Genomic DNA, 72,089 nt, shown 5'->3' with positions numbered 1-72,089 from the left:
TTGAGGCACCGAGCTACAAATCCAACTATATCTTTCTTCATCCGCCTCCACTAATAGTGTTGCCTCAAATCCTGATACATCTTTGCAGCACTCGGATGAATGGAATACCGTGAACTGTGGGCTTCTCCAGAATCAACTCCAGAAGCCCATCAACATTAGGTACACAGATCCGACCCTGCATCCTCAATACCCCATCATCACCAATAGTCACATCTCTGGCATCACCGTTCTAAACCTTGTCCTTGAGGACAAGCAAATGTGGGTCATCATACTGATGCTCCCTGATACGATCAAATAAGGAAGACCGAGAAACCACGCAAGCTAGAACCCGACTGGGCTCCGAAAGATCCAATCTCACAAACTAGCTGGCAAAGGACTGAACATCCATCGCCATAGGCCTCTCCGATGCTGGTAAATAAGCCAAACTCCCCAAACTCACTGCCCGGCAACTCAAGGCATCGGCCACCACATTGGCCTTGCCCGAATGATACAAAATTGTGATATCATAGTCCTTTAGCAACTCTAACCATCTCCTCTGGCGCAAATTTATATCCTTTTGCTTGAACAGGTGCTGCAAGCTCCGATGATCAGTATAAATCTCACAAGGCACCCCGTACAGATAGTGGCGCCAGATCTTCAAGGCGTGAACAATGGCAGCTAACTCAGGGTCGTGGACAAGGTAATTCTTCTCATGTACCTTCAACTGTCTAGACGTGTAGGCAATCACCCTACCATCCTACATCAACACCACTCCGAGGCCAATCCTCGAGGCATCATAATAGACAGTATAAGACCCCGAACCTGTAGGTAGTATCAAAAATGGGGCTGTACTCAAAGCTGTCTTGAGCTTATGGAAGCTCGCCTCACACTCTTCTGTCCCCTAGAACAGAGCACCCTTCTAGGTCAGTCTGGTCATAGGGGCTACAATCGATGAAAAACCCTCCACAAATTGGCGGTAATAACCCGCCAAGCCAAGGAAACTGCGGATCTCTATAGCTAAGGATGGTTTGGGCCAACTCTACACGGCCTCTACTTTCATCGGATCCACCTGAATACCCTCACTCGATACCACGTGGCCTAAGAATGCCACGGAATCCAACCAAAACTCACATTTTGAGAACATAGAATATAACTTCTTCTCTCTCAGAGTCTGAAGCATAGTCTTCAAGTGCTGCTCATGATCTTCCTGACTCTGGGAATGCACCCGAATATCATCAGTAAAGACAATGACAAACGAGTCAAGACATGGCCAAAACACATTGTGCATCAAATGCATAAAGGTTGCGGGGCATTGGTCAACCCAAATGACATAACAAAGAACTCGTAATGACCATACCGAGTCCTTAAAGCAGTCTTCGGGATATATGGCTCCCGAATCTTCAACTGATGGTAACTTGAGCACAATTCAATCTTAGAAAACCCCCGTGCGCCCTTAAGCTGGACAAACATATCATCAATACGAGGCAAAGGATAACAGTTCTGCACTATAACCTTGTTCAACTGGCGATAACAATACACATATGCATAGAACCACCCCTTTTCTTCAAAAACAAGACAAGAGCACCCCAAGGTGATACACTAGGCCGGATAAAACACTTATCAAGCAATTCCTATAACTGATCCTTCAACTCCTTCAACTCAAGAGGAGCCATACGATACGAAGGAATGAAAATGGGTTGAGTTCCCGGCAATAGATCAATGCCAAAATCAATATATCTATCGGGTAGCATGCCCGGAAGATTAGCTGGAAACACATCAGGAAAATCTCGTACTACTGGGACTGAATCAACTGAAGGGGTATCAATACTGACATCTCTCACATAAGTTATATACGTGTCACACCCCTTCTGAACCATACGTTGAGACTTAAGGAAATAAATAACTCTACTGGGAGTGTAATTTATGGTACCCCTCCACTCAATACGCGGTACACCTAGCATAGCCATCGTCACGGTTTTGGTGTGACAATCAAGAATAGCATAATGGGGCGATAACCAGTCTATGCCCAAGATAATATCAAAATCTACCATGCTGAGCAACAATAAATCAGCTCTGGTCTCAAAACCACTAAGAGCAACCAAATGCGGCCGATAAATGCGATTCACAACAAGAGAATCTCCTACAGGAGTAGAAACATAAATAGGGGAACTCAAAGAATCCCGACGTACACCCAAATGTGGAGCAAAATAAGAAGACACAAAAGAGTAAGTGGAGCTTGGATCGAATAGAACCGATGCATCTCTGTGACAAATCAGTATAATACTTGTGATGACAGAATCGGAGGCAAAAGCCTCGCTACGGGCAGAAAGGGCATAGTATCTAGCCTGGCTTCCCCCTCTAGGGTAACCTCTACCTCCCCAACCTGCACCTCTAGCTGGCTGAGTAGGTGGGGTAGCAACTGGAGCTGTAACCATAGCTTGAGAACTCTGTGGGGCACTTTGTGGCTGTGAAGTCTGTGGAGGTGCACCCCTCCCAAGTCTGGGGAAATCCCTCACCATATGGCGTGTGTCACCACACTCAAAACAAGCTCTAGGAAAATGTGGTGGCTGTGACTAGCTCGGGCCAGGTCTGCTGGACTGACCTCTGAAAGCACCCCACATAGGAGGCGCGCTAGATACCGGAGGTGCATAATAAGGCTTCTGAGGTCTAGGAGGAGCTAGAATACCACTTGCTGCTGGAAGAACTGAATGAACATGGCGACTCATATAACCCCTACCATGATGACCTGCAGCTGGGGCACGTGCACCAGAGTAATAGCCCGACTCTCGAGACCTCTTGGCCTTCCTCTCCTCTCTATCCCTAACATGCATAACCTCAATCCTCCCAGCAATTCTCACCACCTACTGATAAGAAATATCCATCTCCAACTCACGAGCCATGCTAGACCTGATGTTGTGAATAATGCCCTCAATAAATCAGTGAACCCTCTCGCGAACAGTAGAAACCAAGGCTAGTGCATGCCTAGCCAAACTAGTGTAGCGGACTGCATACTCTGAGACAGTCATAGCACCCTGGCACAAATGCTCAAACTCAGCGTGCCATGCGTCTCTGAGGCTCTGAGGTACATACTCTCTCAGGAACAGATCTGAAAACTGAGTCCAAGTCAATGAAGCAGCCTCATCCGGACTGTCTAACTCATAAGTGCACCACCACTCATAGGCGGCTCCTCGAAGCTGGAAATTTGTGAAGGAAACCCCGCTCAATATTGATATACCCATGGTACGGAGAATGCAGTAACACTCATCTAGAAATCCCAGAACATTATTCGATACTAGACCACTGAATATAGGAGGCTTGTACTTCTTGAACCTCTCAAGCCTTAGCTGCTCATCCTCGGAAGTCGCTGCCCTATCCTCGGGCTGATCTCGGACTGCAAGCTGTACTGGAATAATCTCAGGGACCTGCTCAACATGCACTCACTGCTCAGGAGTGCGGGCGATGGGAGTCTGTGCTCCTCCCCCGGCCTAAGATGTAGCTGCAGCAAGGGGAAGCAACCATACCAGAGCCAAAGTGGTGTACATGCTCATGAACTGTGCCAGAGTCTCCTGAATTAATGGAGTAGTAGTAGCAGTAGGCGTATTAGGTGCCTGGACCCCAGCTAGAACTGTTGGCGGTACCTCAGTGGAAGCTCGCGCAAGTGCTTTGGCTACACCACATGCGCATCCTCAGCGTCTAACCCACCCCCGGCCTCTGATGACTACAGTAGGGGGCACATGTGCTTGATCATCTCGAGTAGCACGTGTCCTTACCATCAGTGAGATAATAGAAGAGAGAAGTTTAGAATTGTGACATCAAAATCTCGCACGACAAGGAAATCAAATGAAGTGGAATTTTTCCTAAATGTTACATAGCCTCTCATAGATAAATACAGACATCTCCATACTGATCAGTGAGACTCTAATATACCGGCTTGTAATTCATGACTCTTACGAACCTAGAGCTCTGATACAAACTTGTCACGACCCCAATTCGCCCTCCGTAAACTGTCGTGACGGCACCTAGTCTCTATGACTAGGTAAGCCTAACAATGCGAAAAATAAAGAAAACTTGCGGAATAATAATTAAAGCCAAAATAACCAAATAAAACAGTATTAGAAATGTCGCTCGGCATATACAATACAACATCTCAAAAACTGATACACTTTCCCAAAACCTGGAATCTCAAGAAACCACAAGCCTTTGAATATTTAATAGTGTCTAACTCCAGAATGTCTAACAAAGAAAAGAAATACAGAAGGTCTATTAGTCTGCGGCCGCGGCAGATGTTCCTCAAAGTCTCTGGAGCAGTCGCCTCGCCTCAAGAGTGATAGGACTGAGTCGAAGTACCTGGATCTGCATATAAAAAACATGTGCAGAAAGTGCATGAATACACCACAGTGGTACTCAGTAAGTGCCAAGCCTAACCTCGGTCGGGTAGTGACGAGGAAGGTCAGGGCCCTATTGAGGTTAAATAAAAAAAATATAAAGTTTGACAGTGTAGAACAGAACAGTATAAATAAGTACAACAATAAAAGTAACACGAGATATAAAGGACAGCAACAACTATTACAGAGGAAAATAAAAACAAAGAAAGAAATACGGCTCAACATCAAGATCACAATCGGGAATCTCCCAGGATACCATCATGTAGTCCCAAATATACATATTCAATGGATCTCCCTAGATACCGTCCCATAGTTCAACTCATAGTGCGCGGGGATCTACCGAAATCCCGTTCTAAAGTCCCAAATGTAAATACCCAGTACTGGGGGAATCTATCGGGTGCATTCCCGTAGTTCCATATAACTGTGCAGGGGGGATCTACCGGAATCCACATCTGTAGTCCCAAATATAAAAAGACAAGGGGGAGCTACCGTAATCCCACATCCATAGTCCCAATGTAAATACACAGCAACGACATGAAAATATTCAGAAATGTCAAATTTCATATTAAGGCAAACAAGTAATTCTAGCCTAGCATGCTGCATAGAATTCAGATAAATCAGTTTGAGCAAATAAAACAATTAAATCACTTATACATGCTTTCCTAAGCTAACACCTGGCTTAATAGTGCAAAAAATAAAAACATGAATACAAACATGCTAGAAATTACTTAATAAAAACCGGATTTCCAACAATTAGCACAAGTACGCACTCGCACCACACGTACAAGGCATCTCAATTACCAAATATACCAAATCCTAAGGGGAAAGTCCCTCACATAAGGTTAGGCAAGCCACTTACCTCGAACCAGCTCAAAATCAACCTGAAACCACGTCTTTGCCACAAGTACTCGACTCCAAATGGCCCAAATTTATTCAATTCAATTGTATAATATAAATAACACTTCAAGTAACTGATTCTACTATTAAATTCTAAGTTAATACGCGAGATTAAGTAAAATGACCAAAATGCCATCTGGCCCACGTCTCGGAATCGGGTGAAATTTTTATTTATCGTACTCTCATGAGTCTATACATAACAAAACACTAAAATCGGAGTACAATTGACCCCTCAAATACCCATATTAAGGTTTCTTAATCCCAAGCCCTAATTCCCCATTTTCCCAAATTTTTCACTACTAATTATGTATTTAATCATATATAAACGAGTTATGAAGTTAAAAATAGTACCTCCAAGTGATTCCCCTTTGGTTCCCTGAAAAATCACACTCAAAAGCTTCAATCTCGATCAAAAATGGTAGAAAAATGAAGAAGGGTCACAGATGGGCTATTTAAATACTGCTCAGATTTAACCCTACGCGATCGCAGAAATCCCTATGCAATCGCATAAGACAATTTCCTCAAGCAACGCGATCGTGACCAGCTCTATGTGATCACATAGAGAAAATTCCAGCACCCCACTGCCACACCAAGTCCTTCTACGCGAACACAAGGGTCCTTAAGCGAATGCAAAGACCAACAAGTTCACCCTATGCGATCACACTCCTTCCTCTACGATCGCAATTCACAAAACTATGCCTAACCTCAACTTACCATACGCGATCGCAATGAACAAATCACTGCTGCAAAAATACAAGAAAATCAACAATCTCTCAAAGGCCAAAAGTGCCCGTTTGAGCATCCGAAATACACCCGAGGCCCCCGGGACCTCAACCAAACCTACCAACATATCCCATAACTTCAATCAAACTTGTTCCAACCTTCGGAATGCTGAAAACAACATTAAAACCCCAATTTAGCATCGGATTCAAGCCTAAAAACTTTAAAAACTCTAAAAATACGCTTTCAATCAAAAAATCTATCAAACCTCGTCCGAATAACCTGAAATTTTGCACACACGTCACATTCAACACTATGGAGATACTCCAACTTCCGTAATTCCATTCCAACTCTCGGATCAAAATCTCACTATCGAACCGGAAACTTTAAACAATTCAACTTTTGGCATTTCAAGCCTAAATTAGCTACGGACCTCCAAAACACAATCCAAACACGCCCCTAAACCCGAAATCACCCAACGGAGCTAACGGAACCATCAGAATTTCATTCTGAGGCCGTCTTCATACTGTTCCGATTACGGTCAAATTTCCAAAACTAAGCTCTCATTTAGGGACTAAGTGTCCCAAAATCCTCCGAAACTCAAAACCGAACATCCTCGCAAATCAAAATAGCAGAAAATAAATATGGGGAAAACAGTTAATAAAGGATCAAGGCATTAATTCTTAAGACGACCGGTTGGGCCGTCATAGGTTTTTTTCCACCTCTTTCCTCAAAACTATAGCGTCACCGATGGAAACCATCATCATATTGGATTTTATGTCACAATCACCTCCAGTTAACGCCAATTATCAGATCTACATCTGCATGTACTGTAGTCTCTTTCCATAAAAGACTTCTATTACCGCTTTAATTATCTTGTCTGTAGTGAGCCCACCTCCATTTGACAAAGAGTCTCAGATTTCCACCTCCATGCACTTTAGCTCTCTCACGGTAAAATACATTTATTGCTGCTTTAGTAATCTTGTCTGTAGAGAGTTCATGAAATTAAGTGATCTCTATCAATTAGACAACCAGACCTGGACACATTAATACCTTCAGAAAAAGGAAAAAAAGTCCTACACATCGAGTTAGAGGATTTCATTCTTCATTTTACGAGGTTTAGTTCTTGTCACTATTCAATATCTAGAAATGCCCCATAAGTTCATCTAACATGGAGAGGAGCAATGCGAAAACTAGAGAGAACTGCCAAGACAAGAAAGAATCAAGTAAAAACTTGGAGACTAAATTTACACACTATAAATTAAATCTAAAGAAGATTGAAAATCTAATCCGTCAACTCTAAAGACATTGTAAGAGTCACCATTTCCCTTAAGGCTAGGCTGCCACGTGGGATGGGTGGAAAAAGTTTAATCTTTATCCCTTTATTAGGCAATTAGGTAATGTCACGTTACCCGGTAATTAACCAATTACCCATATAATAAAAAAAATTATCTCAACTTACTTAAAATACTACTCACTTTTAACACACTTTTCATATCATACTATAATATACCTTACTATCATGGTCATGTGGTACCATACATAATAAATACATACATTATTATTTTATTAAAACTGTCGCGGCCCTTTTTTTCTCTTTTTGACAGGGAAGTCCGGGTTTCAACATTCATGGGGGAAATAACTCGTTTCCTTTTGGGAATTGGATATTATAAGAGTCGCCACCTAACGGATTATGGTGCGTTAGGGCACCTTGAGCAATTAACTCATGGACTAGTTTGCATTACCAGAGATTAGGGTAAGGGCTCGAAATAACCTTGAGGGGAAGGTGTTAGGCACCCCTCACGGTCCACATTTGTGGGTTCCGGTCAAACGTAAATTATGTGAATTAGTCATTTTAACAAATAAATAGTTTTAACACGTACTTGCAAGTAAAGGACTGTTTTGACATTCTAAGCACATGTATGATTCAAGTAATGGAACAAGGGAAAAGGTTTGAACAAGTTGCACATATATAAAGAAAAGTAAATTTATTTAAACAGCGGGAGTTGGGAAAGAGGGGTCCTAGGTTGGTTAGCCTATAGGATCATACCCACACAATGCCCAGTAAACACTCCTCAACGAGGGGCTACACATGACATTAGTGCATAGTCATCATATTCCTTACTACCCAATTCCCTCCCCTTTGTTATAGCCTAAAGTGTTCTAGCTAGCAACCTTGAAAGATACCCTATGCGTGCTCTACCTGTCCTTTCCTTGTGGCCCTAGAGGTATTTAGGACATCTAATTTGTGTAGTTCTAGACCATCCTAAAGTACTTAAAGGAGAAAAAGCTAGGCGTCAATCAAAACAATTAGGACTGCATTAAAGAGAACAAATAAAGGCTCTCATTCACCTCCACAAACATAACGAGTAAGTGCAAATCTCAAACAACAGTTTCAGTTATTTAAAAGAAAACCTTATAACATGATATCTAGGTGAGCAGAAATTATACCAAAGTGTCAAAGACCTATTCAGCTTGCCTACTGATTTTAGACCTATTTGAATATGAGCAGTTACAGATAATAGAACATAGTTTTACAGTTACAGGATTTTAAGAGGCCCTATAGGCTTGCCTAGGCATATAATAGTAACATCCTATAAGCATGGTATCTAATCGTTAAGCAGGAAGGCAGTAAATCAGTAGATAGTTTTTAAATGGGTAATTGGGATCTTATAGGCATGCTTTCTAGTGATATTGATTAACACGAAAAGAGTAAGTTATTTAATCTTATTCAGAACTGACAGACACGAGTCAAACTGATTTTAAATCTAACTAAACTGGTTTTAGATCCTACAGGCATGATTTCTTTTACAACTGATTTTAAATCCTATAGGCATGGTATCAAATTATTAAAAGCAAATTTTTGAATTTATAGGCATGATTTCTAAGGAGACGAATTTAAATACAATGAAAACTGAACTTCAATTACTTTATACCCTATAGGCATGATATCTAATTATAAAGCTGATTCAGATCCTATAGGCATGGCTTCGAATTATATGAGAGTAAAGCATGCAGAACTTATTCAAACCCAAGCAGATCCTATAGGCATATTATCTAACGAGCACATTTGAATCGAAATAGACCCTATAGGCATGTTATCTACCCTTTTTACCCACAATATGCAACTACCCATCCCTTTTAACTAATCACCCCAATATTTGTTTAAAATAATTATTACAGACCAAGAACTGAATATAAATTATATAAATAAATAGAAATTAAGCTATAGGGAGCCTGAAGTAGGCCCAAAACGGTCATGGTGTACCAAGCCTTTACTGATCTCAAATACCCAAAGTTCCATAGCCCAATTCATGTCTAGGTGTGTCAAAGTTCCCTAAGGACATCAAGGATCTCGGGCAGTGCTCACACCTAGACTTTTCTCGAACAAAGATTGATCATATGCAGTGTGGAAGTGCCAGCCCTGATAGACTAGAGTTTAGAGAAATCTCAAGGGTCTCAATGCAGTACACATATCGGAGGGCAGGACTTAGCAATCCAAGAGTTGTGACGACCCGGCCGGTCGTCTTAAGAATTAATGCCTCGATCCCCTATTAACTGCTTTTCCTGAGTTTATTTCTGCTATTTTGATTTGCTAGGATGTTCGGTTTTGAGTTTCGGAGAGTTTTGGGACACTTAGTACCTAAATGAGAACTTAGGTGTTGGAAAGTTAATTGTAGTCGGAACATTGTGAAGAACGCCTCGGAATGGAAATCCGATGGTTCTGTTAGCTCCGTTGGGTGATTTCGGGCTTAGGGGCGTGTTCGGATTGTGTTTTGGAGGTCCGTGGCTATTTTAGGCATGAAATGCCGAAAAATTAATTTCTGAAGTTTCCGGTTCGATAGTGAGATTTTGATCCGACGGTCGGAATGGAATTCCGGAAGTTGGAGTAGCTCCATAGTGTTGAATGTAACGTGTGTGCAAAATTTCAGGTCATTCGGACGAGGTTTGATAGACTTTTGATTGAAAGCGTGTTTTCAGAGTTTTTGGAATTCTTAGGCTTGAATCCGATGAAAAATAGGTGTTTTAATGTTGTTTTGAGCGTTCCGAAGGCTGGAGCAAGTTTGAATGAAGTTATGGGATATGTTCGTAGGTTTGGTTGAGGTCCTGAGGGCCTTGGGTGTGTTTCTGATGCTCAACGGATCATTTTGGACTTGGAAAGATTGCAGATTTTCTACTATTGTGTTGCAGAGAAAGCATTCATCGCATTTGCGAGAGAGTATCGCATTTGCGTAGAGCATCTGGGTGAAGCAGCTGAATCATGCTTCACATTCACGATGATGTCCCGCATTTGCGAAGGCATGGGCCCGTTGGTCTTATCGTTCGCGACATAGTCCTCGCGTTCGTGTAGGGTCTGTCAGAGTAAGCTGCACATTCACGAGTGGACCTCGCGTTCGCGAAAGATGAAGTTGGCCAGTAGAGTTTTTGTGCATCGCGTTCGCGATAGTAGTCACGTGTTCGCGAAGACGAACTCGTCTAGGCAGATTATAAACTTTCAAAGTCGAGGGTTTAGCCATTTTGGTGAAAACTAAAGCTTGGGAGCTCGGATTTGAGCGAGGTTTTGAGAGATTTTCAGAGATCTCGATTGGGTAATGATTCTTAACTCCTTAATGCTTGTAACCTATTAATCTAAATATGAATTCATCATTTAATTTCGGAATTTGTATGAAAATTACGGGAAAGTTCTTAGACCAAGAATTTGAGTTTTGATTGAGGATTTGACATTGGATTGGGATAATTTTGGTATGGTTAGACTCATGAGAGTGTGATAATTCTGGAAACGTAAATTTTACCCGATTCCGAAATGTGGGCCCGAGGTGCATTTTGGTCATTTTACCTAATTTCGCTAATTAGCTTAGAATTTAATTGTAGAATCAGTTACCTGAAGTGTTATTTACATTATGCAGTTTAATTGAATAGATTTGGGCCATTTGGAGTAGAGTACTCATGGAAAGAACATGGTCTCGGGTTGATTTTGAGCCGGTTCGAGGTAAATGACTTGCCTAACCTTGTGTGGGGGACCTTCCCCTTAGGATTTGGTATATTTGATAATTGAAATGTCTTGTACGTGAGGTGACGAGTGCGTACTTGAGCTAATTATTGAAAATCCGGTTTCTTTATGTTATTTCAATTGTGCTCATTTTCCCGTTTTATACTACTTGCAAATTTAGCATGTTGTTAGCCTAGAATAAGCATGTTTAGTTGACTTAATTGCTTATTTGCTTAAATTGCCTTAATTGCATTACGTGAAGCATGTTAGGCTAGAATTACCTGTTTTATTTTGTACGAAATTGAGCTTATTTGAGTGTTTCATTGCGTTGTTGCTGCGTGTTTTACTTTGGGACTATGGAAAGATATTCCGGGAGATCCCCCTGCACATTTACATTGGAACTACGGGACTGCACCCGGTAGATTCCCCCTATATTGAGTATTTACCTTTGGGACTACGGATCGGTATTCCGGGATATCCCCTCGCATTATGAGTTGGACTACGGGACGGTATCCCGGGAGATCCACTGGATATTTATATTTGGGACTACATGACGGTATCCTAGGAGATCCCCGGTTGCTTTCTTTGTGCTGAGCCATATTTTTCCTATGTGTTTACTTTGCTTCTGTAGTAGTTGTTGTTGCCTTTTCATTCGTGTTACATTTACTATTGTACTTATTATACTGCTCTGTTCTATACTTTCAAACTTTATATTTTTATTTAACCTCTGTAGGGCCCTGACCTTCCTCGTCACTACCCGACCGAGGTTAGGCTTGGCACTAACTGAGTATCGTTGTGGTGTACTCATGCCCTTTCTGCGCATGTTTTTCATGTGTAGATCTAGGTACTTCGACACAGTCCCACCACCCGTGAGGCAAGGTGGCTGCTCTAGAGACATCGAGGTACATCTGCCGCGTCCGCAGACCGAGGAATCCCTTTCTATTCTAGCTTTTAAACATTTGCCCTTCTGTATTTCTTTTCCTTGTTAGATATTCTGGAGTTAGACATTATTAGATATCCAAAGGCTTGTGGTTCCGTGAGTTTTCGGGTTTTGGGATAGTGTATCAGATTCTAATAAGTTGTGTTGTATATTCCGAGCGGCATTTTAAATATTGTATTCCTTCGGTTATTTTTTTTTACTTTTTGATTATTTCTTCCGCAATTTTCATTTATGGTCCGCATTTATTAGGCTTACCTAGTCGTAGAGACTAGGTGCTATCACGACAGTTCACGAAGGGCGAACTGGGATCGTAACAAGAGTAATGTGAGAGTGCATAATGATTTTAAAGAGTTTTTTTAAGTAGTAGCAAGAGGATCTAATGGAAAGAATTTTCTGAAAACCAATACATAGTTGGGGTAGAAATAGTTTGAGAAAACATGAAGAACATTTTTTTAGGATCAGAGAGCAAGTCACAGAATGCAGAGTTTCAGAACAGACTTCACACAAGGGAGAGGGGTAGGGGAAACCTAGAATGCACCTTAGTAATGGCAAACAAATACACAGATTGTTAGTTATGTTGAGAACATACAGGTCTTATACACAAATAGGATCTCATTAGTGAAGTAGAGCAAGTTGGACTTAGATGAACAAACTAGACAAACACTTCATGAAAAATTCAAGGTTTTAGAAATACTAATCATATACAGAACAGGCAGAATTTGGTTAGGATAGGTGAACCAATAAACACACAATGCAGGTTAGACATGCTAGTAAACAAATTATTTAAAGCGGGATTGGCATGCTAAATAGTATACTAGCTATAGCTTTTAACAGAATAAACTTAAACATGTTGTGTGATACAGTAATCTAGGCATGCTGATTGCATATTGAGTATAATAGAAAATAGAACTGGAAATCACAACTGATGAACTACAGCAACAAAGAAAACACATAGCTTTGGAATGTGAATTAAATCAGAACATACCAGTTAAGGACAAAACACAGAGTATAGAGCAGAGATGATGCAAGTAGCTAGCCTTGGCTTATAGCCAGCTGGATTAATAAGAATTGCAAGTAACAGAAGAGAATAGAGAGCTTTTTTTAGAGTGTGAGAGTGTAGATGAACTAGTGTTCGTGTTCAGAAGTGAGGAGTAAAGGAGAGTATATATAGCAGTTAAGAGCAAGGAAAAATAAGGTAAAGGGAATCAATCCTTCTGCAATTAAGGAAGCCACAGAATCAATTATACATCAGTTAGTATGATTTTTCCTTAATTAAGAGTAATCAACCAACAGTAAAGGCAGAACACATATAAGGAAAGAAAATCAAACGAGCAATTAGGGGTAAATATACAGATTTTTAATTAAGAAAATGATTGGTAAAGAATCAGTAAATATCATGATTAATCGAACAAGGTAAGAAAGCTACTCATGATTGTAAACAAAGGAAATAGTCAGGAATAGGTCTTAACAAAACAAGTGGATAAATCAAAAATCCAAATCGATTACTAATTTAAAGAGAAAAATATAGGTTTACCATGAATAGGTAAAAAATGAACATAGACATATAGAATGAGTAGAAGAGTCAAACCAAGAACATCAATAGAGGCACATTAGGATCAAAAGTCATCGAATTAGGCTAAGAAGAATCACAGAAACTAAAGCATAGGACAAAGTCAATACCTAAGTAACCTAGACAAATGCAGAATCCAAACAATAATGTCGAGAAATTAGGGATTTTAGCATAAACAAGTTAGGGTTAAAGCAATCTTCATGAAATCGGTCAAAACACACAAGAAACAGAAGATTAAACACTCAAAATCATTTAGCGTTTTGGAGAAAGAAAATTTCGGGAAACCCTAGTCATAGAAGTCAAAAGGCTGAGGTATTATAGTGTTTAAAATTAACCAGTAGTAGAGGAATAAGAGAAACTTATAGAAAAATCACAGAAAATCAAAAACATTTTCAAGTGTGCGAAGATTCAAGCAGTAGATAACAAAGGACCCAAGATATAGTGCTAAAAATCGGTTAACAATAAAAAAATAAGAGATCTTTAAAGAAAAGTCGTTGACAAACTCAGAATCCTTCCAGATATACAAAGATCGGGACGGATTCATGGCCAAAGATTAGGGTTTTGAGGAGAAAGGAGAAGGGTAAAGAGAACCTGCTTTTGAACCAGAGATTTGAACCATGGAACTTCAATAGAAATCACTTCCAAACCATGGACGAACCCTTGAAAAGCTTTGAACGAGATCTGGACCATATCTCTTCGAGGTTCTTCCACAAAAATCACATAATCAAACAACCAAGGGGATAGAAGACAAGTAGAGGCTTCGTATATCCATAGGACGCCATAGATCAGACAGGGATTCCAAGGTTTGGGGTTGATTTTGGGTGACGGCGATTAAGGTTAGGGGTTGGTTTCAGAGAGAACTAGAGATGAAGGGATTCAAGGGCGGCTGTGTGTGAGAAATGCTTAGGGTTTAGGGGTCGTTTGAAACTAAAAAGGAAAGGGTGGATTGTGGCCATTGATCTATGTGATCAACGGCGAGATTGAAAGTGTTTGGGGTCGGATCGGGTATTAGGTTTGGGTTGGGTATATTTGGGTTAAAATTGGGCTAGGTATTGGGACACATTAGGACCAGAATTAAAATAAAAATATGGCCAGATTTTAAATAGCCACTTTTAATAACTAAATAATTTATAAAAAATAATAAATGAGTATCAAGAATATCTTTGTGCACTAAAACGAATTAAAATAGTTATTTAATATTTAAAAATGTAAAATATCATTTTGTGCATAAATAATGTAATTATACATTAGTATGGGCTATTTTTGCAAAAAATATGCAATTTAGCTAAAATATGTAAATGTAATTACAAAAATGTACTAAAAATATTTAGACATTATGTTGGCATAAATAATGAATTTAAATGGCTAAATCACCACAAAAATAATACGAAGGTTAGTTATTGGATATTTATATAATAAAAAGGTAGCAAATAAATTGATTTGGAGCTTTTAAAACTATAAAAAATTATAAAAATACTTATGCATACTTATAACTGCATATGTGCTATTGTGAAAGTATGTATATGTATTAAAAATATATGAAGAAAAATTGGGTATCAACAAAAATATCCATGTAAAATTACATATATTTTCTCAACATTCAAATTTTCCTAATCTCATATAAAGAGTACAAATTTTTCATAAGCTTAATTTTTTAAAAATGGTAAAAAGATAACCTTCTTTTCTTGTGAGAAAATAATTCATATCTTTACAATAAAGAAAATCTTATAAACTTTCTCATATTAGGTATATAATTTAAAACATATTTGAAAGTAGTAATATTAATAATATATGAAGTCATATTTTTCAAACCATTTTTTTTCTTCAATAAATATTTCACTCAAAATAAACACCATATGAAACTGTACATATATAATGGTATCAAGATTGTTAAACGTATGGGGTGTAACAATTTAATAAGTTTATTATATTGATCTCCAAAACAATGTGAAATTAAAATCAATAATTTCAGATCTTTTTAAACAATTTAAGATGGAAAAAATATTATCTTTATGGATAAAATAATTATTAGAATATTCACACCAGGTGAAATATTTTACAATTGAAAGTTTTTATCTTTGGTCTGGAAAATAGGTATACTCACTAATAATATTAATGAAATATGAAAATCAAAGGAATTCAGCTTCAATTCCTTGTCGGTAATTTAGGCTTAGCCTTGCAAGTTTTGAGTCCATTCTGTAGGTAGGGATTTAGCTACCTTAGTTTTTTGTCCATCACCATCTAAATATAAATAAAAATGCGATACTTTCTGAAAGAATCTTAATTACTAGTTCCTGTGTTTGCATAATGTTTTTAAAGAAGAAGACATTGTGAAAAGCATGCTTTTAGGAATCCATTCCCTTTTGAAATAAGTTGACAATGAAACACCTCACCTATTGATTTTGATTTTGAGGCAATAGGAAATAGAGTCAAGAAGAACGTAAATACTTCAATATAGAAGTTACAACCTAATAGGGTCTCATAATAATAATGTCTTAAATCCTCTATAACATCCTAATAGACATAATCCCTTCGAACTCATGTGGATTTACTACGGTACATCCTGATGCTAAGGTACTGGATGTAACATCCCCCGCTTTAGAAACATTTTTCTTCGAATGTTAACTCTTTGAGATTTTCAAAACTTTCGCTAGGATCTCCTCTATATACTAAAATAAAACACAACCTCTATCTGAAGTCTCGACTATTCACAAGCTTTTCTACTTGGGTATCTCATACTGTCTTTACCTTTATCCTACTTACCTTTCAATATAGCATCGTATCTTCTGTTTCTTTCATAATCTCCCTTCCACATTATGCATTAAAGCTCTACTGTAGTACATGCACCTTCCGTGCATACAAAATCCTGCGACAACTTCATACTGACTTCTTACGACTCATCTCTATGGCATGATCTGGAAACAAAAGAAGGGTAACATTTCCTAAATGCCTTATAGCCTCTCAATTATAAATTTGGCGCACAACACACCCATAAGTGAGACTCTACGAGGCACAACTTTATAGACTCCCTAGAACACGACCTGCTCTGATACCACTTTGTCACACCCTAACCTTGGGAGGCGTGGTTGGCACCTGGTGCCGCACTGGTCAGAGCGAACCACTCTATAATTCATTCATTCTTTATGTAACTATCATGGGTCAACATGGCCACAACACGTAACGTAAAATTATAAGTGGGCAACACTGTATCGATAAACTATCGTTTCTAAAATAACAATACATATGGGCCGTCAAGGCCTCTGACATACTGTACAAACTGGACCTCTAACTACAAAGCCTCTATGATTATTCGACCTCAAATGGGATAGAGTACCAGCCTACCCATAAGTCTGTAGAAAAACTCTTACACGATGACTTATAAATTCGGATGCACTCTGAATGAGGTGGAGTCTTACCGATCCTTCGCTGAATGCCAATCTCGTCTACTATGAGGGGTCGTCAAACCGATTATCTATACATGTAGGCATGAATGCAGCGCCCCCAACAAAAGAACGTTACTATGAATAATGTACTGCGTATGTAAGGCATGTAAATCAGTATATAAAAGACATGGAAGAAACATGTAGTACAAGACTCAACCTGTAAGTCTGGATAGCTCTGTAAATCATGAAATATTTATAATGTCATGCATATAATGTCATTTAATGCATAGGTCTGTACGTACATAACATCATCGAGCCTTTGAGGGCATCCAATCATATCATCTCGGCCACTATGGGCAAATCATCAACATATACCAGCTGATCAGGTGGTGGTGCGTATATAACGCTATAACCTTTCCCAATATCTTATATACATATATTTATATATATACGCGTATATAACGCCATATGGTGCCATTGTGGGCAAAATCATAAACGTATACCAGCTGATCAGGTGGTGGTGCGTATATAACGCCATAACTTTTTCCCATATCCCATATACAAACATAATATACATATATACGTGTATATAACGTCATCTGGTCATGGGTCAATGTAAATGAATGCAATGCATGATAAGTGCGTCAACAAAATCTTTCAGGGTGTCATAAGACCATTAGGCCTCTGATTAATATCATGAAATAGACTTTATCACTTTAAGTATTTTCTGAGACCTATGAACAGATGATAGAATAATAAGACTTATGGGAAAACAAGAATATACACATCTCTAGCATTTCTACGAATAGAGTAATTTAAGGAAGTTGTGCATTTGCTCGTTTCGTTTGTGCCGTATAGATCATACCAAAAGAAAGAAGGGATAGCCTTAACATACCTGAGTCAATTCTCGTAAAAATCCGTCTAACACACGTCAATTGCGACAAATCACATATCGGCGGGTCGAAGTAGAGAAGAATTCGTATGATATTCTTGTCATCCCTACATGAAGGTTTTCTTCACTTATCTATGTTGGTGGGAAGTAGCACAGACCATCCAAGCCGCGGAGCTGGCCAGAAAAAAAGGCTTTTTTTTCACCTCCTTACTCTAAACTATAGCATCACCAATGGAAACCATCATCATATTGGATTTTACGTCACTATCGCCTCCAGTTAACACCAATTCTCAGATCTACATCTGTATGTACTATAGTCTCTTTCCATAAAAGACTTCTATTATTGCTTTAATTATCTTGTCTGTAGTGATCCCACCTCCATTTGACACGAGTCTCAGATTTCCACCTCCATGCACTTTAGTTCTCTCACGGTAAAAGACATTTATTGCTGCTTTAGTATTTTTGTCTGTAGAGAGTTCATGGATTTGAGAGATCTCTATCAATTAGACAACTAGACCTGGACACATTAATACCTTCAGAAAAAGTCCTACACATCGAGCTAGAGGATTTCATTCTTCAGTTTAAGAGGTTTAGTTCTTGTCACTATTCATCATCTAGAAATGCCCTATAAGTTCATCTAACATAGAGAGGAGCAATGAGAAAACTAGAGAGAACTGCCAAGACAAGAAAGAATCAAGTAAAAATTTGGAGACTAAGCTTACACACTATAAATTAAATCTAAAGAAGATTGAAAATCTTACCCGTCAACTCTAAAGACATTGTAAGAGTCATCATTTTCCTTAAGGCTAGGCTGCCACGTGTAATGGGTGGAAAAAGTTTAATCTTTTATCCCTTTATTAGATAATTAGGTAATGTCCCGTTATTCGGTAATTAACCAATTACCCACGTAAAAAAAAATTATTTCAACTTACTTTAACACTGCTGACTTTTAACACACTTTATATATCATACTATAATATACTTTACTATCATGGTTATGTGGTACCATACATAATAAATACATATATTATTATTTTATTAAAATATCCATGTAAAAATACATATATTTTCTCAACATTGAAATTTTCCTAATTTCATATAAAGATTACAAATTTTTCGTACGCTTAATTTTTTAAAAATGGTAAAAAGATAAGTTTTTTATTGTGAGAAATAATTCATATCTTTACAATAAAGAAATTATTATAAACTTTCTCATATTAGGTGTATAATCTATAACATATTCGTAAATAGTAATATTAATAACTATATGAAGTCATATTTTTTAAACCATTTTTTTTCTTCAATAAATATTCCACTCAAAATAAACGCCATATCAAAATGTATATATATAACGGTATCAAAGTTGTTAAACATACGAGGTGTAATAATTTAATAAGTTTATTAAATTGATCTCCAAAACAATGTGAAAATAAAAACAATAATTTTAGATTATTTTAAACAATTTAAGATGGAAAAAATATTATCTTTTTGTATAAAATTAACATTAAAATATTCACACCAGGTGAAATATTTTATAATTGAAATTTTTTCTTTTGCCTTGAAAATAGGTATACTTACTAATACTATTAATGAAATATGAAAATCAAAGGAATTCAGCTTCAATTCCTTGTCGGTAATTTAGGTTTAGCCTTACAAGTTTTGAGTCCATATTCTGTAGGTAGGGATTTAGCTACCTTATTTTTTTGTTCTTTTTTTTTTTTTAGCAAACAGGAAATATATATATATTAAAAGTTACGAAATATGCATTACATGCGATTTGTAGTGAGTGTCACATAGGACACTTTGATTACCTAGGCTTGCTAAAGTATTGCAAGAATCATATGATAAGAGTTTTTCAAAAACACATTGTTCTAGTACATCATGTTCTACTAGAATTTTAACATCTTCAGGGGGGGGGGGCAACAAAAACATTCTTCTTCTTCCTTGCATTGGCAATTCCCATGTGTGCTAGCTGGTGAGCTATCCTATTCCCTTGCCGGAATTCGTGCTGGAGGATTACTTACTTCTGTTGGTGCATTAACGACCTGCATTTTAGAATAATGTTAGCATATAGATTATTACCTTGTTGTATTGATAGAATTACCTCCGTAGAATCCGTTTCAATTTGAAGTGGAAACAAACCCCACTCGTGGGCTATTTTTAATCCTTCTAGTAGAGCTTTGATTTTAGCTTGTAGACAACCATTTGCATGAGCAGATTTGTTGTAGCCAACAATCCAGTCGCCTTTAGTATTCTGATTACCCCACCTAGGCCACAAATTTGCATGTCTTTGTGGAAGCTAGCATCAATGTTCAGTTTAAACCATCCTATTGGAGGTTTATGCCATCTAACCTTAATATAGAGCTTTGGAGATGGTAGCACATTCATTTCAGTTAAAAGGCGAAATTCAATAGCTCTATTTGTGATGAGGTCAATGTTTATTGGCAAATTGTTATTATTTTGGTTGTTGTTATTTCTATTAATCCAAATATACCAAATTGCAAAAGGGAAGAAAAGATTCCAATTTAACAAATTATTGTTAAAGGGGTAATTAAAATTTTTTAATTGGATTAGGAAATGTTCCCTATCCTCCCTATAATTTTTTTTTCATCCAATGGTTTCCCAAATATGTTTGCTTGCATGACATTTAAGGAAGATATGAGTGATAGATTCATCTATATGATTTCTACATATAGGGCAATGAGGATCTATATTAACGCCAATTTTTTGCAAGATATTGTCTACAAGGAATTCTATTGTGAAGGCATTGCCAGAGAAAAAATTTAATCTTATTTGGGCATGGCAAGATCCAAATCCACTTAAAATCCATATCATTGTTCTCATTAGTGTTGATTAAGGAGTAGGAAGTTTTGGTTGTGAAAATACCTTTTGTATTGAAGGACCAGGTAGGGATATCATTATTAGGACGTTTTACAAGGATTTTTGTTTTTGATATGGAATCCTTGATATCATAAGGAAGATTGAGGGATATATTAGCAAGGTGTGACTTCTTGCCATTAAAAATATTTCTTAGTTTTAGGTGATAGTCATTTTTTGATAAAGGGCCTTCTATAGTATTTCTAAGGCTCCCTAGGTTAGGGATCCAATTGGTCTCCCAAATATTCATGTTAGAATGCTGATAAGTTGCCATTTGATACCCTTGGAACATATTTTCCACCCCTTTTGAATACTTTTCCATATGAATGAAGTATTCCTAGTGTTTTTAGTGTTTGCATAGGCATTAATGATGAGTTGAGCCCATGGAGTGGTAGGGTTTGGAATGGTCCTCCAAGCAAGGTTTGCAAGATTACAAAAGTTTTTGTCTTTAGCCTTATGGAGACCCAGGCCTCCCATGTTTTTTGGTTGACAAACGGTTGACCAATTAATGAGGTGAATTTTTCGTTTCTCATTAGTAGTTTGAGGATGTTTATAGGGAGGAGGGTAAATTGCATGTAGTGGTTTGGAATTGAGTTTAGATAGGAATGAGAGAGAGTTGTCCGGCCTGCTATATTCAGGAACTTTATTTTCCAAGCTGTTAGTTTGGCTCTCATTCTGTCAATGATAAATTGATAGTCTTTTGGTCTAGGTTGTTTATTAAGGATAGGGAAGCCCAGAAAAGTACCAAAGGAATCACTCTTTTTAATATTAAGAATATTGGTAACTTCATTAGTAAGATTTGGAGGATAATTTGTGGAGAAGATAGTTTTTGACTTGGTGGTGTTAATATTTTGGCCCGAGAAATTACAAAAAAGGTGTAGACCTTTTTTTATTGTATGACTTGATTTTAGATTGGCTCTGGCCATTAAGGTAAGGTCGTCGACAAAGAAAAGATGAGAGAAATTGGGACCTTTTTCCCTAATGTAATAGGATCCCAGTTTCTAACGTCAACTTGATTGTTTATGTAACGTGACAACATTTCAAGGCAGAGGATGAATATGTAAGGAGATATAGGGTCTTTTTGCCCAATTCCCCAGCTCGGTTGAAAAAGCTAGTTATAGAGCCATTTACTAGAACAACTATAGAGCTTGTTGAGATGCAATTTAAGAGAATTTTCTTAAATTTTGGAGGGAATTTGAAATAAGTCAGGGTGTGGTGCACAAATGACCATTCTAAACGGTCAAATGCTTTTTCAAGGTCGATTTTTAGAAGCATATGACCTTGTTGCCCCTTTAACTTATGGATTTTTGAAATAAGCTTTTGTATGATAATAGCATTATCCGAAGCCCTTCTATTTTTTATAAAGCTAGCTTGGTAAGGGCAAATAATGTTGCATGGACCAATAGGTCTAAAAATATTTTATGTTATTTGCATTGGGAATCTATGGGATAAGACACAAGTAAGTTTTGTTGAGATCATGGGGGATCTCTTGGGTTTCAAAGATGTCATGGAATAATTTTGTGATAGAGGGGTCTATTATATCCCAATACTTTTGAAAAAATAATGGGTGTAGACCGTCTGGTCCGGGCGCTTTAAAAGGTTTAAAGGGGAAGATGGCCTTTTTAATCTCAATACTAAGAAGGGGGTTATCTAGGCTATTGAGGTTTAAGGCATTTTGGGAGATGTTTTTTAAAGGACTAATTCTTCTAGAATTAAAGTAGTTGCAAACGTGGGAGGTGACTAGATTAGGATCGTTAATCCAATTCCCTGCATCATCTTTGAAGAAATTGATCCTATTTCTTCCTTTTCTATTAGTAGCCGAGATGTGAAAGAATTTGGTGTTTGTATCTCCCTCATTAAGCCATAAAACTCTTGACCTTAGCTTCTAGTAATCTTTCTCTATTAGTAGAAGGTCATTGTAGTCCTTTTAAGGCTAGTTTGTAGGTTTTGGAGGAAAATACTATAAGATTAATGTTTGGATTTTTTCAATGCCTTGAAGCCTGGCTAGTATTTTCCTTTTTTTCCCATAATATCACCAAAAAGTTTGGTGTTTCCAAACCTTTGACTTTTTTTATAAACATATTGCTAGCCCTATTATAATCATTATTAGACCAATTTTCTTGGACTAGAGTTTTGAAAGAAGGGTGTTTACACCAGTAGATTTCAAGTCGAAAGGGAGACTTATAAAGAACATTATTTTTTGGGATTAATTCTACTAAAATGGGATTGTAATCCGAGTGAGTTTTAGGCAAATGAATAATGGAACTTTTTGGAAATATCTTAATCCAATCCTCATTGCCTAATACTTTATCCAATTTTTCCATAATCAAATCCCTATTCTTGTGCGTAAGGTTTGACCAAGTGTACTTACACCATTTATATCCTAAATCAATTAAATTAAAATTATCTTAGACCAAAGATATTTAGCGCTACTATCTTTTATACTATTACCACCAAATTTCTCGTTTCAGCAGAATACATCATTGAAATATCCTCCTAATAACCAATGTCCATTGTAGCTATTGCTAATGCTTTCAATGTTATCCCACATCTTATTCCGAAGAAGTATATTTGTACTAGCATAGATAGCATTAAAAAGCCATTTTTGACGAATAGGGATTACCTCAATTGTAGCATGAATCTCCTGACCCCTTTGACCAAAATTCTGAACGGTGACAATTTCATGATTGTATAGGACCACAATCCCACCTCCCTGTCCTTCAGTTGGTACTTTTATGAACTCCGTAAAACCATAATCGTCTATAAGCTCCATATGATTTCCAATCCTGGTTTCTAATAAGGCTACCATGCAGGGTCTATGTGTGTCCACCATTTCCCTGAAGTTCCTTCTAAAGTTATCATTGTTCCCTCCTCTAATATTCCAAATGATAATGTTAGTAGGTCGATTCATGGAAATATTAAGGTTTTGGTTGGCTGGATTCCCATTCTCCGTCACTTCCCATAGAACTAGGTTCCTCCTTAATGATGGAACTAGGATCATGGCTCGATTTCCTACAGTTGAATCCTGTGGAGGTCTTATGTCCATCGAGCATTTGTATAATGCTAGAGGGCAGCTGAGAACATGCCTCTTCTCTTTCCTCTCCGAAAAGAGAAACACTTTTACCCCGTCGAGACTTGATATTTCTAGGACTCTTTCTAACATTAGGTTTAGGGGTTCCTCCTCCTCTTACATTTCTGCCTCTACTACTTCTGGCACAGGCATTTGATTGTGGGGTGGGGAGGGAGGTTGTTGTAGTATCTGAGGCTCCTAGACTGTTTGAGGTTGTTCCCATGGAAGAAAAATAGGGTTCAGTTGAGACAGATTCTCTGGCATGAAAAATGGCATGTCCATTAAACCATTTTTAGGATAGATTGGATTGAAATGTGGAGGAAGGTTCCACTGGTTCCTCATTGCATGAACCAACTGGGGGTTCAATGATGGTGCTAAGGGTTGAAGGATGTTGTTGAACCATGCTTGATTGAGGTAGTTGTTCATGGCCAACCTCATGCCTTCTGTCACTAACTGGGCTAGATACTGAGTGTCATGGAGGATGATAATCAAGTCCTGGCCATTTATCTGGACATTGAACGAGCATGCATGGCCCATCAGACCCATCCCCATCCATGACACTGGTTGATAGTTTTAAGCTTGAGGTGGTTGAACATAATAAAAATACGATACTTTCTGAAAGAATCTTAATTACTAGTTCTTGTGTTTGCATAATATTTTTAAAGAAGAAGACATTGTGAAAAGCATGCTTTTAGGAATTCCTTCCCTTTTGAAATATGTTAGACAAAGAAACATCGCAACTATTGATTTTGATTTTAAGGCAATAGGAAATAGAGTCAAGCAGAATGTAAATCTTTCAACATAGAAGTTACAACCTAACAGAGTCTCATAATAATAATGTCTTAAACCCTCTATAACCTCCTAATAAACATAATCCCTTCAAACTCATGTGGATTTACTATGGCTCATCGTGATGCTAAGGTACAGGATGTAACACTTTTTTTATCTCAAAAGCCACTGCTTCACTAAACAGAATTCTCGGTCCGCATGTCTAGCCGCAAAATCGCTAGATCCTGCCGATTCGTCTACCTACTTCACAATATATTTCACATTCCACAAATCAATACCGTAGTGAGTGTACCTTCCGAACATATTAGCTTTACCTTGGCACCTTAAATCCTTGGCGAACTTTTACGGTACCTTGTATTCCCCCTGTTTGGGATCATTTGTCCTTGAACGAGGGTTGTTGATACCCAATTTTTCCCGCACATATTTCAAATATGCATATATACCTTCAAAATACTGCATGAGAATCACCAAGTAATTTTTTCATAATTTTCTATAATTTTTAAAGTCTTCTAATCAATTTATTCCTGTATTTTTTAGATAAATAATTATTAATTCCATCAAAAATAATTTTATAACGATTTACTATCTAATGTTTCATCATTTATATCCATATTAAGGTTTAAATATTTTATATATATTTATTTTTGCATCCTTAGGCTAAAATTGCATTTTTGCAATAATAGCCCATATGCATGTATAATTACATTATTTATGCATAACATGACTTTTTATATTTTTATAATGTTAAGTAAATATTTTTAATAATTTTAGTGCACAAATGATATTTTTTATATTTATTAATAACTTTATAAAATATTTATTTATTAAATATTGGGTATTTAAAAACTAGCCCTAAATTACTCCTATTTTCGGACCTAAAACTACCCAATACACAAGCCCAACACCTTAGCCAAATATCTCCTGAGCCCAAACCAAACAACCCCTTATTAAAACCCGATCGATACCCATTTTATACGACCCGCCCCATTTACCTTTAGTCCCAACTGTAGATCTCTCAAGATCAACGACTCCCGTTCACTCTTCCCTTTTTAATTAACCACTCCTAACCCTAATCCCCCATTTCTGTATCATCCGCCATCCTTAAACTCCTAAACACTCTCTTCCTCTTCCGAAACCCTAGCACCGTAATCCCATTTTCCCCTTCGATTCCAACCTAGAGATGGAATCCATAGACGATTTCCTTACCTTATTGGTCGTCTCCTATTATTGGTTAACCGATTATGGTATTACATAATTACTTGTCTAACATGGCAATTGTATCTCTCTTAGTTTGAACCAAATCTGGTTCAAACATTCACTTCTTTCCATCTATGTTCATTCTTCGTCTCTTTATGGTATGAATCTCTGAGATTCTTTTGATTCTGGTTTACCCTTAAAATTAGGGCTCAAATCTTTTAAGACCCCTTTAATTTTTGTTCTTATTTTTGTTAAAAACTTACCGCATGTCTATTTTCTTTTCGATTTTTTTCATTAAATGTTTTATCAAATTTATTTTCCCTAAAACTAGGGCTCGGATCTTTAAGATATGTTCTAGTTCCAATTATAGTTGAATATCTTCTTAAAAATTCTATGTAATCTCTTGTGGTTTTCGTACTGGCTTTTTTACTTACTCAAAAATTAGGGCTCAGATCTTTTAAGATCTGTCCTAGTTCTATTTTTTGTTGAGTATCTCCTTTAATGTTCCCTTATGTTCGTCTATATGCACTCTATTGCGAGTTTGGTAAATTTGTTGAGCAGCTTATTTGCCCAAAAATTAGGGCTCGGACCTGTTATGATTCTTACTTTTTGTTCAATACCTTCCTATAGCTATCTATATGCATGTTATCTTCCTTCGATTATTCTGACTGATTTTACTTACCCTAAAAATTAGGGTTCCGATTCTTATTTCACTTTTCTTACTGATTTTGTACATCTGTTCTTGCCTTAATTATTACTTGAGAATCTTTGATTCCCAGACTAGTTTGATTACTATCATACGCGTCTATGCACTGTTTTCTCTTACTTGCCTTAATAATGTGTTGAGTTTTTCCTTAAATGTGTTGTTTGATTATTACCATGTTTATGTACCCTAGTCTAGTGATATATCAACCCATCTCCTTTCCCGTTTAAGACAGACTCGAACTGTTACAATCAATATCCACACGTGTTAGTTCATGCCATATATTAGTTAACATAAATCCAAGAAGGAATTACCTTTGAGATGATAAGAAGTTAATCCTATTGGTCTTAAGTGATACAAGGATGTATAAGGGTGATTAACAAGTATTAGAAGTTAAACGAATCAAGGATGTTATAACTCGTATTTTTAGGTAGGTTCTTAATACACTCAAGAGGTCATATATTAAGGTATTTGAATCATATAATATCCATATCATAAGTCTTGAAGTCAAACAAGTTATGAAACAAAAGTCGACAAACATTGTCGCAACTTAGGTTCATAATTTTACTTAAACATTAGGTCAAATGTTTCTAAGTATTTCTCCTAATTTACGAGGAATTATGCGGTGATCTACCCATCAAATTAAATATCTATGAGTATAGTTTCCAACGCATTAAACCGTTTGTCAATACGATCTCGGAGTATAGAGATATTCATATTTTTGCAAGCCTGCGCAGATTGGTAGATGACAAGTAGGTGCATCACCTACTTGCCAAAATGATAGGACAAAATTAAAAGACATAAGTCGGCCAAGAGAGGACTTTTAAGGGGTTATGAACTCAGTTATTTCATCCATATTTCAGACCCTCAAAACTGAAGTTAACCCCTGCAACTACTCCCCAAAAATCCCACACAAACCCTAATCGATTTTCCCTCTCTTTCAAGTTCTATTTGAAGGTAAAACCTAGAGTTTGAAGAACCAAGGGAAGGGCTGAGTTATCCAACAAGTAAGGTAAGTTACTTCCATCTTTCATACATTTTTCTCTGCTGTGAATTTATGGTAATTCGTTCTACACATGTAAGAACACACAGGACGGTTATCGAAAGCCGTGAGTTCGAGTTATTCACTTTTAGCGGACTGTTTTGTGGACTGTTTTGTGTTGTTGTTGGGCTGCGTGTTTTACTACTGTTTTGTGGAGTTTTTGAGGTGGAAGGTTGTGGAGAAACACCATATATATGTAGGGTTGTGGGTTGATAGTTATTCGTAACATTTCCGGGTCGTTTGACACGACTAAGGTGGTCGTCGTATGTATGATGTAATTAGGTTGTGCGTGGACTATTTTGGGAGGCTCAATATGTTTATTATTGATGTTGTTTGGGATGTTTGGTGATTGTTTTGAATGGTGTGAAGTCATATATATAGGTGAGGTATTGTCCGTTTCAGCGTAAAATAGGTTGTGGTCGATACATAATAGTTATGACGCTTAAATGATAACGATAGTATCGTTTCTCTTATTGTAGACTAAGGAGTTGTGATAATTGCATAGCTTGCGATTGGGGCAGTATATACAAGGTATGTGAGGCTATCCCTTTCCTTCTTTTGCACGACTCCGATTGTACATAATGTAATGAACGAGCTGCCAAAGATACTCTACTCTTAGAAGCTAGCAGTACTTACATTGCTTTCCCTCTTATGGAACGATTGATGTTAATGTTGCTTCTCTTATTCTTATGTTATCAATGTTATTGGTACTTCCTGATTCTTATAAAGTTCATAGTGAAGAGTTAGTCCTAATAACGTATACAGAGGATACCAACCTTACGCCACTCTGAAAGGTTGAGAATGTGATTCCATGAGTCGAGCATGCATTATATATATATATATGTATCTATTTTACTCTACCAAACTGCGCTATAGTCGGCCGGGTACGACACCTATTGTGCAACCACTGATCAGTTGGGTTTTATCGAGCTCCACGTGGCCGGGTACGATTCTACCGAGCCTTATGATGGCCGGGTACGTTTTTTTACCGAGCCTATTACGGCTGGGTATGATATGATGATGATGATGCCCACAGAGGCGTATGTTTTAAAAGTTTATGTATACATACATATGTATCATGCATTGCATGTCAGTAGCCCTCAGAGGTACTCAGATGTTCTAGGTTGTATATTCTCCATCCCTGCTTACATTACTGTTCATATTTATGGTTCCCTGCCTTACATACTCAGTACTTTATTCGTACTGACATCCTTTTTTTTGTGGATGCTGCATGTCGTGCTGCAGGCCCTGATAGACAGGCAGGTGCAGCTCCCCCACCATAGTAGGTTGTCCAGTTCAGCAGTGATTGGAGAGATCCCTTCTCCAGACTTGTCGTGGTCTTTGTATGCATTTTGTTATAGACATTATGGGTATGTCGGGGCCCTATTTCGGCTATGTTGCAGCACTTATGTTCATTTAGAGGCTCATAGACAGGTGTCGACTCATGTATAGTTTGGTATGCCTTGTCGGCTAGTTTTTGTTGTATAGTCTTTCATGGTAGCGTGGTAGTTCGTACCTTATATGTAGTTTCTTGATTGTCTGGTCATCCTATGTTATGTATGTTCATGCCATCATATTTTATTGTTGGTTGCCCATGATCCATGTCTACCATTTATATATCTCGTCAACCCTAAAAGATAATAAAAAAAAGGTTAGATAAAATGTACGTTGGTGCTAGGCAAGTATGGTCGGGTGCTAGTCATGGCCCTCCAATTTGGGCCGTGACACGAACTCTCCTACTCTTACTAAAAAAACTTGGTTCTTTTACTCTGATTCTGTGTTCATTGTTTCTAGTTTTGGCCGGTTGAAAGCCAAGGCCAAGTGATTTTGAAACTTAATTGATGTAGCATAGCTACTTTCTTTCTTGCTTAACTGGTAAGCCTTTTTTACTTTGCCATTTCATTCTCCATGTCTTTCATGATCAGTATTACTTGAACAGCATGTTTCGAACCTTACCTTTAGCATGATTCTACTTCTCATGCTCCTATGACTCTCTTCTAATCTTATGGTAAATATTGTTAGTATAAGATTAGCTATTTTGAATAATATGAATCCATTATAAGTTAGCTTAATGTACAAATATGTCTGGGAACACTGTTTGTGTCACGACCCAAACCGATGGGCCGCGACAGGCACCCGACACCTTACTCAATCGAGCACCAACGTAACGTATCTTTCTTATCACATCATCATATACACGTGAAATACAAGCCTAATAGGCCAACATAATCATTTATAAACTCAAGACATAGGCCAACAAGGCCATACAATCTTTCACGTACACGACATATGTCTACAAGCCTCTAAGAATACATAAATGCCATAAGGGTCGGGACAGAGTCCCGTCACACTAAACAATACACGTCTAAATAATACTAACCAAATGTGCAACTCCGAAGCAAATGGAGCGCACCAACATCTTTCGCTGAGCTGATAGCCTACTTGGAGGGCTCTCGACCTGTCTATCGGGACCTGCGGGCATGAAACGCAGTGTCCCCAGGCAAAAGGGACGTCAGTACGAATAATGTACTGAATATGTAAGGCACATAAGTAAATACATGAGAGATATGGAAGACATATAGAGTACATGACTCAACCTGTAAGTCTGAATAACTTTGTAAATCATAAATTACTTTTAACGTCATGCATATGTGTATGAATGTCATGTCGTGCATAGGTACATATTTCATAATATCATCAGCCTCTGAGGGCATCCCATCATATCATATCGGCCACTGTGGGCAAAATCATCATCGTATACCAGCTGATCAGGTGGTGGTGCGTATATAATGCCATAACCTTTCCCATATCCCATATACACATATATACATACATATATATGCGTATATAATGCCGTTTTAATACATACATATATATGCGTATATAACGCCATTTGAATACATACCCATATATGCGTATATAACGCCGTTTGAATCATATTTCAGCCACTGTGGGCAACATCATCATCATATACCAGCTGATCAGGTGGTGGTGCGTATATAACGCCATAACCTTTTCCCGTATCCCATATACAGATATTTACATATATACGCGTATATAACGCCATATGGTCATGGGTCAATGCACATCTATAAATGAGTGAAATGCATGAAAAATGCATAATAATCTCGATATTCCTTCCGGATAAACTTTTTCAACTGTGTATTATTCTGAGACCCATGAACAGAAAATAATAATAATTCTCATGGGGAATCAAAAATATAAACACCCATACTATTTCTATGAATAGAGTAATTTATAGAAACTGTATATTTGCTTGTTTCTTCAGTATAATTTGGATCATGCCAAAAGAAAGAAGGGAGAGCCTTAACATACCTGAGTCGATTCTCTTAATAATCCTCTAATACACGTTAATTGAGACAAAATATGGAACAAGTCGTATGAAAAGCTCGAAGCAATCACGTTGCTATGCAAAGAAAATTTTGGCCGAAAACATTTCCTTAAGAACTTTGCAACAATGTTGCTTTATTTTGGAAAATGAATTAACGAGTTGTTCCTTGGATTAGGAAGTCAATATTGAGTTGTTGTTTGGAAAATTCATTAACATGATATCTTCCTTGGATCAGAATGTCCTTTTTATTGAAACGTTCTTGGATGCAACTTTCTAAGAGATTAGATAAAGCCCACATTTCAAGAATTTGGTGTCACACATAAATCCTTTAAGTATGCCACCTCCCACTCTTCTTTATTAGTCATTAAAGAGTGATGGGGTGCTGCCACGTCATGCTATTTAATGCTTATCCAATATATCTCCAATTAATTAGGTAATGTCCCGTTACCCGGTAATTAACTAATTACCCGCATAATTAAGAATTACCTCAACTTACTTAAAATATCACTTGCTTTTAACATGCCTTGTACACCTTACTATCATGGCCATATGGTACCTTGTATGGTACTAGTCCATAAATAGCGGGTAATTTAGCTCGGGGCTATTTTACCCCAACATGCCAAACTTTGGCAAAATTTGTTTTCTTCGATATTACTTACCCCCTTACCTTCACGTATTTACTCATCAGTTATAATCCTTATAATCCTCAAATAATCTTTTCCTTGGATTGATGTCAATTACCTTACGACAAATTCAATGTATAACACTACAGGGTACAACATCGTCGTAATGTAGCATTGTGGGACATGATATCTCACTTCCGGGTTCTTAATAATTTATTTATGGAATATTTTCATGTACGAAAATATGGGGTGTAACATCATTCCCCCCTTTGGAACATTCGTCCTCGAATGTTGATTGATGCGCTTATCGTTCTCATTTCCCATAGCTCTTGCGAATACTTTAGTAGTCCTCTTGCCATTTAGACAACTGTTCTATGAATAAGTCAAAGGCCAGGGTATTCCCCCCTTTAGGCCTCTTTCCCACGCCATGACTTGTGATCAAATTCCTTCCAATCTCATAACTGTTGCTACCTCCCATCATGCAGCTTCTTACGATACTAATCTTGTAAGTGTGCCTATGCGACTCTCCTCTCCTTTTTCCTCCAGTTTTTAGCCAATCCTGAAGTTCTTCACTTTTTTGTCGAACTTACGAATATTGCTATATCTTATTTTATAGATGTGGTTATCCATTCGTATGACTTTACTGCAGCTATATATGTCATACTATACCATAACTCTTACCTCGACTTCTCGTTACTGAGGTCTGCTACCAAATCCGAGGTTAATTTCATTGCTTATCCCATATATATAAATCTATGTCCTCTAATGCTTCCACATTACTGCTCATCTTAAGAATGACGGCCTAATCTCATCTCATACTTTATAACTTTTATCCATCCATTGTTGATTCACCTCAATTTTTATCCATAATCCACCTCTGATAACTTTATAACTGTGTAATATTGCTGCTAGGATCTATGTTTTATTGGGGAACATCTGAAATAATTAGATTGATCCACCTGGGGCAATACCCTACTTTCATAATCATATCTCACAGCATCCCAATGTGATTTACCTTGCGTGGGTATTTTAATCCTGTCCAATTCATGAGATCCCTTTCTTTTATTCGTCAGATCATTACTCAATCGAAGGCCCAAACGTCATTCATTTTTTTTCTATAATAATTACACCCTCATTCTATTAACAAGGCAGCATTCCATCTCTTCTGAATGTTATTAGTCTTAGACTCCTTTGAGTTCATTCAAGCTATACTGAACTTTCTATAATTTAGAGAAACCACTAGCTTTCTTGTTTTCATGGGTTTCAATCCCGAGGACTTATCCGTTCTCGTCACCCTTTCACTTGGCTTTCCTCATCCTTACTCATGTTTCGTTAAAACTTTGTCGCTCTACTATACTTTAGCTTGGGATCTATACATATCTATTTATTCTATCGCGGCCTTCCTTCAACTTGCTTGCACCATAGATTTCCTTATGTTGTTCTGGAACATCAAGCGAGACATCACATCGTCTCTAACTATCCTTTACTCTCATAATCAGGCTTTTCGATACCTAGACCATAGGCCGGAAGATCTGCTACTGACGCCGCTGCTATCATTCTTGGATATGGAATCCTCGCGCTTATAGACTTCTATCCGAGGTATGGATTATTCACGATCTTCTGCCTTTGAGTATCTCATACATTGTTCACCTTAACCTTACTTACCTTAAAATTTCGCATCGTATCTTCTATCTATTTCATGACCTTCCCTCCACATAGGTATAATTCACATCCATAACTTAAAGATCTATTATAATACTCACACCTCTTCTACATACACTATCCGATGGGAGCTTCATACTGACTTCTTATGAGGCTGGTACTTCTTCTAATTGGCTTTCTTATAGAGTCATTATAGGTTATGGTTGTTATGTTATTTCTCTTGAACGTCTCATATTAAGAGTGATTCTGCCATGTTCTCAAGCACAACTTCTATAATTTTTCTAGGTTCAATAATCAGACTCTTGATTTACTTGGGTGATGTGATTCTTTAGCTTCCTCTTCCTTCCGATCAGCCTTTGTGTAGGTTTAAGCTACCTTCCGATTTGTGTCTCATGGTATCAGTTATTACCTTAGCCTTTCATGGGCATTATGGAATATCCATGATACAATCTTTTAACAATTCAATCATTTGTCTATGCCCTGGGCTCAATTCTTTCTTTTTTTAACTTATACCGGAGTCTTCTATGGCTGTATGATTGCCAACAAATATAATGCTCCAAAATCTTGAGTGTGTCCATAACGTACTAACTCTGGATCATTGATCGAATAATTCTTTTCGTTCCATCTCAGCTCTCTTAAAAAGTATGCAATTACTTTTTCTGGTCTTTCTGACCCTTGTTGCGTGCATACTTAACTCATCCCAGTTCCCACACATGCCAGAATTTTTGTGCAACTCATATAGTCTCAAATATTACCTTTGATCTTTCTCCCCGTTCATTAACTACGGTAGGTGCCACTTTTTTTTGGAGGGCATACAATTTTTGTAGTGAGACTGCTTTTACATGACCTTTTCTACATTAAGATATTGTGCTTAGGTTGAAGCATTCTTCCTCATTTCCTAAGCTAGTCCTTCACTATAGTACTTACGGAGGATCCTCTAACTCTTGTAAAGATGCGAGGTTATTATATTGTATACTTGATGGACCTTCTACTGTCCTTCCTTGCCTATACTTATCCATAGTTACTTATCTACACGCCCTTGTGCTTGTGGGGTTTCTTCGGGACTGATATTTTAACCGTCTTCCTGAATGACCATTCTGTGAATTCCTCATGAATCTTCTTCTGTGGTCCATTCTATTACCGCCGGAACAAAATCTAAAATTACCATGTTGCCGAGTACTCTCCAATCACTCAGTCCTTAATTCATATTAATTTATCTTGCTTACCAACCCATACTGATTTTTATTACTCTGGGGATTAACTTTCCCCTCTGGTAGTCGTGTTGGAGTCACAAATGTATTTCTCGAAATGAGGATATAATCTTATGGCCTATACTCTTTTGTTGTCTTAAGGCCCATCATCTTTCGTCTCTTCCTTTATTTGACCATAGATTTTGTAACACTCTACCGTTTTCATTCACGTGTCACACCTTATTCATAATGCTTCCTTATCTATCTTCTCATTACTCTGCTAATATTTGCATATCCCTTAACTTGTGAAAACTTCAATACGACATTCTTTCGCTTTTAGCTTTAATTCCTTTGCTTCATCCAGTGGCTCTTCAAGTTGCTTAACGTTCTTGTTTTACTAGGGACGCGAGCCACACTAAGGTAATATTTATCCCTTCAAGTCTTATAGTGCATGTCTTTGTAGTACTCATATCTGGCTACACTATTTTAAAGTGAATCATCTGGGTGTCTCACAAGGAGATCTATTAGCACATTTGCAATATCCTTCGGAAATGTCAACTGAAACAAATAATTCATCCATCCTATCTTCTTATACTGCTTCTATTAAACCCCATAGGGCATATCTGGAGTGGGTGCGACCAATTGTATATACCTCTGTTACTATTGAATATAATTCAAAAAGCTTATGTTCCTCTGCCTCAATTATAAACATTGTTAACCTTCATTAATTGGGCACCTCAAACCCTTCTTCACCTTGCTTTTTTTTTACTTGCTGAAACTTGTATCTACCTTCCGATTCTCTTGTTCATTTTTACCGTAAGAGTGGATAGACATTCTTGCCTTTGGAATCTTTATCAAGAAACTTACACATCTTAGTATACATATGATTTGCTGAATACCTCATATTCATTCATCATAAGCATGATGCAAAAATGGAGTTCCTCTGACTCAAATCTTCAAAAACAATCTCACTTTCCAACCTTCTTTCCAGATATAGGTATCGTTTGAATAGGATTTATGAATTTGAATTTCTATGACTGAGCTCTACCACACGATCTAGAGTAAGAAGAAAGAGTGACAATCTTAAATGCCCTGTAGCCTCCTGCTTATAAGTGTGGTGCACGACACACCCATAAACAAGACTCTACTAGACACGGCTTGTAGATTCCCTAGGACAGAACTGCTCTGATACCACTTTTGTCGCGACCCAAACCGATGGGCCGCGACAGGCACCCGACACCTTACTCAATCGAGCACCAACGTAACGTATCTTTCTTATCACATCATCATATACACGTGAAATACAAGCCTAATAGGCCAACATAATCATTTATAAACTCAAGACATAGGCCAACAAGGTCATACAATCTTTCACGTATACGACATATGTCTACAAGCCTCTAAGAATACATAAATGCCATAAGGGTTGGGACAGAGTCCCGTCACACTAAACAATACACGTCTAAATAATACTAACCAAATGAGCAACTCCAAAGCAAATGGAGTGCACCAACATCTTTCGCTGAGCTGATAGCCTACTTGGAGGGCTCTCGACCTGTCTATCGGGACCTGCGTGCATGAAACGCAGTGTCCCCAGGCAAAAGGGACGTCAGTACGAATAATGTACTGAGTATGTAAGGCACATAAGTAAATACATGAGAGATATGGAAGACATATAGAGTACATGACTCAACCTGTAAGTCTGAATAACTTTGTAAATCATAAATTACTTTTAACATCATGCATATGTGTATGAATGTCATGTCGTGCATAGGTACATATTTCATAATATCATCAGCCTCTGAGGGCATCCCATCATATCATATCGGCCAATGTGGGCAAAATCATCATCGTATACCAGCTGATCAGGTAGTGGTGCGTATATAATGCCATAACCTTTCCCATATCCCATATACACATATATACATACATATATATGCGTATATAATGCCGTTTTAATACATACATATATATGCGTATATAACTCCATTTGAATACATACCCATATATGCGTATATAACGCCGTTTGAATCATATTTCAGCCACTGTGGGCAACATCATCATCATATACTAGCTGATCAGGTGGTGGTGCGTATATAACGCCATAACCTTTTCCCGTATCCCATATACAAATATTTACATATATACACGTATATAACACCATATGGTCATGGGTCAATGCACATGTATAAATGAGTGAAATGCATGAAAAATGCATAATAATCTCGATATTCCTTCCGGATAAACTTTTTCAACTGTGTATTATTCTGAGACCCATGAACAGAAAATAATAATAATTCTCATGGGGAATCGAAAATATAAACACCCATACTATTTCTATGAATAGAGTAATTTATAGAAACTGTATATTTGCTTGTTTCTTCAGTATAATCTGGATCATGCCAAAAGAAAGAAGGGAGGGCCTTAACATACCTGAGTCGATTCTCTTGATAATCCTCTAATACACGTTAATTGAGACAAAATACGGAACAAGTCGTATGAAAAGCTCGAAGCAATCACGTTGCTATGCAAAGAAAATTTTGGCCGAAAACATTTCCTTAAGAACTTTGCAACAATGTTGCTTTATTTTGGAAAATGAATTAACGAGTTGTTCCTTGGATTAGGAAGTCAATATTGAATTGTTGTTTGGAAAATTCATTAACATGATATCTTCCTTGGATCAGAATGTCCTTTTTATTGAAACGTTCTTAGATGCAACTTTCTAAGAGATTAGATAAAGCCCACATTTCAAGAATTTGGTGTCACACATAAATCCTTTAAGTATGCCACCTCCCAATCTTCTTTATTAGTCATTAAAGAGTGATGGGGTGCTGCCATGTCATGCTATTTAATGCTTATCCAATATATCTCCAATTAATTAGGTAATGTCCCGTTACCCGGTAATTAACTAATTACCCGCATAATTAAGAATTACCTCAACTTACTTAAAATATCACTTTCTTTTAACATGCCTTGTACACCTTACTATCATGGCCATGTGGTACCTTGTATGGTAATAGTCCATAAATAGCGGGTAATTTAGCTCGGGGCTATTTTACCCCAACATGCCAAACTTTGGCAAAATTTGTTTTCTTCGATATTACTTACCCTCTTACCTTCACGTATTTACTCATCAGTTATAATCCTTATAATCCTCAAATAATCTTTTCCTTGGATTGATGTCAATTACCTTACTACAAATTCAATATACAACACTACAGGTTACAACATTGTCGTAATGTAGCATTGTGGGACATGATATCTCACTTCTGGGTTCTTATTAATTTATTTATGGCATATTTTCATGTACGAAAATATGGGGTGTAACAGTTTGTTAATCATGCACCTGTTTTGAACCTTGCATTCATAGGATACTACAAGAATGTAATTAGTTAATTTGTCCTAATTTGTTGCTTAACTCATGAGTCATGTCTGTTAATATCTCATGCGATTTCTTTGCCTGAGTTTTTTCTGTGATTAAACAATGGTTTTCTTGGATATCAGCATGCTCCCTTAGTGTAATCAAGTATCTCCTTCTGAATTAACCTGTTTGAAACTATGTGTTTTGCAAATCTTGCTATTTTCTGAATGAAATTCTGTGTTCTAAACCTTGTTTCTTCTGGGATCAAACTGTTTTGAAATCTGCCCCTACTCCTTTTATATGCTAATTTTTAACCTCACTCTTAGTCCCTTAGGTTCTCAACCACCCCAGTGTGAGCACTGCTCGAGGTTGTCACGACCCAAACCGATGGGTCGTGACGGGCACCCGGTACCTTACTCAATTGAGTACCAACGTAACGTATCTTTCTTATTACATCATCATATACACGTGACATACGGGTCTAATAGGCCAACATGATCATTTATAAATTCAAAACATAGGCCAACAAGGCCGTACAATCTTTCACGTACACGATATATGTCTACAAGCCTCTAAGAGTACATAAATGTTATAAAGGTCAGGACAGAGTCCCGCCATACCAAACAATACACGTCTAAATCATACTAACCAAACACGAAACTCCGAAGCAAATGGAGCGCACCAACATCTTCCGCTGAGCTAATAGCCTACTTGAAGGGCCCTCGACCTGTCTGTCTGGACCTGCGGGCATGAAACGTAGCATCCCTAGGCAAAAGGGACGTCAGTAAGAAATAATGTACCGAGTATGTAAGGCAGTATACTGAAAGCTGAAACTGAACTGATAATATAATAATTGCAAGTAGCTGGAAGTCAAAGATAATCTGAAGATATGCTTACCTGCTGATACTGACTCAATTCTCTTAATATAGTAAGTAAAATAGTTGTCCGACCCTATAAGGCTCGGTATATATATAACTGCTCTGTCGTAGTAGGCTCGCTCATATGCGCTCGGCCATACTAGGCTCTGTATCTCGACCAACCGGGCTCGCTCATAGGCGCTCAGCCACAGTAGGCTCGGTATATATCTTACCATCTGATCAGAGGTTGCACAATAGGGGCCTGCCCATTGATTATAGCTCGATGGTAATGAAAATACTTTTAATACTGTATATATGTAACTTCTCTGATCTCTTGACTGAAAGAAGAAAATACTCAACTGAATATGAAGTCCCGATAAGGAGAATATTATAACTTACAACACTAGGAAAATATACGCAATTTGCGAGACTAGAAAAATATACATAAATTCCGGGATATAAATTTCTCTTTATGGATCATTAACAAAATCGAGTAATGACAAGATCATGCAAAATGAAATAAGGGCTTAGCCTTAACATAACTGGAGTAGGAAAAAATCCGTATAACTATTCTATTGGAAACCTCTGTGGATTGAACTTAGAATCCAAAAATCGGATTAAGCTCCTGTAACAAGAAATGTTCTATGCCTACTAGATTCCGGAGCAGAATAGTAACAACACCTTAGTCTTGGCTTGCAGATTACTCTTCTCAACTTCCTTTGCATGGATTTTTTCCTTCAAGCTTGGAGTAAACTTGTCCAAATGCCATAAATTAATTTTTCTTTAGTTGACTCCCCGGTGGAAGGCAAGCAATCATGTATTATAAGCGTCAGAAACATTCTTGGCTTTAAGACAAAGGCAAATTTTGATTTGGTTTTCAATGTTTTTGGTTTCCACGTTCTTACCTTAACTAGGTAAGACTTAAAATCAAGTCTTACTTAGTTAGGTCTTTAGTGGCCACATAGCATAATGATTAAGATAAGAGTCATTTTATTGTCATGGTGGCTTTGTGCCATGTTGGATGGCATATTTTAGTTAATTTTTGTGCACTTATTAGTTAATCGGGTGTTGTTTTATTATCCGGTAATTAATCAATTACCCGTAAAATTAAAAATTATTCCCATTTACTTAAAATATTATTAACTTTTCACATACCTTATACACCTTACTATTATGGTCATGTGGTACCTTGTATGGTACTAATTCATAAATACCGAGTATTTTAGCTTGAGCTGTATTTTATCCCAACATAATAAACTTGGACGAAAATTCATTTTCTTTGACTTGCTTCCCCTTTTACCTTTACAAATTTACTTATTACTTGTTTGAAATAGCATAATCCTTATAATCTCCAAATAATTTTTGTCTTGGACTGATGTCAGTTACCTTATGACAAATTCAACGTACAACACTACAGGGTGCAACATTATCGTAATGTAGTACTGTGGGACGTGATATCTCACTTCCGGGTTCTCATTAATTTATTTATGGCATGTTTTTATGTACGAAAATATGGGGTGTAATATCATTCCCCCTTTTGGAACATTTGTCCTTGAATGTTGACTCATGCGCTTATTGTTCTCATACCCCATAGCTCTTGCGAATACTTTAGTAGTCCTTTTGCCATCTAGGCAAGTGTTCTGTGAATAAGTCCAATAGCCAGGGCATTCCCCCCTTTAGGCCTCTTTCCCACACCATGACTTATGATCGAATTCCTTCCAATCTCGTAACTATTACTACCTTCCATTATATTGCTTCTACGATACTGACCTTGTAAGTGTGCCTATGCGACTCTCCTCTCCTTTTTCCTCCAGCTTTTAGCCAGTCCTGGAGTTCTTCTCTTGGTATTTGTCGAACTTACGAATATTGTAATATCTTATTTTATAGACCTGGTTATCCATTCGAATGACTTTACAACATCTACGTAGGTCATACTATACCATAACTCTTACCTACCAAATCTCAAATTACATTCATTGCTTATCTCATATGTATAAATCTATGTCCTCTAATGCCTCCACATTACTGTTCATCTTTAAGAATTACAGCCTAATCTCCTCTCATACTTTATAACTTTTATCCATCTATTGTTGATTCACCTCAATTTCGATTCCCCTGATAACTTAACCTTTTATGTAATATTGCTACTAGGATTCACGTTTTATTGGGGAATATCTGAAATGATTAGATTGATCCACCTGGGGCGATACCCTGCTTTTATAGCCATATCTCACGGCATCCCAATGTGATTCACCTTGCGTGGGTATTTTAATCCTGTCCAATTCATGAGATCCCTTTCTTTTATTCGTCAGAGCATTACTCAATCTAAGGCCCAAACGTCATTTCATTTTTTTTGTCTATAATAACTACACCCTCATTTTATTAACAGGGCAAGATTCTATCTATTCTAAATGTTATTAGTCTTAGACTCCTTTGAGTTCATTCAGGTTATACTGAACATTCTATAACTTAGAGAAACCATTAGCTTTCTTGTTTTCATGGGTCTTAATCCCAATGACTTATCTATTCTCGTCACCATCTCGCTCGCCCTTTCTCATTCTTACTCATGTCATAAAACTTTATCGCTTTACTATACTTTAGCTTGGGACCCTTACATATCTATTTATATTATTCACGTCCTTCCTTCAACTTACTTGCACCATAGATTTCCTTTTGTTGTTCTGGAACATCAAGCGAGACATCACATTGTCTCTAACTATTCTTTACTCTCATAATCAGGATTTTCGATACCTAGACCATAGGCTAGAAGATATGCTACTGATATTGTTGCTATCATTCCTGGATATTGAATCCCCGTGCTTCTAGACTTCTATCCTAAGTATGGAATATTCTCAACCTTCTGCTTCTGAGTATCTCGTTCATTGTTCACCTTTACCTTACTTTCCTTAAAGCCTCACATCACATCTTCTATCCCTTTTCATGACCTTCCCTCCACATAGATATAATTCACATCCACGTTTTGAACTTCTATTATAATACAGACACCTTTTTACACAATCTTGTGAGAGCTTCATACTAACTTCTTATAAGATTGGTACCCTTCTAACTGGCTTTATCGTAGAGCCGTTATAGAACATAGTTGTTGTGTTATCTCTCTTCCACCTCTAATATTAAGAGTGATTCTGCTATGTTCTCAATCATGGTTCCTATAACTTCTGGGTCCAATAATCAGATTCCTGATTTACTTTGTCAATGTAACTCTTTAGTTTCCTTCTTCTTGTGATCGGCCTTTATGCTAGCTTAAGTTATCTTCCAATCTGCGACTCATGGTATTAGTTATTACTTTAGCCCTCCATGGACGCTATGGAATATACACGATACAATCTTCTAACAATTCATTCCTTTGTCTATGACCTGGGCTCAATTCTTTCCTTTAACTTATACTGGAATCTTTTACTGTTGTATGATTGTCAACATATATGATGCATGTATAAAAATCCAAACTCTTAAGTGTGTTCATAACGTCGCCAACTCGGGATCATTGATCAAATAATTCCTTTCTTTCCTTCTCAGATTTCTTTTAACGTAAGCTATTACCTTTCCTGATTTTCTTCCGCTTGTTGCGTGCATACTTAGCTTATCTTAGCTCTCACGTATGCCAGAATTTCCGTACAACTCATATGATTTTCGAATATTTCTTTTGATTTTTACTTCCCGTTCACTAGCCACGGTAGATTCCTCTTTCTTATGGAGGACAAACAATGTTGTTGTGAAACTGTTGTTACAAGACCATTTCCTCTTTAGGTCATTGTGCTTAGGTTGAAGCCTTCTTTCTTATTTCTTTAGCTAGTCCTTCACTGTAGTACTTAGGGAGGATCCTTTGACTCTTGTAAAGATGCTAGCTTATTATATCGTATTTCTAATAGAATTTCGATGTTCGTGCTCACTTGTAATTGTCCTTAGTTACTTACCTCCACACTCATCTACTCGTACGGCTGCTTCTGAACTGAAGTTTTGACTGTCTTCCTTGTGGAACTATCTTTTATTTTCGTAACACTTATACCGTACCTTTAACTGCCCCAACTCCTATTTGAATGTTTTTCAAGTATTACAATGTCGTAATTGCGGGGCTAAATTTACTATATTAGGTTTTACTATCTTTATCTTGCACGACCTACTGTCTTGTCTGTATCCTCTTGATTAGCCATAACTAGGCTCTTCCTGAATCAACTACTAACTACTTGTTGGCCCATTCTTTTGTCAATATTCTGCGAAATCTTTCTTGGGTTATTTCCTTGGTCTTAACTTACGTCTCGCAATGGCTCCTTAATTATCAATAACATTTCGGGCAGGAACCCTTACTTCTTCTCCTTGACGTCGTGTTTGCATAATGTTATGGAATCGTAGCATATCTGTAGCATTTGGATAAGTGCAATCTCATCCATTTCTCATTTTTATCGCATTCTTCCTTTATCATTGTAGACATGTGATTTTTGACCCTCTCTAAGATTTTTCATATTTTAGCACGTAAATATTTAATTTAGGCCCAATATAGCTATTTCAACTCATTTTTACTATTTTACTTTATTTTACTACAAGAAAATGAAAATTACAAAAAATATTTTTATTTTATGTACCTTTCATAAAGTAAAAAAAAATTCAAAAATAGTACCTTAATTTTATCTTTATATAATCTTGAAAAATACAAAAAAATGTAATAGTTTCATATTTTAATATAATTTAGTTTAATTAATTAGAATTTATTTTTGCATCATGTAGTATAGTTATCTTATATTAAGGGAATTTAGCTATGGTTTTAAATAATAATTCTTGGAGTCTTCTTAGCTCAAAATTGAAACACAAAAAAAAAAAGACATGGTCCAACCCAATTACCTTAGCCCATTCTTCCCAACCCATTAGCCCACTTAAGTGCAAGATTTAATCATAGCCATCTATTTCCTTCTAATCCAATGGTCATCATCTCTCACCTTCATATAAAATACCCAATTATAAAAACCCTACCCCAAGTTTTTCAATTTCCTAGACCCTACACTCCTAAGAACGACAGCTTTTGGGCAAAAGAAACTACCATCTTTTAAAGAGAAAAGAAAAGGTTGATCCTCCAGATATTCTCGTCTCTCTCCTCCCTTCTTCGACTTTCTTCGACCAAATTCATTCATTAACAGATAACTACGTCCGGAATGAGGTCATTCCTTATTGTTTGTGCATTCAACTAAAGCTATTCTCTCGGACACAACAGTTTGTGATAAGAAGAGTTGGGAGTGGTGGCATGTGCTTGTTAACGTTTCACTTTTGAAGAGAAGCTTTTGGTGGAATTGTTGGTATTTGTCTTCTTTTGCTGCTTATACTAGGATTTGAATTTGGCAGCTGTTATTAGACGATGATGTTGTCACTCTCCTCCAGCTAAATAAGATAAAGACAAAGTAAAATTCATGAAATTGTGAAGCAATAAACTACACCATGTTAGGGAGTTGTGCGGTAAAGTCATTTCATCCAGAAAAGAAAAAAATTAAATTTTCAAATGGAATTCCTGAAGGAATAAGCATCATATCCTCTGTCGAGGTTTTCCGGTCCAAGGTCCAACACATATTTTGAAGTGGTTGTTCGAGTTTGCTATCGACATAGCCCGATTGATTTGCGATTTTCAGCTTTGTTCATCAATAAAAGGTTTATTTCTCAATTTTGATTCTCATTTTTATTGTGTAATGATAGCTCGGTGCGCGTGTTGGTTGATTTGTGATCCTACATTGTTTGAGTAACAAGTCTTAGTTTTTATTTAAATTATTTTAATTAGTTTTTATTTCGACTGTAATGCACGTAGTGTTGGTTCTTGAATAAATACTTTTAATTGAATAGATGGAAAAATTGGAGTTGTTTCTTTCTTGGCAAGGAATAAACATGGGCCATAAGGTGGGTCTTGAACCATAAGGAATTTGGGTCAAGTAATAGATCATGTTAGCTATCCCTTTGCTCCAATAATATCTTGTTCATAAATTTGGTACCCCAACAATCTCAAAGATTAGGAAAGTAATTTAGATGCGCTAGTTGCCTTAGGCGCATTATAATAAAATTATCATAGCTACGGGTACGGTTCCCGTGACGTAGTTGTGATACGTAATCCTAAATTCGGGTGCGCATTTATGTGACCCAAATCCAAATACCAACATTGTTAGATAAAATATGTTGCGGACCGCGGATGAATTTATGTGACGTGGTTAAAGACGTGTTTTAAATAACGTTGAAATCTTCCTAAAAAGTTAATTAAATAAACGGTTAAGTTAAAAAATGCACATAGGTTTAAAAGTGTATTAAAATCAGATAATAGGCCAATTATAACAGTTGAGCGACCGTGCTAGAACCACGGAATCCGGGAATGCCTAACACCTTCTGCCGAGTTAACAGAATTCCTTACCCGAATTTCTGTGTTCGCAGACTGTAATACAGAGTCAATATTTCATCGATTCGGGATTTGAACCGGTGACTTGGGACACCATAAAATATCCCAAGTGGTGACTCTGAATCTTTAAATAAAATAATTCCGTTTCGATTGTCACTTTAAGTTGGAAAAAACTCCCATATACACCCTTTCAGGATTGTAAAAGGAGGTGTGATAATCATTCCATATTCCTCCCCTTTGTGGGAGTACTAAGGGTTGGAGCAATGACGACCTGCCTATAGATGTTTCACCTTTTCATCTTCGGCGTCCTTTTACATCATCAGTGGCCCTTACCCGCCTTGCGGTAATCCTTATGTACCAGGGATACAAAATTCCTTACTCACAATGGTGACACTTAGTGTAATTGGCACATAAATTCCCTTAAGCTTAACTTTGCTCCCCTTGCTTGCTTTAGGGAAACTTCTTCCCGAATAACCATTCTCTCAATTTCCCATGAATCTTCTTTTATTATCCATTCTATTATCGCCAGAATGCAATATGAAATTCTCATGATGCCGACCGTTATCAAATCACTCAGTTCCTAATTCATGTTTAGTTTATCTTGTTCACCTGCCCATACTGATTTCTATTATTTTGGGGTTTAATTCTCCCTTCTGGTAATCACGTTAGAGTCACAAACTTATTCCCCGAAATGAGGATGTGACTGTATGGCCTATACTATTTTGTTTTCTTAAGGCCCATCACCTTTCGTCTCTTTCTTCATTTGACTATAGGTTCTATAACACTCTACCATTGTCATCCATGTATCACACCTTATTCATAATGCTTCCTTATCTCTCTTCTCGTTACTCTGCTAATATTTTTGCATATCCCTTTTTTTTTGTGAAAACTTCAAGAGGACATTCTTTCATTTTTAGCTCTCCTTTGCTCCATTCTCTTGCTCTTCGGGCTACCTAGCATTATCTCTCTACTAGGGACAGGAGTCATGCTAAGATAATATTTATCCTTTCCAGGCTTCCAGTGCCTATCTTTGTAGCACTCATATCTTGTGGTACTATTTTAAAATGAACCATCTGGGTGTCTCATAAAGAGATCTATTAGCACATTTGCAATATCCTTCGGAAATGTCAACTGACGCAAATAATTCATCCATCATATATTTTTATACTACTCCGGTTAACCCCCATAGGGCATATCTGGAATGGGTGCGACCGATTGTATATACCTCTGTTACTATTGAATATAACTCAGAAAGAGCTTATGTTCCTCTGTCTCAATTATAAATTTCGTTAGCCTTCATTAATTGGGTGCCTCGTACCCTTCTTCATCTTGCTTCTTTTACTTGTTGAAACTTGTATTTATCTTCTTAATATCTCAATGTCTTTTACCATAAAGATGGATAGACATTCTTGTCTTAATGGTTCTTATCAGGAAGCTTGCACTTTTCAGTACACCCATGATCTACTAATGACCTCACATTTACTTGTCGTAGGCATCTTACAAAAATTCAATTCCCCAGACTCAGCTCTTCCACAACTATCTCTCTTCCCAATCCTTATTTCCGGATGTAGGTATCGTCTTATTACGAATAATAAAAAAAAGAATTTTGGAATTTGAATTCTTATAAGTGAGCTCTACCACACGATCTAGAGTAAGAAGAAAGAGTGACAATCCTAAATGCCCCGTAGCCTCCTTCTTATAAGTGTGGTTCACGACACACCCATAAACAAGACTCTACTAGACACAGCTTGTAGACATCCCTAGGAAAGAACTGCTCTAATACCACTTTTGTTACGACCCAAACTGATGGGCCATGATGGGCACCCGGTACCTTACTCAACCGAGTAACAATGTAATGTATCTTTCTTATTACATTATCATATACACGTGACATACGAGCCTAATAGGCCAACATGATCATTTATAAATTCAAAATATAGGCCGACAAGGCCGTACAATCTTTCACATACACGACATATGTCTACAAGTCTCTAAGAGTACATAAATATTATAAAGGTCGGGATAGAGTCCCACCATACAAAACAATACACGTCTAAATCATACTAACCAAACACGCAACTCCGAAGCAAATGGAGCGCACCAACATCTTCCGCTGAGTTGATAGCCTACTTGGAGGGCTCTCAACCTGTCTGTCTGGACCTGCGGGCATGAAACGCACCGTCCCCAGGCAAAAGGGATGTCAGTACAAAATAATGTACCGAGTATGTAAGGCAGTATACTGAAAGCTGAAACTGAACTAATAATATAATAGCTGCAATTAGTTGGAAGTCAAAGATAATCTGAAGATATGCTTACCTGCTGATACTGACTCAACTCTCTCAATATAGTAAGTAAACTAGTTGTCCTGCCCTATAAGGATCGGTATATATATAACTGCTCTGTCGGCTCGCTCATATGTGCTCGTCCATACTAGGCTCTGTATCTCGACCAACTGGTCTCGCTCATAGGCGCTCGGCCATAGTAGGCTCAGTATATATCTTACCATCTGATCAGAGGTTGTCCAATAGGGGCCTGCCCATCGATTATCGCTCGATGGTAATGAAAATACTTTTAATACTATATATATGTAACTTCTCTGCTCTCTTGACTGGAAGAAGGAAATACTCAACTGAATATGAAGTCCCAATAAGGAGAATATTATAACTTACTGTTGATACCCAATTTTACCTATATATTTTAAATATGAATAAATACCTTCAAAATAGCATATATATGCATATATAAGTATGCACAAGGTTTTTATAATTTTTCCATAATTTTTAAGGATTTAAATTGATTTATTTTCTCCTCTTTTATTCATAAAATCCCTAATAAATATTTTCCAAATTATTGCTATGATGATTTATTCATTTAATTTCTATACTTATTCCAAAATATGGCTAATATAATTTTTATGCATTTTTTATAATTACATTTAGTATTTTTTAAGCTAAATTGCATATAATTGCAATGTTAGCCCATTTTAAGGTATAATTATATTTTTAATGCATAAAATTGGTTCCTATATTTTTAAAATGATAATTACGTATTTTAAATCATTTTGGCACATTAAATTATTTTCTAGAAAATCACCTATTATCTATTACAAATTAAAATAGGGAAAGTGGATATTTAAATAATAGCCAGATTTGGCTTTCAATTGTAGCCCAAATCGGACCCAATCCCCAGCCCAATTTCCTATTAAATAACCCGACTCAGACCCTAAAAACCCTTACACAAACACGGAACCCAGCTACCCGGTTGACTACTGACCGTCGATCTCCTAGATCAACGGTCCACACACATCATTTCCTTTTTAATTCCTAAACGACCCCCTAACCCTACTCATTTCCAAACCCCCGCTGCCTTCAGATGCTCTCGTTTCTCTTCTCTCTCAACCTAACCCCAATCATTCTTCAACCACCGCCTCCTTCTTCGGTTATCTCTGGCGACTACCTCTCGACCCAAGCCTCCAATGGTCACTCCACCGCCTTGCTCGTCATCTCTTAAGCCTTCAAGGGTGCTGGGCCATGCCGATTTGGATCTAGGGTTTCTGTTTCTGGTATTCATGGCTTCTCCGATCTGATTTTGGACAAAATCACACCTTATATGTTACGATCGGTGAAGTTTACAACAGGTTCTTTCATTTCTATCTGGGTTTCCTTTGAAACCCTAACTCTCGTCTGAATCTCTTAGATCTATGCTATTTTTATGCTTTAAGTCTGTTTCTTCCTATGTTTTGTACCATTCTCTAACTTCTTCTGAAAAATCCTCCATTTTTAAACTGTTTACTTTCTTTAAAAATTAGGGTTACTCGGAGTTCTTTCTACACTTGTTTTAACCAATTTTCTTTATGATTAAACCTCTTTCCTTTCTTATTTTAGCTGATCTTATGTTCCAACTGCTTTTTAACTCGACTCTGTTAAAAAGCCCTAAATTTTTTAAGAACTTCTTTGCTTTGGTTCTGTGTGTTAGTATGACTACTTGATTTTGTTAAGTTTTTGTTGGTCACCATGCATCTAATGGGTTTTCTACTGAGTCTTTAGTCTATTTATGTCACTTCTGTATGACTATGCTCATTTTGTTTGTTCATCTCTTACTTCTTTCTGTCAAAATGGCTAACCTTGCATGTTTGATCTTCTCTATTTATATGTTGAAAATACAGAATCATGACTCCCTCTTGATTGATTCTGATTTTCTTAATTGATGGTTATTGAAAAATTTTCTTTTAAAGACCTAAAAGTTTTACCCCATCTGTTTAAGCTGACTTATTTAATTACCATATTTACTATGATACTTTATTTCTACTGAGTCATCTCCTTAATTAAGGTTTTATGAATTTAGTCCTAATTGACTACTCTATGGCTATAAAACCTCGATTCCTTCCTTATTTAGTCATGCACTGATTTTTCTTCTTGCCTTATAGGATACTGAATCTTCCCGTTTGATTTGATTCCCTTAACTTAAGGGAGTACTTCCTTGATTATCTAATTGATTGATTCTGAGTTCTTCAATTATTATGCTACTATGATTCTTACCTTATTTTCTACCTATTTTAAAAACTATAAATACCCTAAGTCTTTCATTAATAGAGACAAACACTTGGTTTTCAAAACTAACTCTCTTGCTAAAAATCTCTGCTCTCCCCTCTCTTTTGTGCTATTTTTCTACTATTAGCCAGCTGCAAGCCAAGGCTAATCATCAGTGCTCTCTTGTTCTTTCATTTTGCTTACTTCTCTCTTCACTGGTATGTCTTAGGTTTAATTTAAAGCCTCAACAACAATATTCTTCTCTTATTGTTTCAGTTTCTCTTATTTCTAGTCTGCTTCTACTTATGGTTCTGTTGTGAAACTTGTAGTTAAGTTATATTAGTAGCATGTTATTGTGTCTCCTGTTCCCTTTAGATTAATGTATTCCCTTATGTGTGTTTCAAAGCATGCCTTGTCAATTGCCTTTTACTTCTTGTGTGCTTGCCATCCTATGAATCCCCAGATCCTATTACCCCCTTTCTATGTGTTTGTGTTCTTCCTGGCTGTTTTGTGATTATGCCAATATCAACTATTTCTGAGCATGTCCAATCCAGTCATAAGACCCTTGCTGGGTTATGTGTTTGTAGTCAAATATCTGTGTATCCCCAAACCCCTTGACCCCTGTGTGACTACTAAATTCATTGGGATTTTGTAAACCAGCTGTGTGTGATCCTATCCTGAAGTGCTTGAACTTTGTTTACTACTCCAACCTTTTTTCAAACCATCTTTGTTGCTTTACTAATTGTTTTCAAAACATACTTCCTAATACAGTCCTTAATAATCCCTTTTCATCTTGTGTCCTACACTTTCACTTTACTCTTAGTCAATAAGTTCTGCCCCCTCTAGTATATGTACTGCCTTGGGATCCTCTTTAGAGCCCTTTAAACTCTGGCATACTAAGGCTGGCCTTTCCGCACTGCACTGGTTCAATCTTGGTTGCTAAGTCTAGGTGTAAGCATTACCCGGGGTCCTTGAGACCCTTAGGGAACTTTGATGCACCTAGACTCTGATTTGTCTATGGAAATGAGGCTTATGAGACCATTGGAGGTTGTGGGAAACTTGGGCCTAATTGCAGGCTCCCTATGGAGTAGCGTCTTGATTTTCTATTTTGCTTATGTAATTCATTCATTGGCCTGTAATAATATGTAAATAGATATTTGGGGTATTTAGAAATAGGATGGGTAGATGCATACTTTAAAGGGTAATATGGGTAGAAATCCCGCACATAGGACCTTATTTTTGAAGTGTGAATGCCTGCATAAGTAGAAAACATGCTCATAGGTTTGCTCTTTTGAATTTGATTATTTTGCCTAATAGAAATCATGCATATAGGATCTCATTTCTAATTTCGTTTGCATCAGGTAGAAATCATGTTCATAAGATTCTGCATTTATCATGTTATAAACCATGCTTACAGGTCCTAAACAATTGTGCTTTAAATCAGTTCAAATATAGATTCCATGCCTATAGGACTCAACTCCGATTTAGTTGTTATAAGTCTTTTTGTATGTTGCTGCAAATCGACTAAAATCAGTAATACGTCTAGATATCATGCTTATAGGGATCTCTACTTGCAATTCTGTCTGATAATTTAATTAGCCTAATGAATCAACTTCCTTACGCCTAGTTCATTTTTTTTAAAACCGGTCTTATTAAGTATTAACATTTCCCGAAACAAGTTCTTACAAAATTGGCTCAATCTCTTTAGATATCATGCTTAAAGGTATTAAAGGAGTCTATCTCGAAAACCTGTTTGTTTCTGCAACATTCTGCATATAGGCAATCCTTAGGGCATTTTCAAAAACTGCCTTTACCTGAAGCTGTCTCTATCGCTTAATGTTTCTGATTCTAATAAGCTTTTAAAAAGGGAATCCCTAGGCAACTACTAGGCTATAACTTCTTGGTATAAAAGTGAGGTTTGTTTCTGCATAATCACTTAGAGATCCTTCTTTAGGAGTTTGATTAATAAAGACCTTAACGGTGTTTGAGCCGTTCTGCTTGTATTTTTGTTTGAGGAGGAAACTTTGAGCTTCTTAATTGCTCCCATTATGTGTGAAAGTCCTAAATGTTTTGACTGTCGCCTAGAGTTTTCGCCTTTCTAAACCTTAGGGGTACGTCTAGAACTACCTATAGGTAAAGGTCCTAACTCCCTCCGGGACCATTAAGAAGGGACGGGTAGCAACACGCAATAGGAATCAGTGACCAAACACTCGCTTTGCATGACCAATAAGGGGATGGGAAGGGTAGACACGGGTTTATGATGACTACGCGTTAATGTCAAGTGTATCTCCTCATTGAGGTATGTTTACCGGACACTCTGTGGGGTGATCCTATAGGATAAACAACCTAGGACCCTCTTTACCATATTATCTCTCTTTATTTCAAACTTGTTCAGACCTTTATCTTGTAACTTGAGTTATCTAACGTGATTTACTTGCAACTGATTTGATTCAACTGTCTATATGGACTGATTTGTAAATATAAGTTTGGTCGGGACCCACAATTGTGGACCAAGAGGGGTGCCTAACACCTTCCCCTCAAGGTTACCTCGAGCCCTTACCCTCATCTATGGTAATGCAAACCAACACAAGAGTTAATCACTCTAAGTGCCCTAACGCACCATAATCCATTAGTGGCGATTCTTCAAATACCCAATTCCCAAAAGGAAATGAGTCATTATACCCCGTGAATGTTGAAACCTGGACTTTCTCCGTGGAGGAAAAAAGGCAGCGCGACACTTACAACACGAGGAAAATAAAGCAATTTGCGACATTAGCAAAATATACGTAAATTCCGGGATATGAATTTTCCTTTATGGCTCATTAACAAAATCGTGTAATGACAAGATCATGCAAAATGCAATAAGGGCTTAGCCTTAATATACCTGGAGTAGGAAAAACTCCGTATAATTATTCCGTTGGAAATCTTCGTGGATTGAACATAGAATCCAAAAATCGGATTAAGCTCCTGTAATAATAAATGTTCTATGCCTACTAGATTCCGAATCAGAATAGTCACAACACCTTAGTCTTGGCTTGCAGATTACTCTTCTCAACTTCCTCTGCATGGATTTTTTCCTTCAAGCTTGGAGTAAACTTGTCCAAATGCCACAAATTAATTTTTCTTTAGTTGACTCCCCGGTGGAAAGCAAGCAATCATGTATTATAAGCGTCAGCAACATTCTTGGCTTTAAGCGAAAGGCAAATTTTGATTTGGTTTTCAATGTTGTTGGTTTCCACGTTCTTACCTTAACTAGGTAAGACTTAAAATCAAGTCTTACTTAGTTAGGTTTTTAATGGCCACATGGCATAATGACTAAGATAAGAGTCATTTTGTTGTCATGGTGGCTTTGTGCTACGTTGGATGGTGTATTTTGGTTAACTTTTGTCCACTTATTAGTTAATTGGGTAATGTTCGTTACCCGGTATTTAATCAATTACCCGTAAAATTGAGAATTATTCCCGCTTACTTAAACTATTACTCACTTTTCACATACCTTATACACCTTACTATTATGGTCATGTGGTACCTTGTATGGTACTTGTCCATTAATACCGAGTATTTTAGCTTGAGCCGTATTTTATCCCAATATGCCAAACTTGGACGAAAATTTATTTTCTTTGACTTGCTTCCCCTTTTACCTTTACGAATTTACTTATTAGATGTTTGAAATAGCATAATCCTTATAATCTCCAAATAATCTTTTCCTTGGACTGATGTCAGTTACCTTATGACAAATTCAACGTACAACACTACAGGGTGCAACATCGTCGTAATGTAGTACTGCGGGACGTGACATCTCACTTCCGGGTTCTCATTAATTAATTTATGGCATGTTTTCATGTACAAAAATATGGGGTGTAACAAGGGTCCACATGAGACTCCTGTGATCTCTGACACACTAGGAACTGGTTACCCATCTCTTGTGAATCATCTGCTGAGTACATAGTTCTGGTGTGAGCATTACCTGGGTCCCTAAGGCCCATGGGAACTTTGACACACTGGAAACCTTGTTCCATATGTGCTATGAGTGAATCACTCATATTTTGGTTAGGTTGTACCTATGAAGTGAGCCTCAAAGTTGAATGGTGTAAAGGCCTGGTTCCCAGGTTCAGTTGGGCTTAATGAAGGCTCTCAATAGTTTATTTTACTACTATTATGTAATTCAATCATTTACTCTGACATATAATAAGTTTGCAACAAACAAATTTCTAGGGTATATAGTAAAATTTGGAAGGGTCTTTATTCTCGTTGGGCAATCTGGGTAGAGATCCTTCTAATAGGGTTTCATTAAATATCCTCTCACTTCTTCATTAGACTAATTCATAAGTTAAGTTCAGCCGGGACCCACTATTGTGGACCTCGAGGGGTGCCTAACACCTTCTCATCAAGGTAATTTTGAGCCCTTACCTGATCTATGGTGATGTAAATTGGTACAACATGAGTTATCTGCTTTAGGTGCCCTAACGCACCTTAATCCATTAGTTGGCGACTCTTTCAATCCCAATTCCCTACCCTCTAAAAAAGGAGTTGTCCCAGAAATGTCGAAACCCGATTTTGCGAGAAAAAGGGGGCGCGACAGCATGGCGACTCTGCTAGGGATATCTTTAGGCTCCTACCATAACGAACTTGTTTGTGAATTAGGTTTTAAGAATGTCTTTATTATTCCTTTAATACTTGCACACCCCTTCCCCTTCCCCTTCCCACTCTATGTGAATTTATTTGCCTGTCTTCATTCATCCATGATTTCTCTTCCATGTTTTATCACTTTTTACTATGGAAACAGACTTCTCTCCTTGTTTTTCTTTCTTAAATGTCTTTACAATTATAAAATACCATATTTTATCGTTATTCATCGTGCAAATACTTGACAAACATATTTTTTTCTCTTGCATAAATACATGTTCAACATCACATTCCACTCTTCCTAAAATCACCCTTCAAATTTGGAAAGACTTATTTACGGTAAAAATAGTCGTATTTTTTCCTACGTGAAAATACTTGCCTACATGTTATTAACTGTTGCATAAATCATGCTACACATCATATTCCACTCTTGCGTATCAAATCCTATAGCAACGCTTTAATGAGTGGTTGCGCTTTTCCTATTTATTACCCTTAAATTCGGAAAGGCTTATTTGCGGTAAAACCAGTCGATCTGCAGGCAGTCGACGGTTCCGTGCCTTCCCTCTCAAGTTGTCCGGTTGAGGGTACCAGTCTAAAACCCCAAAGAAACCTTACTCTGTTTAAATTGTGCATGCATCATGGTCAAACCTAGTGGGGTCAGTTATGTTGTCCACATAATGATCCTTTAAGATAAGCCTCATCCAAAGTCCATCAGGTTTTCCATAATCCCAAAGGACGAAACCACGTTCTGTGCATTAATTTGGAGGACTAAATGCCAATATGCTGATAATAAATATATAAATAGTCGAGTCCGGTGGGGGTAAGGCCTAACCCTTTTGTTTTGCAGAAAATGAGGCATGAGGTCCCCAGATTCGGTATGGTTAGCATTATCCCTCCATTGTTGCTATATTTGTGGGAAGATCTTCCCTTAAGTGACAAGAAGCAAGTGAAAAAGTACTTGGGTAACATGACATCCCTGCTAGATATTGAACCAAACTACAAATTGATCGAGGCTGCTACCTTATTCTGGGATGGTGAAAGAGTTATGTTCCGTTTCAATGACATAGAAATGACACAGTTCCAAGAGGAAATAGGAGGACTTGCACGGTTGACTTGGGACAGTCCCAGGCTTTTGGTGCCAGAAAACTGTACAGGCAGGAGATTTTTGAAGATGATGGGGCTGAGAAAGAATGTTGACCTAGTGTGCTTGAAGGACTCCTACATACCATTCGAATATCTCTACGAGAGGTATGGCCACAACAAGTCTTTCCGCACTTATCATGATGAGATTGCCCTCACTTCACTGGGTCACATCCACCGCAGAGTGTTCTTGTTCATTGTGTGCTTCCTAGGGCTAATAGTGTTCCCAATGAAAAAGGGAAGAATCCACACTAGGTTGGCCATGGTCGCCAAACTCTGATGGAGGGGATTAATGGACAGACATATACCATAGTACCCATGATCTTAGCTGATATCTATAGGGCCTTGGAGCACTGTCAAAGTGGGATCCAGCATTTCGAGGGTTGCAACTTACTGCTGCAGTTATGGTTGTTGGAGCATCTCCATAAGGGTCGCTATCGCCAAGAATTTCCGCGAAGGGCTTGGAATGACCACATTGCTTTCCATCACCCTAAGTAGATGACCTACATTCTAGACAGATTTTCTCAGCCAGAAAGTGCCAGTGAATGGGTAGAGTTCTTCGACAATCTGACCGAGGAACAGGTGTAGTGGATGGTTGAATGGTTTCCAATGGAGAGTTCATTATCAGGTACAGGGATGCTCCGCATTTGGTGTTGATCGAGTTGAGGAGGATATATCTATATGTTCCTATGCGGGTTATGAGGCAAGTAGGCAGAAAACAGATTGTACCAAGGGTCATCAAGATGAGTCATTTTAGGGCGAATTTCCAAGACGATGACACACCTTACAAGTTCCAAGCTCAGCACATGTGGCACTACAAAATCATTGTGGAGAAGAGCATCGTTGAGCCAGACAGATATCACGCGGGGTGCGAGCCTCTCTACCCTACATGGTTAGAAGACAATCTGAAAGGAACGGTGACACTGGGGCCTGATCGAGGGAACAGAATCATAGGCGAGGAAGTTGAAGCCCAAGTCAAATACAACAGGCTGCGCAAGAGGGTCCACGACTCTGAGAATGAGCATCGAGAGATACATGAGAGGAACATGAAGTTGATTGAGGAATGGAATGAGATGGCAGTCATTTCCAACAGAAAATTGGAATACCTGGAACGAGGAATAGTGGAGATGGAGGGAAAAGTCATAAAAAGGATTGAAAACTATCAAAATGTTGAAGAAGCCGAGGGAGGACATCTAGCCCAAGCCTACTTACAGCTGGGATTACGCGAGCTGGGAGATCTATTTGATGGAGTCCAGAAGATCGAATCTGGGGAAGGTCCTTCTGGGACCAAATAGATTAGATTTACTTGTTTTTCTTAAAATGTAATAAGGCCAAGTGCCTGTAGCGACTTGTTTTATTATTGTGTTAGTATTGTTTTTGGATTCGTCTAATTTTATGTTATGAAAGGAAGCATTTATTGGCATTTGAAGCTCTCCAAATTTATTTGTCGCTAGGCCTACCTCGGGCACAATGAGGCTCTCAAATTAGGATACGAGTTTATATTTCACAATATGTGTTTAAATACTACTAACATTTCAGGATCCCCACTAACTTGTTACCTTTTGTTTTGTTTATTTTTATTATTATTATTCCCATCCCCATAAGTTGGTTCATCCATACTGGCCTCGTCAGCATATCATACTAGGTCCAGAGGCCCTCCACCTTCTCCTCCTCTAAGCAACACAAAAAGCAGAGGGAAATCAAAGATGGATGACTTAAGTGGAATTCGAAAGGAAAACAATGAGAACGCAGAGACTTCCTGTCACGCCACAAAAACCGTGGAACGCGATCGGTGCTCAACCGAGAAAACCCGACTGAGCAAGCCTATTAGATTTCATTCTACCCAAACTAGTTCAGGAATAAAGAGGGAATGTTAACCCACTTTATCAAAACATTAAGCAATCTTCCATTAGAAACATTCATTTCATTTCCGTTAATGACTTTGTTTAAAGTTTTCAAAAATATTACAAGTTTACAAGTTTAATGAGAAACATGCTTATCAAGTATCAACATTTCTAGTCTGTACTCCCAACATCAACCACCACCCACAAACAGTCTACGGAGCCTCTAAATACATTAGACGAGTAATAGAGAAACGCCGGCAATAAGGCTCCGGCTATACCTCAAAACGTGATGGGAAAATGAACAAAAGATACATGAATGACCTCGGAGTGGAGTGGGTCTCACCAAGACTGCTGGGAAGAGAATACCGCTATCACTAGACAATGTCGCCTGCTGTGGAACCACCTGTATCATTAAACGATACAGCGCCCCTGGTAAAGGGACATTAGCATCGTAGAATCGCACTAGTATGTAAGGCTAAAAGTCCTCTTCCATAATAGAATAACCATACAAACAAAGAAAAATGAAACAAAAAGTCAAGTCAACAACATACAAGCTTCCAATTTGCAACATGTAAGTCTTCTAGTTTACAAAAATAAAACAAAATAATATATATAATTTTTTTGATTGGGAGATCATTAGCACCGATATGAGTTATACCACCGTCTTTGTTAGCATGGAGTCCGATCACGGCCCGATCGGCTAGGTCGTCCCTTTGGAGACATGTACCACAATCACAATTTCTAGTTTTAAATTTCCAGTTTTTGATTCCCAACACAATACATGTGTGCGGCATGGCGTCCAATCACGGCCCGATCGGCTAGGCTGCCTTCCCCCATATGCCATGTGGGTTGGCGTTACCAATTCACAAATATTACCAAGTTCATCCCAATTAAGGGGAATAACCACAATCCACCCCTACACCGGCATGTGTAGTTTCAGGTATGAGCCTTATGACCCACCCTTCCTCAGTTTTGCTAATGATACTCCCAAAAATATTTTTTTGATTTGATTGGATATTATACACAATTGTAGTATAAATACAACGATTCAAATATAGCATGAATACAATTATGCTTACCTCAATATCTTTCACATTTTATAGATTCCAATTAGTATTTCCAGTCACCAACAACAACAGTATTTCCTTGGCTCATTTGGTCATTCACAATATTCTTTATTCCTGGCACGATGACCGTATTTCATATTTCACATGTTTGACATCGATATCAATTTTAAAAACAAGCCATGTAAGTCAAGATGTCAAGTACACATGAGAGTAAACATGAATCATGGGCATATAGAGTATTTTCGAAACCATACACCTCATGTTTATTAGCAATGAGACTTTAAACACAAAGGATTCTTCCCAAAGGAATGGGGCACACCAACAAGCAATAAAAACTCACATTGAAATCATTAACAACAATACACCATTTTATCTTGCAATACTCCTTCCCAGAAATGACATTGCACAGTTTAAACACATAGATATGTACGATCTCGAATCACACCGGATATACTTATAAATCAAGACAATAGTGATAATTAGCCACTTATGGGCGTGAATTGAGCACAAGAGCTCTTAGGCAATTCTATCTTTGAAGTTAGTTCATAACTGTCGGGTCGAGGCCTATTACATAATCTTTAACACATTCCCAATTCACTTATTTCATTTTTCAAGCATCTTTAATGGCTATCAACAATAAGACATATTCAATCAAGACATTTGTACACATAAGAGCAACTAGGAGCATTAAGCAGATCGAGTTCTTCTTACCCAATAAGTATACTAACTTCCATTTAAAATGTGACTCAAGGCCATACCATTTGGGTAAACAAACCACACTAAACTCACGAAACAATATGGAATTCACTTCCGAGAGAGAAAGTTTAGCCTACATACCTTTCCTGAGCTTTCCTTTAATTACTACGATATTTCGGATATTCTAGCAACTTAAATCTATTTTGAGACATAACAAAATTGAACATAAATTAGGAAGATATTCATAATTCTAGCTCATTTGAGAATTTTATCAAACACCAGTTGAGCATCTTGATTTCAAATCTCTTTAACAAGATTTCTTTCATTTCCCCAACCTAATCTTTACTTATTTATATTCAACAATCTTCCCACAAACCTAATTTGTACATGCATGTATACATAATACTATTACACAGAAGAATCATACCTCAATAACCCATCTCACAATCTCTACAACACCAACACAACCTAGGTTAGGCACCTATTGCTTCCAATCACCATCCCATGAGTTACAATACTTGATTTATACTTATAATTCTATAATAACTCCATATATGTAAGTCTAAGGGTAAAAGATTACCTCCTGTAGACCAAATCTTGAAAGACAACTTTGGGGTGTTCTTGAGATTTAGAAACCCTATGAAATCCAATCAAAATCATGTTGTAACTAGTGATTGAGAAGTGAAATCACCATGAAAACATACTTAAAAACTCACCTTAGGTGTGCAATTGGATGCCTTGGTCGGATTGGGGATGGAGAGGATGCCCTAGTCTTGAAAAATGATTTAAATCCTCTAATTTCCCGTCCTTAGGTGTATTTAGAGGTCTTCCACTAGTGCGCCCATGCTAAGGCCGCGCTAACGAGGCAGAATACTTCGCAATATGCGCGGCCGCGCTAATGCCCGCGCTAAAGCCGCGCTAATGACACATATCCCAGTAAAATAGTCGTAACTTTCTGTATACACCTCCAAATAACAAACGGTTTGATGCGTTGAAAACTAGACTCAAAGAGCTTTAATTTGATAGGTGGTGAATCTCACAAATCCTTATATAACTGGATATATGATTGTCCAAAGTGAGGTCGTGTGCGCACTCATTTACAACTTTAGTCTATTATGAAAATTTTCAACTTGGCTTAGACTTAGGCCTCTCCTTAGACTCCAATTCACTTATAATATGACTTATACGCTTATTAACATATCCAATTGGTATCCATTATATCATGAATCCTCATTTGCACACAAAATAAAATAATTAGCCTACCTTGGCACCACAAAATCTTAAATTACTTGGCAAAATGTTCCAGGGCCTCACACTTCCGATGGTCATAGTACTTGGCCCTGAATGACCTGGTTTTGAGACTTGAACAAAAGATACTGGAACTACGGAGAACTTGGGTAGGTCCGCAATTTGGCAAACTTGTCACTCACACTCAGTGTCCCTGATATCCACCAACAAAACGCGAAGAACCCAACACCTCCTTAAAACATACAAAACCAACAGCCGCAAAATCCTACCATACTAAATCAATACGCAACTCCACCACAAAATATCAATCCATTGCCGACACCAATTCCACCGCAACAACATCAGCCAATCCCGTACCCACAAACCACCACTTACCACACTCCCCAAAATACACCACCACTCATTCTCGATCTACAAAACTCCACCAATGACCATCACTACACTTAAGTCCCTAGCACCCATCAGAGCAATCCCATATGCGTGGAAACTATACCACATTCTGTCCAGCCAATTTCCTGTGCACCAGAATCCTCCGAAAAGGACTTGCTCATTAAGAACATGGCCGAAGAACTTAAGAAATTAACAAGCCGAGTTCAAGGTGTTGAAGGCGATAGAGGAATAGAAGGTTTGAACTATGAAGATCTATCAATACAGCCCGATGTGGAACTGCTAGAGGGGTACAAACATCCCATATTCGAAATGTTCGATGGTACAGGTGATCCCATGGTTCACTTAAGGACTTACTGTGATAAGCTGGTCGGGGTTGGAAAAGACAAAAAGATTCGAATTAAGCTCTTTATGAGGAGCCTTACTGCGGACGCTTTGTCTTGGTTTATCAGCCCAAATCCTAAGAAATGGTCCAATTGGGTAAGCATGGCGTCAGATTTCATGGACCGGTTTAAGTTCAACACAGAGAATGCACCGGATGTCTTATACATTCAGAACCTCAAGAAGAAACCTACTGAGACTTTCTGCGAGTATGCTACTCGTTGGAGGTCGGAATCCACCAAGGTCAGGCTCTCTTTGGACGAAGAACAGATGAATAAATTCTTTGTCAGAGCACATGATCCATAATATTATGAGTGACTGATGGTCATCAAAAATTACAAATTCTCTGATATCATCAAGCTTGGGGAAAGGACCAAGGAAGGAATCAAGAGTGGAATAGTAACAAATTTCGAAGCACTGCAAGCCACGAATAAGGCACTCCAGTCAGGGGGCATATCGAAGAAAAGAGATGTTAGGGTAGTAATGGTGGCCCAGGGCCCAAAATCTCCACTCATATATCAAACACCTCCACCCACCTATAAAATACCTCCACCCACATATCAAGAATCGCCACCTACATATTAACCTTCATCTCCCAGATATTCCCAACCAACCACTATCTATCACACCTATAACTCCCAACCATCCCACTTCCAGTCACCACCAACTCGCCAAAATTATCCAAGACCAAGACCCAGTTTCGACCGCAAGCCACCCAGATAATACACTGCCATTGTTGAGCCCATCGACCAATTGTATGAAAGGTTAAAGGCCACATTTTATGACACTCTTATTCCCGCTGTGGCGCTAGAAAATCCATTACAATGGGTCAATCCGAACAAAACTTGTGCATACTACTCCGGTATGAAAGGGCACACCACTACAGAGTGCCAAACATTGAAGGACAAGATCCAGACACTTATTGACAACAAGGTCATACAAGCGAAGGAAGTCACACCTAATGTCCACAACAATCCCCTCCCTGATCATAGAGGTGAAGGTGTTTATGTTATAGAAACAAATGAGGAATGGGACCCTTAGGAATTAATCAGGCTTATCCGAGAAGGCAATAACTTTAAGGTCACACTTACACTCACTCCTATCGTGGTTTAGACTCAAGCATCAATTGATGTTAAGGTAACTGCATCAGCTCCATTCGAGGTGGAAGTAATGTCACACCCCAAAACCAAGGGGTGCGACCGACGCTCAACCGAGCAAGCTTATTAGGTTTCATTCTACCCAAAATTAATTTATGAATAACAAGGAGATGAACTCCATAAATCCTACTTTATGAGCATTACATTGACAACTTTTATCTTTGTCTTTCATTAACAGTTCAACCATACTAACCAAATTATTACAATCAATAGATGCGGAGGAAATATTCTGCCAAATAAAAACATATCTAGTTCAATTTTCAATACCTAACACCACCTACAATCTGTCTATGGAGACTCTAAATACAATTGAAGAGTAATATGGAAATACCGGCAACAAGGCTCCGGCTATAACTCAAAATACAAAGTACATGATAAACAATGGTACATGACCCCGAAATGAAGTGGGGCTCACCAAGTCAGTTGAAAGGGAGATGCGTCACTAGCTGCAACCAACACTGTCTCCTATGGAACCACCTACATCCATTTAAAGATGTAGCGTCCACGGCAAAAGGGACGTTAGTGCCATCGAATAACACTAGTATGTATAACTAAATACCATCTCATTAGAAAGAACAACCATACAATAACAAAGAAATCATAAGGATTCAACAAAAGCTTTAAACAATCACCACATCATCAAATAAAAGGAATCACATAGCTTTTACATAATTTCCATAGCTTTAGTTTGGGGCATTTAATATTGTTCATCATCATTCACAGTACCACCGCTTTCTTGAGCGGAGTCCGATCACGACCCGATCGGCTAGGTTGCCTCATTTGAGACATGTACCTCAATCACAATCTCATTCTCACTTTCCAAAATTCAATATCAGCACAATACCACCATATGTTTGGCATGGTGTCCGATCACGACCCGATCGGCTAGGCCGCCTTAGCAAGGCATTGTTCCTTTCTCATTAATCATCTAATTTCAATCTTTATTTCACATGTATCAATTCATAGGCACTTAGGGCCATAATTATCACACCATACTTGGCACTAGGCCACATTTCATAACTCACATTCCACATCACTTTCACTTTCAACATTAAACTTGCAATTTAAGATATTGCGCACATACAAGACCAATTCAAGTTGTAAGCATAGAGAGAGATTCACATGATTTGGCATAATAATCATAATTTAAATATGACTTGAAATCTAGGCAATTTAGCATATAGTCCACATTCTTCACATATCACCAATTTACCAAGAATAGCATATTGAACATATTGGGACACACTTTTCACAAATATTGTTGCAACACTAATTCATTTGAAATAACAAATACTACGTCAATCAAATTCCGGACTTACAATTTTATATGGACACCATGGGAGCTCAATTTCTAAGAAGAGGGGATTTTAGCCATACATACCTCAACGAGCTTTTCCTTAAGTTTCTACAATCCACCAACACCTCTAGATATAACAATCTATAAGGAGATAGCGGGAATCGATTAATAATTAGGAAGATTACCCATGGTGTAACTCTCTTATGAATTTCATCAAACACCTAACATGTGAAGTAGTCTACAAGGTCTGAAAACGGAAATTCCTTCTTACCTCAACCAATTTTAACAAGAACTAACCAAATTAGTTCTTTAATATCACATACTACAACTTAGTCCCACATGCATGGCCTATTTCTAATTCCCACAATATTTTTGAATCCTTAACCTCTTACATGAAATCTCGGACGAAGGACTTGCCCAGATGGAGGACAATCAAGTGGTTATCTTCCTTAATTCTTGAAAACTTGAGAAAGATTTGGGTGATTATGAAGCTAGGCTCTTTCTCTCTCTATATGCTCTCAACTCTCTCTAAAATCAGTAGAAAATGACCCAAAATGAAGCCCCAAAGCCTATATATTAAAATGGGGTAGGGTTATAAAAATAGGAAAAATAAGCCTCTGAAATCTGGTCTGCAATCGCATAATGGACCGCAAAACAAGAATGTGGGTCACAAAATGCATCGCGGAATTGGTTCCCAAAACTGGGCTACACTGGTCCAGTTTGCGACCAGATTTGCGATCGTAGATCAATTATGCGTACCACATAATGGTTTTGCAATCGCAGAACTAACACATGATCGCATCCAGCCTTTGGTAATTTGATCATAACTTTGTGTAGGAATATCCAAATGGCGAACGGTTTGAAGTGTTGGAAACTAGACTCGAAGATATTTCATATGATAGGTTGTTCATCACATAAATCCTTAATATGTTTAGATATTCTCGTTCAAAGTGTGGACTTGTGCAAACTCATTTGGAATTTTAGCCCATTATGAAATTTTCCTATTTCTCTTGGACTTAGTGTCACGACCCAAACTGGAGGGCCATGACTAGCACCCGACCATACTTGCTGAGTACCAACATACATTTTATCTAACTTTTGTTTTTATTATCTTTTAGGGTTGACGAGATCAATATAAATGGTAGACCTGGATTATGGACAACCAGCAATAAAATATGACGGCATGAACATACATAGCAGGGGATGACCAGACAATCAAGAAACTACATATAAGGTATGAGCTACCATGCTACCATGAAAGACTATACAACAAAAACCATCCGACAAGGCATACCAAACTATACATGAGTCGACACTTGTCTATGAGCCTCTAAATGAACATAAGTGCTGCAACATAGCCGAAACAGGGCCCCACCATACCCATAATGTCTATAACAGAAATGCATACCAAGACCACGGCAAGTCCGGAGAAGGGATCTCGCCAATCATTGTTGAACTGGACAACCTACTATGGTGGGGGAGCTGCACCTGCATGTCTATTAGGGCCTGCAGCATGACATGCAGTGTCCACAAACAAAAGGACGTCAGTACGAATAAACTACTGAGTATGCAAGGCAGGGAACCATAAATACAAACAGTAATGTAAGCAGGGATAGAGAATATACAACTTGGAACATCTGAGTACCTCTGAGGGCTACTGACATGAAATGCATGATACATATGTATGTATACATAAACTTTTAAAACATACGCCTCTGTGGGTATCATCATCATCATATCGTACCCAGCCATAATAGGCTTGGTAAAAACGTACCCGGCCGTCATAAGGCTCGGTAGAATCGTACCCGGCCACGTGGAGCTTGGTAAAACCCAACTGATCAGTGGTTGCACAATATGTGCCGTACCCGGCCGACTATAGCGCGGTTCGGTATAGTAAAATAGATATATATATATAATGCACGCTCGAGTCGTGGAATTACATTCTTAACCTTTCGGAGTGACGTATGGTCGGTATCCTCTGTACACGTTATTAGGACCAACTCTTCATTACGAACCTTATAAGAATCAGGAAGTACCAACAACATTGATAACATTAGAATAAGAGAAGCAACATTAACATCAAGCGTTCCATAAGAGGGAAAACAATGTAAGTACTGCTAGCTTCTAAGAGTAGAGTATCTTTGCAAGCTCGTTCATTACATTATGTACAATCAGAGTCGTGCAAAAGAAGAAAAGGTATAGCCTCACATACCTTGTATATACTGCCCCAATCACAAGCTATGCAATTGTCACAACTCCTTAGTCTACAATAAGAGAAACGATACTATCGTTATCATATAAGCGTCATAACTATTATGTATCGACCACAACCTATTTTACGTTAAAACGGACAACACCTCCCCTATATATATGACTTCAAACCATTCCAAACAATCACCAAACAGTCCAAAAAACATCAATAATAAACATATTGAGCCTCCCAAAACAGTCCACGCACAACCTAATTACATCATACATACGACGACCACCGTAGTCGTGTCAAACGATCCGGAAATGTTAGGAATCACTATCAGCCCACAACCATACATATATATGGTGTTCCTCCACACCCTTCCACCTCCAAAACTCCACAAAATAGTAGTAAAACACGCAGCCCAATAGCAATACAAAACAGTCCACAAAACAGTCCGCAACAAGAGAATAACTCAAACTCACGACTTCGGATCACCGTCCCGTGGGTTCTTACATGTATAGAACGAATTACCATGAATTCACAGCAGATAAAAATGTATGAAAGATGGTATTAACTTACCTTACTTGTTGGATAACTCAGACCTTCCCTTGGTTCTTCAAACTCTAGGTTTTACCTTCAAATAGAACTTGAAAGAGAGGGAAAATCGATTAGGGTTTGTGTGCGATTTTTGGGGAGGAGTTGCAGGGGTTAACTTTGGTTTTGAGGGTCTGAAATATGGATGAAATAACTTAGTTCTTAACCCCTTAAAAGTCCTCTATTGTCCGACTTAGGTCTTTTAATTTTGTCCTATTATTTTGGCAAGTAGGTGATGCACCTACTTGTCATCTACCAATCTGCGCAGGCTTGCGAAAATATGAATATATCTATACTCTAAGATCGTATTGACAAATGGTTTAATGCGTTGGAAACTAGACTCGTAGATATTTAATTTGGTGGGTAGATCACACCATAATTCTTTGTAAATTAGGAGAAAATCCTAGAAACATTTAACCTAATGTTTAAGTAAAATTATGAACCTAAGTTGCGACAACGTTTGTCGACTTTTGTTTCATAACTCGTTTGACTTCAAGACTTATGATACGGATATTATATGATTCAAACACCTTAATACATGACCTTGAGTGTATTAAGAACCTCTAGGTTTACCTGAAAATACGAGTTACCACATCCTTGATTCGTTTAACTTCTAATACTTGTTAATCACCCTTATACACCCTTGTATCCCTTAAGACCAATAGGATTAACTTCTTATCATCTCAAAGGTAATTCCTTCTTGAATTTATGTTAACTAATATATGGCATGAACTAATGCGTGTGGATATGGGTTGTAACACCCTTCCCCCTTAGGAACATTCGTCCTCGAATGTAAGGTTCATGGGGAGTTTAAATCATCGTGGATTCCGGTCATGTTTCTCCCATAAATATAGGACAAACTTGCAAGCGGTTAACTCATCGTATGGCCTTATAGGAGTATGCAAAGCATTATGGACATGTACATTATCTGCATATAGCCATTTTGTATTAAGGAAGAGTATTCTCAAGTTATTGCTTACCTCATAGAGCCATTTCACCTTCCAATGTATCATGTGTTCCACTAGCATCCTTGTTATCTTCATTCTGGAATAGGTACAGATATTTAGACTTCATCTCATCTTCTGCTTCCCATGTTATTTCTTCCATATTCTTGTTCCTCCACAATACTTTAATGGAAGCTAAATCTTTTGTTCTCAGCTTGCAGACGACTCGAGAAGGGTCTCCAATACATTTCCTCAACATAGATACATGGAATACCGGGTGGACAAATTCCAATTCGGATGGCAATTCTAACTCATAAGAAACCTGTCCAATCCGTTAAAGAATTTTATACGGCACGATATACCTTGGACTCAACTTACCTTTCTTCCCAAAACGCATAATACCCTTCATTGGTGAGATCCTCAGGAAAACCCAATCACCAACCTCAAACTCCAGATCATGACGTCGGACATCGGAATAAGAGTTTTGCCTACTTTGTGCCGTCCTCAATCGCTCTTGTATCACTTTCACCTTCTCAATAGCTTGGTGAATCAAATCTGGTCCATATAATTCTGTTTCACCGACTTTGAACCATCCAACTGGTGATCTACATCTTCTCCCATATAGTGCCTCGTATGGGGCCATTTTAATACTGGAATGGTAGCTATTATTGTAGGCGAATTCTATGAGTGGAAGATGGTCATCCCAATTTCCCTTAAAATCTAGAACACATGCTCGTAGCATATCTTCCAGTGTCTTAATGGTACGTTCAGCCTATCCATCAGTCTGCAGATGAAATGCAGTGCTGAGATTCACTTGTGTGCCTAAACCCTTCTGAAAAAACCTCCAAAAGTTAGCTGTAAATTGAGCTCCTCCGTCTGATATAATATATACCGGCACACCATGAAGCCTAACAATCTCTTGATATACAACTTCACATAATCTTCAGCCGTGTAAGTTGTTTTAACTGGTAGAAAATGGGCACATTTTGTAAGTCGATCAATTATCACCCAGATGGAGTCAAATTTATGATAAAAGCAAGGTAATCCAATAATGAAGTCCATATTAATCACCTCCCATTTCCAGGTCGGAATCTCTATATTCTGAAGCAATCCACCGGGTTTCTGACGTTCTATCTTTACTTGTTGACAATTGGGACTCTAGGCTACAAATTCTGCAATAAACTTCTTCATGTTATCCCACCAATACTGCTCCTTGACATCATGATACATCTTTGTCGAGCTGGGATGGATGGAATATCGGGATTGATGAATCTCATTCATAATCTTCTCTCACAACCCTGCCACATTAGGCACACATAATCAGCCCTGGTATCTCAGTGCCCCATCTCTTCCGATCTCAAAAGCCATACTTTTACACTGCTGAATGCTCTCTCTTACTCGTACTAAGATAGGATCTTCATATTGCCGTGCTTTTACCTTGGCTACCAAAGATGTTTCTGATGTATTCTGTACAGTAACACCTACGTCATTAGAGTCTAACAATCTGATTCTCATATTGGCTAGCTGATGGAGCTCTTTAGTCAACCCCCATCTACCTGCCTCAATATGTACTAAGCTTCCCATTGATTTACGACTGAGAGCGTCTGCCACAACATTGGCTTTACCGGGATGATACAATATCTCGATGTCGTAGTCTTTCAATAATTCAAGCCACCTACGCTGCCTCAAATTCGAGTTTTTCTGCTTGAAGATGTATTGTAAACTCTTGTGATCTGTGCAGATGTCAACATGGACGCCGTACAAGTAGTCCCACCATATCTTCAAAGCATATATTACTGCAGCCAATTCCAAATCATGGGTTGGATAATTCTTTTCACGCTTCTTCAATTGTCTTGATGCATAAGCAATCACCTTCCCAGGATGCATTAATACGCACCCCAAACCTATACTGAGGCATCACAATATACTACATAACCTTCTGTTCCTTCAGGAAGAGTGAGCACTGGTGCGGATGTCAATCGATTCTTCAGCTCCTGAAAACTACGTTCACAAGTGTCATACCACTAGAACTTGGTAGCTTTCTGTGTTAACTTAGTCAATGGTGATGATATAGAGGAAAACCCTTCCACAAACCGCCTATAATATCCTGCTAGCCCTAGGAAGCTGCGGACTTCTGATGGTGTTGTAGGTCTCGGCCAATTCTTTACTGCATCGATCTTCTGAGTGTCGACACTAATACCCTCGTCAGATATCACATGGCCAAGGAACGCTACTGAGTTCAGCCAAAATTCACATTTGGAGAGCTTAGCATATAACTTACGATCCTGAAGCGTATGTAATACTATCCGCAAGTGGCTCGCATGTTCCACCTCCAAATGAGAATATACTAGAATGCCATCAATGAATACAATCACGAACACATCAAGATAGGGCCTAAATATAGTATTCATGAGATCCATAAAAGCTGCTGGGGCATTTGTTAGCCCGAACGACATCACCAAGAACTCAAAGTGCCCGTATCTTGTCCGGAAGGCCGTCTTTGGAATATCCTTCTCCTTAACCCTCACCTGATGATACCCTGAACGTAAATCAATCTTGGAGAAATACTTGGCACCCTGGAGTTGGTCAAATAGGTCATCAATTCTTGGAAGTGGATACTTGTTCTTTATAGTAGACTTATTCAACTGTCGATAGTCGATACACATCCGTAACGACCCGTCTTTCTTCCGCACGAATAGGACTGGTGCACCCCAAGGTGAAGTGCTAGGCCTAATAAAGCCCTTATCCAGCAAGTCCTTCAACTGCACCTTCAACTCTCGCAACTCTGCCGGGGCCATTCTGTATGGAGGAATAGAGATCGGTTGAGTGTCAGGCAACACATCAATGCTAAACTCAATCTCCCTTTCAGGAGGAAGGCCTGGGAGTTCATCTGGGAAAACACCTGGGAATTCGTTGACCACGGGGATTGATTGTAAAGTAGGCGGTTTCGCCTCCGCATCCCTAACGCGAACGAAATGATAAATGTAACCTTTTGAGATAATTTTCCTTGCCTTAAGATAGGAAATAAACCTACCTTTCGGTGTAGCAATGTTCCCTTTCCATTCAATGATGGGTTCACCCGGAAATTGGAACCTAACCATCTTCGTACGACAGTCAACATTTGCATAGCATGAGGCCAACCAGTCCATTCCCATTATCACATCAAAATCAACCATTTCTAACTCAAATAAATTTGCCGAGGTTTGACGACTACAAATCATCACAGTGCAACCTCTATATACCCTTCTAGCAATCACAGAATCTCCTATCGGAGTAGATACCGCAAGGGGTTTACTTATCAATTCAGGTTCAATGCCAAACTTATTAGCCACAAAGGGTGTAACATATGATAATGTAGATCCCGGATCAATCAGCGCATATACATCATAAGAAAACACAGATATAATACCTGTAACAACATCTGGAGACGACTCGAGATCCTGTCGACCTACTAGAGCATAGGTTCGATTTTGAGCACCACTCGAACTCGGCACTGCACCTCTACCCCTACCACGACCTGTCGACTGCTGAAAACCCCGTGCTGGAGGTCGAACTGATGAGGAAGAACCAGACACAGATCCAGTCGGCTGAGCCATACCATCACCTCCTCTATTAGGACAATCCCGCATCATATGGCCAGGCTGCCCGCACGAATAGCATGCATCAGAACCTCGACGACACAGTCCAAAGTGGGCCTTGCCGCACTGATCACAATGTGGTGTTGGGGGTCTCATCTGACTAGTATCCCTGTGATGTTGCGAGCCAGATGCCCGCGAACTCTGACCTGGACCAGAATAGGATCGATCATATCGAGGCCTCTGAAACTGTGGAGGAGCACTAGCTACAGGTGGCGCCGAACTCCTCGAAAACTGTGGCCTGATGCGGCCTCTGAAAGTCATTAGAATACCTTGCAAATCTTGCCCTCTTATGCTGGACCCTATCCTGCTCCCTATCTGCCCTCTGGTGGCGCATACGATCCTCTAGGGTTTGGGCATAAGCCTGAATATGGGAAATATCCATTCCCTCCACCAAGGAGGCTGTCGTGCACTCATTTATCAGATGTGGTCCCAATCCGTTCACGAACAAATGCACCCTATCACTCATCTCGGCCACCATATGGGGAGCATACCTTGCTAAAGAATCGAACTGCATACTGTACTCTCGCACACTCATATTACCTTGTCTAAGGTTCAAGAACTTATCAGCTCTAGCTTTTCGTATCTCAACTGGTAAGTAGTGACGAAGGAAGGCCTCAGAAAATTCCTTCCACACAGCTGGTGGAGCGTTCGAACCCCTGGATCTCTCCCAACTATCATACTAGACAACCGCTAAATCCCGTAGCCGATAAGAAGCCAACTCTACTGCCTCTGTATCACTAACATGCATAACCCGAAGTGTACGATGAACCTGGTCAATAAAAGTCTGCGGGTCCTCCTTAGGGTCTGATCCGATAAACACTAAAGGGTCTAAATTAATCCGATCATGACCTGACCAGCTAGGCTGTCCCACCACAATGTCATGTGGATCGACATCAACCTTTCTAGAAATAATCTCATCCCAATGAGGGAAAATATTCTCATCATATGAATCTCATCCCAAATAAGGGGAATAATCCCAATTCACTCCTACACCGGCACATGTACTTTCAGGGCTAGGTTATTTAACCTACCCTTCCTCGGTGACTAACGATACTCCCAAGTTGTTTATTATTAAAGGACTTTCGACGCATTTCAATATATTTTACACGACTGTTAATTTAATTGGCAGTTCTGACCCCAAATGTAATATCATTCTTGGCACATTGGTCGTATTTTATATTTCATGCTCACCTCTTTTCTCTTTCAACATTATCACGGATCATCAACAAAAAAACATTTTTATTCAAGACATTTAGTCTACATGTGAGCAAATAAGAGTCTTAAGAACATTGAGATTTCTTACATAGTTTGGCAAAGTGACTTTCATTTGAAACACGACTTAAAGCTATAACATTTAGATTTGTAACCCATACTTCGAACACCTTTTCAAATAATAACATAACATAACAAGAACAGTTTGAATACATATTGAACTTATATCTTTAGATACAAGGTTTATTCTAAATAATTAATTTTAATGAATGACTCG

The sequence above is a fragment of the Nicotiana sylvestris genome, chromosome 8, assembly GCF_000393655.2.
Source record: "Nicotiana sylvestris chromosome 8, ASM39365v2, whole genome shotgun sequence".
Lineage (NCBI taxonomy): Eukaryota > Viridiplantae > Streptophyta > Magnoliopsida > Solanales > Solanaceae > Nicotiana > Nicotiana sylvestris.
The sequence above is the reverse complement of the archived record's forward strand: the minus strand, read 5'-3'. Positions refer to the sequence as shown.